This window comes from Pongo abelii, chromosome 18 (assembly GCF_028885655.2).
Source record: "Pongo abelii isolate AG06213 chromosome 18, NHGRI_mPonAbe1-v2.0_pri, whole genome shotgun sequence".
NCBI classification, from domain to species: domain Eukaryota; kingdom Metazoa; phylum Chordata; class Mammalia; order Primates; family Hominidae; genus Pongo; species Pongo abelii.
In genome coordinates this window covers 62,085,655-62,157,743 of record NC_072003.2, presented here as the reverse complement: position 1 = coordinate 62,157,743, position 72,089 = coordinate 62,085,655, and the positions used below count along the sequence as shown (strand labels likewise).

The 72,089-nt window shown below is 35.8% G+C and overlaps 1 long non-coding RNA gene across 1 annotated transcript; it reads right to left on the bottom strand.

The window, feature by feature from the left end:
- Positions 1–35,750: 35,750 nt before the first annotated feature.
- On the bottom strand, positions 35,751–64,861 carry LOC129050827 (uncharacterized). Its single transcript, XR_008514654.1, has 4 exons — positions 64,374–64,861; positions 60,771–60,827; positions 60,517–60,584; positions 35,751–36,045 (listed from the first exon to the last, which is right to left on the bottom strand). It is a non-coding gene; the product is annotated as an uncharacterized LOC129050827 (long non-coding RNA).
- Between the last annotated feature and the right edge of the window lie 7,228 nt (positions 64,862–72,089).

Here is a 72,089-nt window from a genome sequence, read left to right as displayed (position 1 = left end):
CCTATATACCCATCTCCTAGCTTTCTCTATTGTTAAAACTTTATGTAACCACACAATAATTGTCAAAATTATAAAAGAAACCTTGGCACAACACTATTAACTGAAAAAAAAAGTATTTGGATTTCAATATTTTAAAAATTAATGTTCTTTATTCTGTTCCAGTCTCTGATTTAGGACCTCAGACTGCATTTAAGAGCCATGTCTTTCTTCTTTTCTCCAATTTATGACATCTCGTCTTTTTTTTTTTACCTTACATGATCTTGACACTTTTGAAGAACACTGCTCAGTTATGTTATACATGTCACTCCAATCGTGTTTGTCTAATATTTTCTTTTTCTGCAATTTAGTGCATTTGTCACAAAAAACATGAAAGAGGCTATGATGTATCATCACATGGGAGTACTTAATATTGATGTGTTATTGATGATGTTAAACTTCATCAACTGATTATGGTGGTATCTGCAGCACTCACCACTGTAAAATCACTCTTTTCCCTTTGTAATTACTAAATATTCCAGAGGAGAGATTTTGAGATTACGAAAATATACTGATTTTGCTTCTAATCCTTTGTACTAATTTTATTATTGCCATGGGATCTTGCCTTTAGAATTTATTACTGTGATTTTATTAATTTTAATTTAATTAAATTAAAATTAAATTTTATTAAGCTATTGTGATTTTTTATTCTCATTTCTTAAATTTGTCAATATGAAATTTTTAGTGAGAAGTTCTTTCTTCTCCATTTATTTAGGTATTTAGTTAATTAATCAGTATCAGTTTGTGAATATTTATTATTCCTTGGGTAATAATGCAAAACAGGAATTACATTTATCCTTGCTTATGTTTCCTGCCCCTCCCACCAGTGTGGCCATTGGAAACACTGACTGGCTTCTGTACTCTTTAGTCATACCACACCCATCCCATTAGTTTTTAGCACATTCTTGCACCACAAAATACTCCAGCCAGCACAGTGTTTTGAACAATGGCAAAAAGACAATTTGGAAACAGGCACAATGAAGTTTAAATCTGGCTCCTAACGTGTTGTTTTTGCAAGTGTTACCTTTTGTCTGAGCGTCAATTTCCGTACTTGTAAAGTGGGCCTCATTGCATTAAGAAAGTGACAGTTGCCAAAAAATTGTCCTTGGTATGTTTGGATAATGTGCACACTGTCTACAGCCATCCTGTAGCAGGACAAGCCACAGACAAAACCCCTCATACACCGAGTTAAAGAAGGAAGGGCTTTATTCGGCCGCGAGCTTTGGCAAGACTCACCTCTCCAACAACCGAGCTCACCGAGTGAGCAATTCCTGTCCCTTTTAAGGGGTCACAAAACTCTAAGGGAGTCCACGTGAGAGGGTCGTGATGGATTAAGCAAGCAGTAGGTACGTGACTGGGGGCTGCATGCACCAGTAATTAGAACGGAACGGAACGAACAGAACATAACAGGACAGGGATCTTCACAGTGCTTTTATTATGCAAATAACCAATTAGGTCAGGGGTCGATTTTTAACTACCAGGTACAGGGTGTAGCGCCAGACTGTCTGCTTGTGGATTTCATTTCTGCCTTTTAGTTTTTCCTTCTTCTTTCTTTGGAGGCAGAAATTGGGCATAAGACAATATGAGGGGTGGTCTCCTCCCTTAATACCAGCTGCACTTTCTTATCTCCTCCACTTCTAAGCTGAAGAGGCTAAATTTTTGGTAAGTGCAGCAAAAGGGTCTGGAACTCCTTTCCTCCATTGGGTCCTTACCTATAAGTTCATTAGAGTAAGAATACTGGGGCCTCAATCATCATTGTTCTTAGAACAAAGTTTGCGCACCAATAGAAACAAGTCAAAAACACCCAGAAGCCACCATCTCACTCAGAACCTAGAGTAATGGCTCAGAGAATTTGTCCCAGGGGAAATGTAGTCCATTAAAAAAAATGCTCTGGTCTCTCCTAAAGAATACTGACTTTACTTGAAACAAACAGTGAGGAAAATTCAAGTGTAAGGGTGCTCTCAAAAATAAAAACATAGCTGGGCGCAGTAGCACACGCCTATAATTCCAGAACTTTGGGAGGCTGAGGCGGGCAGATCATGAGGTCTAGAGATCGAGACTATCCTGGCCAAGATGGTGAAACCCCATCTCTACTAAAAATACAAAAATTAGCTGGGCATGGTGGTGTGCACCTGTACTCCCAGCTACTCAGGAGGCTAAGGCAGGAGAATTGCTTGAACCTGGGAGATGGAGGTTGCAGTAAGCCAAGATCGTGCCACTGTACTCCAGCCTGGCGACACAGTGAGGCTCCATCTCAAAAAATAAATAAATACATAAATAAATAAATAAATAAATAACACTTAAGACTAGCAAGTTAAGCCACAGACTAGCTAATTCATCAGAGAAACTTGGAAACAGAAAGCCAAGAAGAACATTATTGGCATTAGAACTAACCTCAAAGACTGCCCTCAAAACCCATCTCTGCCTGAACTAAATTAGTTAAGACAGCTCAGCAATTTATGTCCCAGAGCATTATCATAACAACAGAGCGATCAGCCCATAATTATTGGAGCCCAGAAGTCTGGATGTAATACCAAATGAAGTTGGCAGCTTAATAGAGAAATTAGGGAAAGGTATAGCAAAGGACAGACTGTCACACAAGTATGACACACATACCTAAGATGGCACCCTGTAAAAAGTGACACCAAAAGCTTCAGACTACAGAAGAAAAAATCAGCACTAAAATAGTTAACCAAATTTACAAACATACACACACACACACACACACACACACACAAATTAAGTGAACACAAACAACAAAACCTGGGGGTGTGGTAGGGGTCAGTACCCAAAGTCACTAAAATGTTACTCACAATGTCCACTTTCCACAACAACAAATGAGATATGCAAGAAACAGGAAGCTGTGACCAATACACAGGAATAAAAGTAGGAAACAGAAACTGCAAATGAGAGGGACAAGATTTCAGGTTTAACAAACAAAGACTTCAAATTTTATAAATATGTTCACAGAACTAAAGGAAATGAAGCTTAAAGATATAAAGGAAGTAAGAAGACAATGTCTCATTAAATAGAGAATATCAATGAAGATATATAAATTATAGAATGAAACAAATGTTAATTCTGTAGATGAAATGAACAATAACCAAAATAAAGGGGTACTACAGAAAATCTGAATGGACAAAAGAACAAATCAGTGAACTAAAAGATAGATTAATAGATATTATGCAATCTCAATAACAGAGACTTTAGCATAAAGAAAAATCATCAGAGTCTCAGAGGAATGTAGGGCACTTTAAGCACACCAATGTATGCATAATGGAAGTACCAGAAAAAGAAGAGAAGAAAAATAACAGAAAAAATAAATTGAAGAAATGACCAGTGATGACTTCCCCAAATTGCTGAAAAATATAAATCTACACATTCAAGACACTCAACTAACTCTAAGTAGTATAAGTGCAAAGAGATCCTGAGTAAAAATGCTGAAATTTAAAGAAAAGGAGAAACTATTAAAAGCTGCAAAAACCAAACGACAACAACAAAACAAAAATACTGACTCATCACATATAAGGGACACTTTCAATAAGACTACTGCCTAGTTTTAACAATAGACTAGAAGAAGTTAAAAAAAAAAGAAATTCATAGTTGAAGACAAGGCTTTTGAATTAACTAAATCAGACAAAAATAAATAAAAATGAATCAAAAGAAATAAAGTCTCCAAGAAATATGAGATTAAGTAAAATGGCCAAAACTAAGAATAATTGGTGTTCCTGAGGGCGAAGACAATGTGAGTCTGGAAAACTTATTTGAGGTACTAATTGGGGAAAACTTCCCTTGCCTGGCTAGAGATGTAGATATCCAAATCCAAGAAGCTCAAACATTTCCTGGGAAATTCACTGCAAAAAGATCTTCACCCAAGGCATAAAATTATCAGGCTATTTAAAGTCAATATGAAGAAAAGAATTCTAAAAGCAGTAAGACAAAATCATCAGGTAACCTACAAAGGAAAGTCTATCAGATTAACAGCAGACTTCCCAGCAGACACCCCAGCAGACATCTTACAAGCTGAAAGGGATTGGAGTTTTATCTTCAAGCTTCTTAAACAGAACAACTATCAGCCAAGAATTTTACACCCAGCAAAACCAAGTTTTAAAAAGGAAGGAGAAATAAATTCATTTTCAGACAAACTAATGCTGAGAAAATTTCTCATTACCAAACCATCACTACAAGAAATACCAGAAGGAGTTCTAAACATTGAAAAAAAGGCTGATATGAACCAAAATAGAACCTCTTGAAAGCTCAAAACTTACAGGGCCTATAAAATAATAATGCAACAATAATAACAAAAAACTAGGTAGCAATTAACATGATGAAGAGAATAGAACCTTACATCTCAATATTAACGTTGAATGTAAATGGCCTAAATGCTACACTTAAAAGATACAGAACGGCAGAATGAATAAAAAGCTACAATCCAAATATCTGCTCTTTTCAGGAGACTCAACACAGAAGGATTCATATAAACTCAAGGTAAAAGGATTGAAAAGGTATTTCATACAAATGGAAACCAAAGGCAAGTCAGAGTAGCTATTCTTATATGAGACAAAACAGACTTCAAAGCAACAAAATTAAAAATGACAAAGATAGTCATTATATAATGATAAAAGATTCAATTTAGCAAGAAGATATCACAATCCTAAATTTATATGCACCAAACACTGGAGCTCCTAGATTCATAAAACAGTTATTACTATACCTAAGAAGTGAGATAGACAACAAAACAGTAATAGTGGGAGACTTCAATGTACTGCAGACAGTACTACATAGGTAGTTCTTCAAGACAGGAAGTCAATAGGGAAACAATGGGGTTAAACAACATGCTAGAACAAATGGACCTAACAGATATTTACAGGACATTCTACCTAAGATCTTCAGAATATATATTCTTCTCATTAACACATGAAACATTCTCCAAGATGGACCAGCCCATATGATAGGCCACAAAACAAGTCTCAATAAATTTTTAAAAATCAAAATCATATCAAGTCTCTTCTCAGACTACAGCAGAATAAAACTAGAAATCAACTCCAAAAGGATCCCTCAAAACTATACAAATACATGGAAATTAAATAATCTGCTCATATGATATCTGGGTTAACAATGAAATCAAGACAGAAATTTAGAAGTTACTTGAATTGAATAATAATGACACAAGTTATCCAAATCTCCAGGATACAGCAATAGTAGCACTAAGAAGAAAGTTTATAGTGTTAAATGCCTACATCAAAAGGTCTGAAAGAGCAAAAATTGACAACCTAATGCCACACCTCAAGAAACTGAAGAAATAAAAACAAACTAAACCTAAACCTAGAAGAAAAGAAATAACGACGATCAGAATATAACAAATTGAAATTCAAAAATACAAAAAATACAAAAGATCAATGAAACAAAAAGCTGGTTCTTTGAAAAAATAAACAAAATTGGTGCACCACTAGCTAGATTAGCTAAGAAAAAAAGAGAGAAGACTCAAATAAGCTCAATTGGAAATAAAACTGGAGACATTACAACATACACTACAAATACAAAAGATCATTCAAGACTACTATGAATACCTTTATATGCATAAACTAGAAAACCTAAAGAAAATGAACAAATTCCTGAAAACACATAACCCTCCGAGATTAAAAAAGGAAGAACCAGAAACTTTGAACAGACCAATAACAAGCAGCAAGATTGAAATAGGAATTTTAAAATTGCCAACAAAAAAAAAAGCCTAGGACCAGATGAATTCACTGCTGCATTCTATCAAACATTCAAAGAACTGGCACCAATACTACTGAAACTACTCCAAAAAATTGAGAAAAAAGAAATCCCCCTTGAATCATTCTATGAAGCTAGTATCACCCTGATACCAAAAGCAGAAAAAGACACAACAACCACAACAACAAAACTACAGACCAATTTTCCTGATGAACATAGACACAAAAATCTTCAATAAAATACTAGCTAACTGAATCAAAGGCACATCAAAAAGGTAATTCATCATGACGAAGTGAGTTTAATCCCAGAAATACAGATATGAATTAACATACACAAGTCAATAAATGTGATACATTGCATAAACAGAATTAAAACAAAAACCATAAGATTATCTCAAGTGATGCAGAAAAAGCATTTGACAAAATCCAGCATCCCGTTACAATAAAAACTCTCACCAAACTAGGCATAGAAGGGACCTATTTTAAAATGATTAAAGCTCCATATGACAAACCCACAACCAACATCATACTGAATACAGTAAAGTTGAAAACTTTCCCTCTGAGAATAGGAATAAGATAAGGATGCCCACTTTCACCATCCAATTCAACATAATTCTGGAAGTACTAGCCAGGGCAATTAGGCAAAAGAAAGAAATAAGGGCATCTAAGTTGGAAAAAAGCAGTCAAGTTGTCACTGTTTGCAGATTATATGATTCTATACCTAGAAAATCCTAGACTGCTTCAAAAGGTTCTTAGATTTGATAAACAAATTCAGTAAAGTCTCAGGTTACAAAATCAATGTACACAAATCTGTAGCACTGCTAAACACCAACAACAACCAAGCTAAGAATCAAATCAAGAACTCAATCACTTTTACAACAGCTTCAAAATAAGAATAAAACACAATATATGAGAATATACTTAACCTTGGCCAGGCGTGGTGGCTCAGGCCTATAATCCCAGCACTTTGGGAGGCCGAGACGGGCGGATCACGAGGTCAGCAGATCGAGACCATCCTGGCTAACATGGTGAAACCCTGTCTCTACTAAAAATACAAAAAAATTAGCCGGGTGTGGTGGCGGGCACCTGTCGTCCCAGCTACTCGGGAGGCTGAGCCAGGAGAATGGCTTGAACCCGGGAGGTGGAGCTTGCAGTGAGCGGATATCACGGCACTGCACTCCAGCCTGGGTGACTGAGCGAGACTCCGTCTCAAAAAAATAAAAATAAAAAAAAAAATAAAAATAATAAATAAATAAATAAATAAAAATAAAAGAATATACTTAACCAAGACGGTGAAAGATCTCTACAAGGACTACAAAACAATGCTGAAAGAAATCACAAATGACACAAACAAATGGAAATGTAGCCCATGCTCATAGATGGTAAGAATCGATATTGTGAAATGACCATACTGCCCAAAGCAATCTACAGATTCAATGCAATTCCCATCAAAATATCAACATTATTTTTCACAGAATTAGAAAAAAGAATCCTAAATTCACATGGAACCAAAAGAGAGCCAGGATAGCCAAAGCAATACTAAGCAAAAACAACAAATCTGGATGCATCACATTACTGGACTTCAAATCATACTGTAAGGTTATAGTTACCAAAACAAAATAGCCCAATAAAACAAAATAGAGAACTCAGAAATAAAGCCAAATACGTATAACCAACTGATATTCAACAAAACATACAAAAATATAAATTGGGGAATAGATACCCTATTTAATATATGGTGCTGGGAAAACTAGCAGGCCACATATAGAAGAATGAAGCTGGATTCCCATCTCTCATCTTACATAAAAATCAACTCAAGATAAATCAAAGACTTAAATATAAGACCTGAAACTATAAAAATTCTAGAAGACAATGTCAAAAACACTTTTACGGATATCAGCCTAAGCAAAGAATTAATGACTAAGACCCCAAAAGAAAATTCAACAAAAACAAAAATAAATGGGACCTAATTAAACTGAAACATGTCTGCACAGCAAAAGAAATAACAGAGTAAACAAACCACAGAATGAGAGAAAATATTTGCAAACTATGTATCTGACAAAGAACTGGTATCCAGAATCTACAAGAAACTCCACAAATCATCAAGAAAAAAAAAATAACATCATTATAAAGAGGGCAAATGACATGAATAGACATTTCTCAAAAGATGACACACAAGTGGCCAAAAAAATATGAAAAAATGCTCAACATCACCAATCAACAGGGAAATGCAAATTAAAACCACAATGAGATACTACCTTACTCCTCAAGAATGGCCATTATTAAAAAGTCAAAAAACAATAGATTTTGGTGTGAATGTGGGGACAAAGGAACACTTATACACTGCTGGTGGAAATGTAAATTAGTACAACCTCTATGGAAAACAGTGTGGGGATTCCTTAAAAAGCTAAAAGTAGATCTACCATTTGATCCAGCAATCCCACTGCTGAATATCTACCCAAAGCAAAATAAGTCATTATATGAAAAAGACACTTGCACATGTATGTTTATAGCAACAAAATTCACAATTACAAAGATGTGGAACCAACCTAAATTCCTATCAACTAATGAGTGGATACAGAAAATGTGGTATATATACACATGAAATACTACTCAGCCATTGAAAGGATCAAAATAATGTCTTTTGCAACAACTTGAATGAAGCTAGAGGCCACTATTCTAAGTGAAGTAACACAGGAATGGAAAACTAAAAACTGTATGTTATTACTTCTCTATGTATGAGCTAATCTGTGAGTACACAAAGGCACACAGAGTGACATAATAGACTTGAGAGACTCAGAAGGGGGAGGGTGGGAAGGTATCTCAGATTTTAAAAACTACATATTAGGTACAAATGTACTCTAATGGGTGATGAATGCACTAAAATCTCAGAATTCACCACTACATAAATTATCCATGTAATAGAAAACCACTTGTACCAAAAAAAGCTATTGAAATAAAAAGAAAAAGAAAAAAGAAAAGACTATGTCTAACTTTTCATTAGAAACAGTGGAATGCAGAATATGCTGGTATGGGACAGTCAAAGAACTAGAGGAAAAAAATGTAAACCAAAAATCCTGTATCTAGCAAAGCAATCTTTCAAAAATAAAAGTGAAATAAATACATTCCCAGATTAAAAAAAAAAAAGAAAGAAAGCAAAACAAACAAGCTCAAAGGAATTCATTGCTAGCCAACCTGACTTACAAAAAAATAAAAATACTAAAAGAAGTATTTCATACTTAACACAAGTAAATACTGACAAATATAAATCTGCACCAAAAAAATGAAGAGCAGAATACAATTATATAATCATTTAAAAGTATGAATTTATATTTTATTATGTCTTAGCTTAACCGGTTTAAAAAGCAATTTTATAAGCAATATGTATAAAATCATATAGTTATTGTTGAGGCTATAACATATAGAAATATAATGCATTTGACAACAATAGCGCAAAGAATGTGAAAGGAAGCAGAGTTGTACTGGAGTAAGAAAATGACACAGAGGGCAACCTAAACTCAAAGGCACAAATGAATAGACTAAATAAATGGTAAATAAGAATACAAATAAAACAAACTTTGCATATACGTTCCTGCTCTCTTTTCTTATCTCAGCTTATGTAATAGATATAAAATGTATAAGCAATACTTATAACAATGCCATTGAGTTTGTAACATATGTACAGGTAATATATGTAATCATAATAACACAAAGCTGGAGGAAAAATAGATCTACACAGGAGCAATAATTCTATATCTCACTGGAATTAAGTTAGCATAAACTTGAAATGGATTCTGCTAAGTTTATATATATATATACATACACACACACACACACACACACACACACGCACACACACGCACACACATAAAATAAGCCCTAGGATAATTACTAAGAAAACAACAATAAAAAATAAATTTAAAACATTAAAAGAATGTAAATGTTATACTAGAAAAATAATCACTTCAAAGTAAATAATTTTAAAAATTGAGAAACAAAAACAATATTAGCTATATAAAGATAAAAATTGCAAAAGTAAATTCAGATATATTGATACAGATTTTAAATGTGAATGGATTAAATACTCAAAGGCAGAGAGCCTCAAACTGGATAAAAAATTAATGACTAATTCTATACTGTTTACAGGAGACACTTTTTTTTGAGACACAGTCTTGCTCTGTCACCCAGGCTGGAGTGTAGTGGCGCCATCTCAGCTTACTGCAACCTCCGCCTCCTGGGTTCAAGCGATCTTGGGCCTCAGCCTCCTGAGTGGCTGGGATTACAGGTGCATGCCACCACACATAGCTAATTTTTGTATTTTTAGTAGAGACAGAGTTTCGCCATGTTTGCCAGGCTGGTCTCAAACTCCCAGCCTCAAGTGATCCTCCCACCTCAGCCTCCCAAAGTGCTGGGATAACAGGCATGAGCCACTGTACCCGGCCCCTACAGGAGACATTTTCATTCAAATATATTAAATAGGTTGAAGGGAAAATGGTGGAAAAATACATTATTGAAAAAAGCAACCATAAGAAAAATGGAGTGGCTATTCTAGTATCAAAAAATGACATTAAAAACTAAAAATCATGTCTTGCATATAGAGGGACATTTTATGATAATCAAAGGATCAAAATTATAGCAGTTTTTAATATATGCACTGACCAATAGAACTCCCAAATACTTGAGACAGAGGCTGAAATAAATGAAACCAGAAACAGACAATTTACCAATCATATCTGGGACACCAAATATTATTGGGATGCTCTAATTAATAGAACAAAAAATACCAAAGCTCAACAAGTAAATGAAGGACTTGAATACTATAAACACATTAATGTTAACAGGCCTCTATAGAACACTGTACCTATACCTAACAACAGCAGATTTGCATTCTTCCCAAGTACATGTGGAATATTTCAGAATAGACCATATGCTAGTATATAAAACAAGATTTAGAATTTAAAACAATTCATATTATGCTAATTTGGTTAACTAGCCATAATAAAATTGAATTCAAAATTAAGAAAATGAAAAATTCACAAATATATGGAAATTGATCAAAACATCTTTAAATAACTAATGACTCAAAAAATAGTTAAAAAGAAAAGCAGAAATACTTGCAAATAAATAACAATTAAGACACAATATCCCAAAACTAACGAGATGCAGCTAAAGCAGTGCTCAGAGGGAGTTTTACAGCTTTATTATAAAAGAAGAAATATTTCACATGAACAACTTAGCCTTCCACCTTAAGACACTAAGAAAAAAAGATCAAACTAAGTGTAGAGCTTGCAAAAATAAAGAAAACATAGGATTAAAAGAAAAACTAATGAAATTGAGAGTAGAAAAAATAAATAATAATAACAAAACCAAAAGCTAGTTCTCAGAAAAAAACTGACAAAATGCACACAGTTTAGATAGATGATCTAACAAAAATAGAATGATTCTCAAATTATTAAAATCAGAAGTAAAAGGAAACATTACTACTGACCTTACAAGAATAAAAAGTATTATAAGGTGAAATTTTGAACAACTATATGTCAACAAATTATATAACTTTGATAAAATGAACAAACTCCTAGAAAGACAAAAACTATGAAACTGACTTAAGAAAAAAGACAATCTGAAAAAATGTATCCCCTTCCACAAAGAAAACAAAAATTCCACGACCATATGAATTTACTGGTTAATTTTACCAAATATATATACAGATAAATTTATACAATTATTCAGAAACCCTTTTTAAAAACTGAAGATAAACAAACACTTCTCAGTTTATTCCATAAAGCCAGTATTACTCTGATACAAAAACCAAAGATAACACAAGGGAAAGAGGGAAAGAAATATTATAGTTCAATATATTTCTTGTAAATAAAGATGCAAAAAGTCCTCAGCATAATACTAACAAATTAATTCCAGCAACATATAAATTACACTAATTAAATATTAACATATTTATATATACTAATATATATATATATACATAAACTATGTAACCAGTTGGAATTTATCTCAGGAATATGATATTGATTTAGCATACCAAAATCAATTAATGTAACAGACAATATCAATAGAATGAGAAACAAAAATATATTATCTTCTCAATTTGGAAATAGCATGTGACAAAATTCAACACTTTTTCGTGATATAAACATTCAACAAACTAGGAATAATAGGGAATTTCTTCACCCTAAAAAAGGTGAAGCTGATCTATCAAAGCTAATATCAGACTAAATGATGAAAGTATAAACTCTTCCCTGCTAAGATCAAGAAGACAAGGATTTTCATCTCCTTCCATTCAACACTATACTGGAGAGCTTAACCAGAGCAATTAGATAAGAAGGAAATAAAAGGCTTCCAGATAGGAAAGGAGAATTAAAATTTCCTCTATTTATACACTGCATGATAGAAAATTCTTTTAAAAAAAAAAAGAAAAAATATTCAAGCTAATAAATGAGTCTAGCACAATTACAGGATACAGATCAATATACAAAATTCAGTTGCATTTCTATACAGTAGCAATGAGCAAACTAAAAAGAAAACAATTTAATTTACAATATTTTTTAAACCCTAAGAATAAATTATCAAAAATTTATAAAACTTACAATCTGAAAATGTAAAAATTGTAGAAATAAATAAAAGTAAACCTATAAATGAAGTAATACACTACGCTATGGATCAGAATGCTAGTATAGTTAAGATGACAATACACTCCAAATTGATCGACAGATTCAACACAGTACCTATCAAAAGCCCATATGATTTGAAGAAATTGACAAGATCAACTTAAAATTTATATGAAAATTAAAAAGACCCAAATCCACAAACCAAACTTGAAATAAAGGAGAAAAAATTTTTAAATCCATACTTCCCATTTTTAAAACTTTAAAGAAAGCTACAGTAATCAAGAGAGTGTGGTACTGGCCCAAGGGTATATATATAAATCAATGAAATAAAGTTGAGAGTCCAGAAATAAATCCTTACATTTACAGTAAATTGACATTTGCGACGGCTGCCTAACAATTCAATGAGAAGAAAATCATCTTTCCAATAAGTATTTCTGGGAGAACTTGATATCTACATGCAAAAAATAAAGTTGGACATTTTCTTTAAACCATATATAAAAATTAATACAGAATAGATCAAATACCTAAATGTAAGAGCTAAAGCTATCGTAGATTATAAATTGTCATATAAGACACTAAAAGCATGAAAGGCAAAAGAAAATAATCATCAAAATTAATATCTTTGTACATCAAAAGATATTAAGAAGTAAAAATATAACTTATGAATGGAAAAACAATTGTATCTCCTTAACTTATAAGGGGCTGGTATCTAGAATATATAAATAACTATTACAACTAAATAATAAAAGGACAGAATTTAACGCAGTTTTTTCAGTGAGCAAAATACCTGAGTAAACATCTTCCAAAGAATATACATGAGTGGCCAATAAGCACTTATTAAATGATATTCCATATCATTAGTCACGAGATAAATGCAAGTTAAAACCACAAACATCTACCACATTCACCCATGAGGATGGCTAGAGTTTAAAAAGACAGATAGAAAAAAGTGCTGGCAAAAATGCGAACAAATTGGGACCTTCATACACTAATGATGTAAAATGATGCAGTTGCTTTGGAAAACTATTTGGCCATTCCTTAAACAGTTAAACAGAAATACCATATGATCCAGTAATGCCACTCTTAGAAATACAGCTAAGAAAAAATCACACATCCATGCAAAAATTTGTTTTTGATGTTAAGAGCAAGAATACTCTTAGTAATCAGAAATGAAAACAAAAAATATCTACCAACCAATGAAAGGACAGAAAAAAATTGGTATGTCCATATAATGTAATATTATTCTGCAATAAAAACAAAATACTGATACATGCTATAGCATGGATAAATCCTTAAAACATGCTGCATGGCAGACGTCAATAACAAAGAACCCCATGTTGTATGATTCCATTACATGACATTTTCAGAGTAAGCAAATATAGAGACAGGAAGTGGATTAATGGTTGCCTTGGACTGAGGGGAAGGGAGCTTGGGTAATGATTACTAAAGAGTGTAAGGTTTTCTACTGGAGTAATTAAAATTTTCTACAATTGATTTTGGTGATAGATACAAACTTTGAATATCATTTGAAGAAATTGACAAGATCAACTTAAAATTTATATGAAAATTAAAAATGAGGTACATGTTTAATGGATAAATTGCATGGTAGATGAGTTAACTCAATAAAATTTTAAAAATTAAATTTAATCTAAATATGTACATATAATTTTTAAAATATTAAAGGACTATAATCTACAAGAATAATTTGTTCTGACATCTACACAGTGTCCAAATAAAGACTCTTGAATAGAAGACACCAAAAGACTCAAATAATAAACTATTAATAAGACTATCTGAAGAAAGGCCTGGCTGCTGAGATAACAAATGCTAATTCCCTGATAAAGTAAATAAATAAATAAATAGCTACATACCACTGGGAAAGAATTTCAAAGAAATAAATGGATTCAGTGTTTTATTAAAGGGATTTGAAAGCTCCAGGGAAATTTAAAGTGTCCTTTTGCTCCCTTGTAAAATCATTTCATTATTTAAGTGATATTCTTAAGAAAAAGTAATGTTTATGCCATTTCTATAAAAGGTACTGTGCAAACTGAAGGAAAAAATATATTCTTTTAACACTAACATATATTGAAAGAAGAATGATGCCATATGGCATAGAAACTAGGCAGAACAGAACTTAACACTGATGTTTTGCAGTGGGTCCCTGAACAAACTCTATAAAATTTAAAAAGCCTTTCTATAACCTTGATATTTATAAAGTGGTTTAGGAACAAAATGTAGAAAGAAAAGTCTGAGTTGATGCAACTTAAAACACATCTAAAAGTAATTACCAAAGTTTCTGAAAAGTTATATAAATGATTTAAATGTTGAGATGTATGATAGAGGATAAGAGCATGGTTTCTAGAATCATACTACTAAGACTGGAACCTTGACTCTATACCTCATGAAGGGCAATCTCCTTTCCTGGATAGTAGGAAAAATAATGGGGAAATAACTTATCACACTGGGATATTATAAGGTTAAATTTGGTGATACATATGAGGCATTTAATACTGTTAAATAGTAACTACCATTATCCTTATAATAGATACTACTTGAAGTGTGAACTAATTTTATAGACTCTTTAAAGTGTTTTGATCCAATTCATTCATGAGGAACATCTTGATTAGTCTTGTTGATTCCTTAAAACATACCTATTGTCTAAGTGAAATAACCTTTAAAAATGTGTGCATGTGATTACATTTGTAAGTAAACATCTAGCTAATTATGAGTGAACTGTGAAGTCACAGACCTCTCAAAATTATGGCACTGGTGTTGTCATGGTGCTGCTTTTCTCTCAGTCCTGAATTCTGAATCATATTGATCTTTCAGGGAGAGCAAAAATAATAGAGAATTTTTCAATGTTGGAAAGAATAACTACAGAAAACTGGCTAGCTCTTATGAAAAAGACATTCATATTCATTTAAAACCTGGGCGCTTGAACTCTTGTGCTACATTGTGAGCTGAATTACATAAGAAAAAAATCACTTAGTTCATCCACACTAAATTTCCTCATATTTGATTTTGTAATGATAATTTATGAAATGGTTCATTATAAGAACTCAATGAGACAATAATATAAAAGTATAGTGTTTTACTTGGTATCTAGTATAAATAATATTAAACAAAGGTCACATGTCTCATTCCCCACCCTTTCTTTTTTATTTTATTTTATTTTATTTTTTTAGAGGATCTTGCTCTGCCTCCCAGGCTGGAGTGCAGTGGTGTGCTCATAGCTCACTGCAGCCTTGAACTCCTGGGCACTAATGGTCCTACTGCCTCAGCCTCCCAATTATCTGAGCCTATAGGTGCATGCCATCATGCCTAGCTAATCATTTTATTTTTTATAGAGACAGAGTTTTGTTTTGTTGCCCAGGCTGGTTTTAAACTCCTAGACTCAAGTTATCCTCCCCCTCAGCCTCCCAAAGTGCTAGGATTATCGGCATAAGCCACCACCCCTGGCCCACTATTTTTTGATAACAAAAAGTTGCTTCACAAAGGAAGTAACGTTAGTCTTCCATAACTTATACTTAGTTCAGCTAATGTTGTTTCTAGGAACAATGGATTTCTTTTCTAAGTAAGTGTAATATTACCCTATAAATAACCAATGCTCAAATCTTCCCTGGATGATATGTAGATCTTAAAATGTACCCTTTTCCCAATTCAAAAGACCTAATAATGTACCTCAGTGATTCCCCAAAGATGGTTAATAGGTGAGAAATTTAACTTACAAAGAATGACATCAACAAAATTGCACAATAGGAGTTTTCTACCATCATCTTCGCACAGTGCAACAATTTTGCCAACCACCCACAGATAAGAGTACCTTTGAAGGAGTACAGAGGTCCAACAGAGAACTTCCAGCACACCATGAAGCAAAAAGTCTGAGAACAGAGTCATTGAAAAGAGTAAGAAAATCAATTTTGCCTTATCCACAACACCCCTTCCCAAGGTATCACAGCTCAGTCCCAAAAAAGCCAATTTTGGGTCCACAATTCCTCCCACAAGAGAAAGTGAAAATGTACTGAATGAGTGTCTGACTTCTCCAGCTATACAGGATGCTACAAAAGAGACCCACCTCCTTCCAATCCCACATAGATAACTGAGGGAATCAGCATGGCTACGTGGCTGTGAGAGTTTGAGAACAGGGAAGAAAGATGGCGACTTACAGGGCTGAGAAGGACAGTCAACAAAGGACTGCATATCTCATGGAACACTTTATGCTCTCCACCAGGACACCTGTTTTCAAGCCACTTGGGACACCTCACTTGTAGAAAGCCCCAACTGGCCAAAGGAGGCTTCCATAGCTCTGTATCCTTCCCCTATCCATGGCCAGCTCTACCTAGGTACCATCTAAGTGACATGTGTGAGCCTTTGCAGACGGCTTACAAGCACATGCAGTTAGCCAGCTCAACTCTATGGGACTAGTAGAAGGCACACAAACTATAGAATTTCAGGTCACTGTCTTAAAGAAAACAAATGAAAGGCTGTCAGCACCCAGTCTGGCTTTACTGGGTTAACAAAATATATACATATTCTTAAGACTTCTCCCACCTCAGGAGGGAACAAAAGCAGTTCTGGAAGAGCCATAACCACCAAATAGGTCTGGGAGAGCCTCAGAATCTCAAGCTGGGCTGACTGATGAAGGCATTTCTCTCTCAAATCAAGTTAGTAAAGACTGGAGGATTTTAATGCTTCTTAAGATGTAAAAATGGCAACAAAAAACTTTAAGGAACATGGAAAAACAATAAAATATGATGTAACCAAAAGAACACAATAATTTTTCAGTAGTCAATTCCAAACAAATGGAAATATATTAATTAGCTGAAAAATAATGCAAAATAATTGCTTTAAGGAACTCAAGCTGAACAATATGATGAATAAAATGAAGAATGCAGTGAGTTTCAACAGCAGCCTTGATCCAGCAGAAGCAAGAACCTGTGAACTCAAAGCTGAGTCATTTTAAATTATTCAGTCAGAGGAGGAAACAAAAGAATTAAAAGAGTTAAAGAATGCTTACATAATTTATGGGACTATATCAAGATAATTAATGTATGAATTATGAGAATCTTAGATGGAAAAGAGAGAGAAAAGAGAAGAACACTTATAAAATATAAATAATGGCTGAAAACTTCCAAATCTTGGAGAGATATGGATATCCAAGTGCATAAGGCTAAAAAATCTTCATACAAGTTCAACCCAAAGAAGACTTCAGCAAGACACACTCTAATCAAACTGACAAAATAAAAAACAAAGAAATATTTTTAAAGCAAAGAAGAGATGTCTCAAGTACAATAACATTTGTATTAGACTATCAGCAGACTTCTTAACAGAAACCTGACATATCAGGGGATAGTGGAATGATATATTCAAAGTGCTGAAAAAAAATACGAGATGTTCATCAGAAATGAAGGACAGATAAAGACTTTTCCAGATTAAAAAAAAAAAAAAAGTTAATGAAATTTATCACTAATATATCTGCCTTATAGGAAATTCTAAAGATAATTTTCAAGATGAAACAAAAGAGCATTAATTAGTAATATAAAAACATATAACAGTATATGTTACTAAGTAAAGGTAAGTATATACTCAAATTTAGAATACTATAATGATGATGTACAAATCACATTTAACTCTAGGATATAGGTTAAAAGGCAAAAGTATTAAGTAAATACAGCTACATAAATCTGTTAATGGATACACAATATAAAAATAGTAGATGGTGATATCAAAATAAAAATGTGCACGGAGGGAAGTGAAAGTTTATTTTTGTATACAGTTGAAGTTACATTGTTGTACGGTTAAAGTAGACAGTTTTCACTATTTTATAGTGATATTTTATATGAGTTTCATGGTAACCACAAAGGAAAAACCTACAGTAAATATACAAAAGAAAAAGTTTATTAAAGTGTACACCTTCAAAAACTCATCAAATCACAAAGGAAGAAGAAAACAATAAAGAAAGAAACTATAAAACAGTCAGAAAACAATTAATAAAATGGTAATAAAAAGTCCTTACCTATCAATAATTACCATAAACATAAATGGACTAAATTCTCCAGTCAAAAGACATAGAATGAGTTAATAGTTAAAACATAAAATCCAACAATAGGTTGCCTTACAGGATTCTCAATTTAGCTTTAAAGACACACAGGCTGAAAGTGACAGGGTGAAAAAAAAAATCCCATGCAAGTGGAAATCAAAAGAGAGCAAGAGTAGCTATTTCTGTATCAGAAAAAATATTTTTAAAATAAAAACAAGAGGCAAAGAAGATCATTATAAAGTGATAAACGAGCCCATTCATTAAGAGAATATATCAGTTGTAAATATATGCACTCAACATCAAAGAACTTAACTCTCTCTATATATATAATTAATATATAGTTATATAAATATAAAATAAAGGAAGAAACAGAAAGCAATACAATAACAGTGAGATATTTCAATACACCATGCGCAGCAATGAATAGATCAACTAGGCAGAAAATCAATTAAGTAACCATAGATTTGAATTACACTTTAGACCAAGTAGAACTCACAGCCATATTCAGAACATTCCATCTAAAAGCAGCAGAATACACATTCTTTGCAACTGCCTACAGAAAATTCTCCAGAATAGATCATATGTCAGGCCACAAAACAAGACTTAATAAATTTAAGAAGACTGAAATTATATCAAGTTCCCTTTCAACCACAATGGCATGAAACTAGAAATCAATAACAGGAAGAAAACTGGAAAATGTACAACTATAAGAACAATAAACAACACACATGACAATAGGGTCAAGAAGGTAACAGAAATGAAATAAACAAATATCTTCAGACACATGAAAATAAAAACACAATATACCAAACGGTATAAATGTACGAAAAGCATTTCTAAGAGGAAAGTTTATAGTGATAAATGCCAACACTAATTTTACATAGACAACAAAACTTTAAACTTAAAAGAACCAGAAAAAAAGAACAAAATCCAAAACTTTGAAAACCGTAAAAGGAAATAAAGATCAGAGCAGTAATAAATGAAATAGAAATTACAAAAAAAAGAAAAGATAAATAAAACTGAGTTTGTTTTCTGAAAGATAAATATAATTGATAAACTTTTAACTAGTCTAAATAAGCAGAAAGGAAAAAGACTCAAATAAATGAAAAATGAAATATAATTCATACTACAAAAACATAAAACTCCCTAAGAGACTACTATAAAAATACATGCAAAGAAATTAAGCAATTAGAAAAAATATGATAAAGTTTTAGAAATATGCAAACTTCCATGACTGAATCATGAAAAAATAGAATATACAAATAGCAAGTCAGAAGATTAAATTAGTAAACAAATATCCTCCTTCACTTATAAATTCTACCAAAAAATTAAAGAAGAATTAATAGCAATCCTTCTAAAACTCTTCCAAAAAAATTAAGAGATGGAAAACTTCTAAATACACTTCATGAGGCCAGCATTACCCACTACCAAAGCCAGGCAAGAATACTTGAAAAAAAGAAAATTGCAGGCCAATAATCCTGATGAACTTAAATGTAAAAATCCTCAACAAAATACTAGCAAACCAAATTCAACAGTACATGAAAAGGATTAACACCATGTTCAAGTGGGATTTATCTTTGGAATGCAAAGATGTTTCAAAATATGCAAATCAATAAATGTGATATATCACATTAGCAGAATAAAGGAAAAAATGTATACAATCATCTCAATAGATGTAGTAAAAACATCTGACAAAATCCAACACACTTTCAAAACAAAAACTCTCAACAAATTAGTTATAGAAATAATGTGACTTGATTAAGGCTACATATATAGCCCACAGCTAACATACCAATCGTGAAAAGCTGAAAGCATTCCTCTAAGATCACATGCAAGACAAGGATGCCCACTCTTTTTTTCAATTAATATATGAGATATTCATATTTTTAGTATACATGTGATAATTTGATACCAGGATAATTGGAATATCCATAAACTTAGTATTTGTTTAATCTTTATGCTAGAAACATTCAAATTACTCTCTTTCAGCTATTTGAAGTGTACAACAGGTAAGCTATAAGCTTTAGTCACCCTACTAAAGGTAAGCTATAGTCACCCTACTAAAGGTAAGCTATAGTCACCCTACTAATCTATCAATCACTAGGTTTTATCTCTTCTAACTGTATTCTTGCACCCATTAATCAGCCTCTCTTTATCCTTCCCTGTCTCCTACACTTCCCTGCCTCTAGTAACCACCAATCTACAGTCTATCTTCATGAAATCCACTTTTTGGGCCCCCTGTCACATAAAAGTAAGAATATACAAACCTTCTGGTACCTTGTTCTAGGACTTCCCAGACTCCAGAACTGTGAGAAAATAAATTCTGTTTTTTGTCAATTACCTTGTTTGTGATATTTTGTTTTAGCAGCACAGACTAAAATAGCTAGTATTCAAAAAGGGCAAACAAAGCAGATGGTTTCTTTAAATACGTCTTTTGTGTGTTTCAAAAGAAAATGAACTAGAGTTTAGAAGCCATTTAGGGATATTTTAGAATGAAAACCTAGCTACTATTTGCATAATCCTTATATTTTAGGAACAGACAATAATAGTTCTAAGTTGTTGCTCTGTGTATGAGACGATACATGGTTATTCACTGCAATAGATGGGATTTCCAATGTTCATCTATAGAAACCTAATCCCCAGAGATGTACTAAGGGAATATATGAATAATTTTATAAACAAATATTTCATAATCTATTGCCCAATAGAGAGCAAGATATGGTAGCATCATACATGTTCTCAGAAGTCCTAAGATGAAGTACCTCTATATTTCTATTCAAACCAGATTGTGTCTAACACACTAGTCCAGCTTTTTTAAAAAAATAATAAAATAGACATTCAAAATAATGATTTGAAGATCTTATTTCTAGAAATTATTCATTTTATTTTTGTTATTAAATTCTACTGATCACTTTATACCACAATTTAGTTACTAAATGATTATGTTCTCATTTTATTCTTCTCATGAACTAAAATATGTTATAAAATAACAGTAACTAAATTCTAATGATGCAAGGATGCACAAAACCAAGGATCATTATGGGAAGCCCTGGCAATTGATTTTTAAATATATTGATAATCTAGATTGGGCATGAAAAAGAAAACAAAACAGAGAAAGAACAGGAAAATATTATCTATATCATAACAAGATAATTAATTACTTATTAAAATAATTAGTTTTATGTTTCTTTTACCAATGTGCCAAATGCACAGTCAGGTAATTTGATAATTAAATTTGATTATATAAAATAGAAAATATGTATTTAATTATTTTTCTTTTGAGAGGAAAATTATTGGTGATTCTGAATGTTTACGTATGTTTCTTATCACCTTTAGGAATTTTCTAGTAGCAGATTTATTAGTTTAAAGGTTGCAGATGTTTTCAAAGTTTCAAATATGTATTATCATGTACATTGGAATGTTCCTTTTATTATGCACGTCGGTCAAAAGAAAATTTTATTTTTAAAGGCATTACCTACAGTGCATTTAAATGCTTTTAAACAGACAGGAATGAGTTCACAACCAAAAAATCAAGTGATTAATTTATTTAGAGATTACTTCTGCTTGTCACTAAGAAAATGCTCCAAATATTTACTGTCTTATGAGTTCATCCATCGTGCATTCATTCTTGCATTCACTCACTCATGCATTCCTCCAATACCTGTTCTGATGCAGCTGCTTCATAGTATCTATGTGCATGGACTTTGGAAACAAATTGTATGGGCTCGAGTCCATTCCTCAACACACAAACTGTCTGTGCCTGTGACTTATGTCTCTAGGCCTCACATATAATGGGAGAAAGAAGGTAATGTCTGCATGGAATTGTGGAAGATATAATTTGTTAATCCAGCAAAGGACAGAGGACAAAACTTACCACAGTGTAATAACTCAGTTAATTCTATATTTAATAGTAATTATACCCATTGATATTCATTGATTACTTGCTATATGTCACTCTATGCTAAGAGTAAGTTGTGTATGTCTTAACTCACTTTATATATATATATATATACATACACACACTTATACACACAGACATATAAATACACACTTAACTTTGTTTTGTGAATTTTTCAATAATTTTACAGATTATATAATAGAATGCAGAGCATTGGGGAAATATAAGCGTGCGTTCCACAGGATATTTTTTGTATTGCTCGTATCCACTTGTTTTCATGTTAAGTTCATTCCCCACAATCACAGCTTCTCCAGCACTCTAGTTAGTCACAACCTGGGATAATTTACAAACTGCAATCCCATGCTGCAATTCTCCCACAGCCCTTACTGAAACCTATCATCTTCCTCTGCCACATGTTCTCTACCTCAATCCTCCTAGGCTGGAACTTCTGCAGATCTAAACCCTCATCCCTGAGGAGTCTGAGGTGCTGGTTACCATGTTCTGATCAGATATGCTTGCTGGACTTGTTCATGTACCAAGCGATGCTCCAATGGAGTCAGCTAAGTACTCATTTGGGTCTCCTCTTTGGCCAAGGACAATTACGCAGAGAAGGAAGCAACTGTATTGTCAGCAAATATCACAGGAGCTAGGAAATGAATGTCCCAGCATGTGAAGGAGACCTGGACAGGGCACTTGCAACATGCACTATGCAGGCTAAACTCTTTACTGTTTCAGGACCTGTGCACTTCCCATCTTTTTACTTAGAATGCTTGTCCTTCTGCTGTTTCAATGGCCAGCTCTTCTCCACAGTTCATTGAGAATCATACCTGCTGCTTCCCTTTGAGAGACACCATTGCCAACCATCTCACCTAGATCTTATTGTCATCATTCACACCATTCCTGTGTTTTCCACTTTTTAATATTTAGCTAGATTTACAATAACATAGTTTGACACTTTATTTCAGTTTTTTGTCTTTTACTACTAAAAATGCTTAGTGAGGATAAAAATAAATTTGATTTGTTCACTTCTGTAACACTAGCCTCTAGGATGGAGACAAAAATAGAGAAGCAGAGATGTATTGGGTGCATATTTGAATGCAGCAGTTGTGTATAAAGGTTGTAATCGTCTTGGGTACTCAACCTTTATATAGACATTGTGAATTTCTCCATCGTATTAGGAGCCTAGGATAACTTTGTGTTTATTTACCTGCATCACTTTCCCCAAATACCATGTGTGCTCATTATAATGCCTCCAATCTCATCACCAGGAGCATCTCATGCCCTTAACTACTCAACCCTTTTTTGCCTGTCTCTTCAATTTGCAATCTCATAAAAGACACATTTGGTTGCCGTAAATCTATTTTTCCCTCCCTTTTTTCTTGAAAGAATCTACCAACTTCTTATCTTGATATCAGGACACAATGCATTAGGTTTAACATAAAGCCAAAAGATGTGTCAACCATTCATTGTTAAACAGATACATTTGGTTCCTTTTTCCTCTCACTAGTATTGTATTTGATTTAAGGAGCTTCAGTATGTCTATGCAGCTTTGGAAACACCTTCAAGATATTTTATTCTCTTTATGATTAATTCTAAACTATTAATTTCAGAATCCAAATTCAGGATGATGTAAATTGCTTACTTTCAGAGTAGTGAAGTGTAAGAAAGGTTAGAAAAGTCCCAGAGATAGGACTCTAGTTCAGTTTATTAATTCTGTGTAACAGGAAAATGATGTAGCTCATATGAGGAGAAAAACTAAAGTTTATTTTTAAATACACACATTTGGATGCATTTTTGTGTAAATATATGCAAATATACACATTTGTATATGTATATAAACACACATATATGTACAAGTATATGTGTGTATTTATATATAGAGAGAGAATGCTTATAAATAAGATGTAATCTGTTTTAACTAATATATTGAGACACTTGACTAAGAATGGTGGTATTGTTAATATCTAATATCCCATTCCCACCGGTGCTACCCTTTAATAAAGTTTTTGCCTCTCATCAAAACACAAAAGTCAGCTCAAACTGTTTATTTTCATATCCTTAGCATTATTGATTTTGAGCACTCCATATGTTGTTTTGTGTACTTTTGAAGATAAGATGTAATTATTGAAAGAAATGGATCAATGAAATAAGAGATTTAGCTGCTTATTAGTTTATCTCACTCTGCCTCAAGCTCGATTTCTCAAAGAAAACAAGGCATTTGCATGTACGCTTTTTGGGAAAGAAAATTAACTAGAGTCGGTGTCCTGCGTAAATTTCTGATATTTACTTCAATTACTCTGTGAGGCATCCCTAACATGACTATGAACTCTGAGAGAACTTGTGAGAAGAGTTGCCATTCTATTACAGCTCAAACATGAGTGATTTCCAAGGATTCATCATGGAATCTATTCTAGGCATACTACAAATAGGATATGTAACTGCACTTTGATATTGTCTAAACTGGATTGTGTTCATGCTTGTTCTTTAAGAATACAGTTAGGTTATGAAACAACCTAATTAGCTCTTTTAATGACCAAGACACTGTCCCTCTTGTTAGGAAATGTAGTCTCATCTTACCTGCTCAGCTCTTAAGGAAGTCACAAAAGCAATGCTTCCTCTCCAACCCAGGCTTAGAGGCTTAAGATTAATTTATTTCAAACATGCATATTCATGATTTTCCTTTCTTTTACCTTATCTGCCCCTGCCTTTACTTTCTTAAATCTCATTTTAGCTTGCGTGTAATACTCCGATATTTTGAGTGTACCCTTGGAAAAGACTAATGCATAAATTAACATAAATAATCTCTTAAAAGTAGTTGTATCCTAAGCCATCTGTCTATCTGAAATCTAACGTCTTTTATTTGATTGGTTGGACAGATCTCATGATGTTGGATAATTCTAGAATTTACCCAAGTAGAAATAAATAATAACTTTTGAGGTAAAAAGAAAAGTAAAAATATATTTCCTGGAATTTTCTCAATAACTTCTTATCACAGATTCATGGAATCTTGGGAATAGATAGAACAAAAGCTCACCTGAGGGTTTTATGAATATTGATATGGTTCTCATTTGTTCCCTCAACATTTTGCAACCTTTGCACCTTCCCTTATATTTATATTGTATAGTCTCTTCTTCCCTTTCTCTGTCCTTCAATAATTTGCAACTCTGCAGAAGGGAAGTTAGATGGTTTACCTATCAGAAGCATTAATGGGACTGGGGATACTGATATGGTCCCATCAAGCACCTGACGTTTGAATTCTCTTGTAAATATTTCCAAAAAATACTTAGCTTCTATTACTATTGTACCACTACTGAGAACAAAAATAATTAGGAGTAAAAACAATAAAAATGATTAAAAGCATATTTTTATATTATATTTGAGTACTTTGATGTCTCAGGAACTTTTATATACATTACTTCTCATCCTTGTCTCATTTAGTAAAGTTACTCTTGCCATGTTTTGGAGAAAGTAACTGAGATGTCAAGAAGCAAAGTGACTTGTGCAAAACCATAAAGATTGGCTGTCAGACTAGGAATGTTAGCACATTCACTAATGCACATTCTTGGAACAACTCTAGTGATGTAGAACTCAGTAAATATGGAAGCGGACATTGTTTTTCCACTCAGAGGAAAAAGGTTCTAATTAAAAACCTATATATGAAGGTGAATTCAAACTATATTCTGTTAGACAATTGATTACTCAGAGTAATTAGAATCTATTATAGTTATTCCCATATTTCAAGTGTTCACACTTATATATAGATTTATATATTACATATATAGCAGAGCTTATTATTTATTAGCATAATGGTATTTCTGAAAATATTTCTTATACAGACCTGGAGTGATACCATCGAGTTTAGCTTTTACAAAATACATCACCATATATACCAATATTTCTCAGTTACTTCATTTGGTAAGAATTCAGATTCACATGCAAATTAAGATTTGCTCCAACAGCATTTTTCAAACTTAAGTGTATAAAATGCAATTCAACTTACTCAGCAGAATGATGCACCCCCAAAACTAGAGTAGTTAGAGTTTGCTGTGAAGATACAAACTACTGCATTTACTGCCAGGAAGTTTTTGGTAACATCTAAAGCAAAGGAAGATAGTCATTAACATCTGAACCCATAAAAGCTGGTTATACAGAAATTACTACAGTATGGAAAATTAGAAGTCACATCCAAAATACATGGAATAAAAGAACACTTATTATTTTAATTTCTTTTAATTTATTTATTCAAGCACTTATTATTGACACCTGCTCTAAAACACACATAGTGCCAGAAGCTGGAGGTACATATAAAAATAATGTCTGGGTCAGGTACAGTGGCTCGTGCCTATAATCCCAACACTTTAGGAGGCTGAGGTGGGCACATCACTTGAGGCCAGGATTTCGAGAACAACTTGGCCATCATGGCAAAACTCTGTCTCTATTAAAAAGACAAAAATTAGCCAGGCATGATGGTGCAAGTCTGTAATCTCAGCTACTTGGGAGGCTGAGGTAGGATAACTGTTTGATCCTGGGAAGCAGAGGTTGCAGTGAGCCAAGATTGCACCACTGCACTCCAGCCTGGGTGACAGAGCGAGACTGTCTCAAAGTAATAAATAAATAAATTAAATTAAATTAAAAATAATATCTGGGCCTTAGTCAAAAGGAGTGTATAGTCTCATATGAAGACAGATTTTATCATAATGTAGCCTATGTTACTGGTATGCAAAAAATAACGGAAGAATGGGGGTCTGGTTTTGGAGAGGAAATGACATTTGCACCATGTTTTGAAACAAGATTAGGATATTCTGGGAAAAGAAGCAACAAGAGGCAAAGATAGCATTATAAGTTCATCGTGTGCCTTGAAAATATGTAAACTTTGTTTTCTAAAGAAAATAAGTATTTATTTAAGAATTATAAGAAAAATAACATTAGCAATAATAATAATAATGGCATTAGCAGGTTTTAATTATTCTGGAAAAAACATGGTGAATAAGTGGGGACTAGGTAAGAGAAAGGACAGATTAAAACATTCTAGGCAGGAATTGATGAGGTCTAACTATAGTAGCAGTAAGAAGAGAGAGAGAACTCAATGACTATTCAAGGATCAAGATTAATATGTGTTATTCTATACATAGAACATATTAACCAATTGATCTGGACCCTACCTGTGTACCATTTCAAGCTTACTGTGGCCATATTCTCTAACAGCATTGCACAGATGCAATCAGACAGTGGCTCATCTTGGCCTGTGCTGCATACCTCTCCCTTCCTAATCTGGGTCTTTTCTGATCCCACAGCAAGGGACGCCTGCAGAACCTGCTCTTTGCTTACACATATGTACTCCACAGTGTAGGAGGCTAATGCCCACAGGGCTATCCATGACCAAGTGGAGACAATGAATAAATCCACCCCTTTGTCTCTAGAGCATTTTATTCTAAGACATATTTCAAAAAGCAACTTAGAAGATGCGAGCTGATAGAGCCTTCAGTCAGCCATAGCAATGACCAATACCTGAACACAAATGTATGTAGCGTTTCTTTCTTCTCTGTGTTACTCCCCCTGTCCTTTAATCTCACTCCCTGTATGTCATGCCCTCAATAAAAAAGTGCATATTCAAGCCTGTATTTCAGGTTCTGCTTTTAGGGGAAACTAAGTCAAGGTATTGGCTGACAAGAAATATCTTACCAGGTGTGTCATGTTTATAGCTTTCTGTCCATAGTCCCTAAATCAGAGAAAACTCTATAAAGACCTTATAATGATATACCTACAATCTCAGCAGATGTATTATTTGATATTTCAAAAGACAGGATCAGAAGAGCCATGAAATAAACTGAGCAACACCCCAGGAGGAGTTCTAGCATGACAGAATTAGCCAGGCCCATCTGATTCTCGGTGAGATCTTACATGAGAAAAATGAGTGGGGAAAAGCAAGATCATTGGACACCTAAACAGAAATTAAGGCATGGGTAGAGAAAAGGCATTAGGTGAAATTGTGGGAATGTGAGTCTGTGAGCTACACTCCTGAGGAAGCAGAAACCATTAAGTGAACAGACACGAAGTAGAAAAAGATACCCAAAATATAAAGGAAATGCCAGACCATGGTAAGAAAAGAGAGCAGATGACAGAATGAGATGCCATGAGAGAGACAGAGAGAGACAAACAAAGGTTACTCAGTTTCTAGCTGATTTCCATTTCCCGTCTTCGATTTTAACCACAAGTATCTTACAATAAATTTCATTTTTTAAAAAGTTCTATGTCATCCTCTGACTCTTGTAAGTAGAAGAGCAACACTAAATTTTTTCTCATTCTGTTTCCTTTGGTAACATTTGGCAAAATCTTTCCATAGTCCAGATAAAAAGGAAGTTCCTCCCAGACCTCCCACATACTTCTTCCAAAATCTTCCCCTTTAACTGCAGTACATTTTCATTGATTTCGCTATCAGGAGCACAGCCAGACAAAATCATCTAAGACTCATGACATTATGCAATAACTTGAAAATACCAAGCACTTTAATGTAATTATCTTGTCTAAAACAGTTTAGCAAACAGAAAGTCAGGTTTCTGATGGTTTATGCTAATATGCCTCAGAAGCAATCACACTGGTTATTTTATTATTTCTCTTTCCCATATGTAAGTACACCTCACTTGGAAAAGGATTAAGACAAGACAGACAGACAGCACTTTATTTCTTAAAAGTTGATGTTAAATCAATACTAGTGATTTGCTATATTATTTCAATAATACTATTGATACCACTGATGGCCAATACTATTATGTAAAAACACAGTAAGTTTCAGAAGTAATTTCATTTGTTATGCACTTGAAAAAAAGGAAGTGAATGATATATTATTTTAACTGTAAAACAGAATGTAAAAATCCCCCAAAAATTCACAGTATTATAAAACAAAATAAAACGAAAAGAGATGTTGAGCTTCCACCTTCCATCTATGGTAATATGGAAAGGGTGTGATCTGAATTAGGGTTTGCCAAATTTTCCCTGTAAGTAACCCAATAGTAAGGATTTTTTGGCTTTGTGAGCCACGAAACCTGTCATAACTAATGCAATCAGCAGAGTAGAAGCATTTACAAGAAGGGAAGATTCAGACATTCAAATTCAAAGTTGGTAGAGTTCAAAGACACTGAGTTTTAAAAATATGGCCTGTGTGGGCCAGGCGCAGTGGCATACACCTGTAATCCCAGCACTTTTGGAGGACGAGGCGGGCAGATCACGAGGTCAAGAGATCGAGACCATCCTGGCCAACATGGTGAAACCCTGTCTCTACTAAAAATTCAAAAAAATTATCTGGGCTTGGTGGCATGAGCCTGTAGTTCCAGCTACTCTGGAGGCTGAGGCAAGAGAATCGCTTGAACCTGCAGGGTGGAGGTTGCAGTGAGCTGAGATTGTGCCACTGCACTCCAGCCTGGGTGACAAAGCGAGACTCTGTCTCAAAAAAACAAACAAACAAACAAAACATGGCCTCTGTGGAGGGATGAGGATGGGTAATTTTTCTGATGGAAAAGGAATGTCGTAGATTGAGTTCCCCAGGAACTGGAGGTTCATAAGAGAGTGCTCTTGGGGGTGACCATGTGTAGAAGAGAATAGAAGAAAGCAGAATTGGGCAGTGGAAGAAGTTATGCAATCTCAACAAAGGCCTCGGACAATCATATGAGGAGCTTTGAAGCTGAGATGACTCCCTCAGAATTGTCCCAAGTTGGCTCAAGAGGGCAAGTTATTAATGCTTTTACATTGATTAATCCTCAGGTAAGTAATGGTCAAATAGAAGTATATCCATGAGGGAGGGGACTCTTTTCAATTGAGTTCTAGAAGCAGATGCCCCAGGATTCCCAGGAAAACGTATGAGGGAGGCTAGTAGAATGAACTCTAATTCCCTCCTCAACAGCTGCTGTCAGAGTTGCAACTACTATTCTCTCACCTTTGATGCCATTCTACACTCCTTCCACACTCAGCTAGTACCCCACCTGGCATAGCAGATTCCCCCAATGACATAACCCAGATCCGTATGCTTGAGAGATTTAAGCTCATGTTTACCATATCCATTGTAAGCAGAAGTTATTGAACTTGTCCAATTACTAACAAAATCAGGCAAGGGAGTACAAAGAGGCACCCAAGTGAATCACTTGTGTGTGCCAAATTCCTTCATTCTGCCCTCATTTTGGCAATTCCACCATCAACAGCAGCCCTGACTTCTTTTCATTAATAGGACTAATTACCCCTGTAAAGATCGTCGTTCTGCTTCTTGAGTGCTAGTCTCTTTCATGAAATCTGAAGTACCAAAGCGGAAGCTGTAGTTTGTATTTCCATAGGACTCTGTGTTCCCAGTGGAAGCATTCCCACCTTAAAAACTAGGAACCTTAATTTTAGAGTCCCACATTTCAAGAATAAGTCAGATATTGTATTTCTGATAAGTGGAAGTGATGATTAGCCGAGCCACGCCTGGGTTCCTGAACCTATGCTCCAAAGCGTACACCATATCCTGGAGGATGACTCTCCATATTCTCAAGATGTCATCCCCAAATTGGTGCCTCATTTGTGCATTAAACTGGCTATTCCATCATTCTATTAGTCTGGCAATTGGTAGCTTCTGAGCAGTGTGGAACATCATGTGACCTGTGGAACTCATACATGGTAAAGGCCTCATACCACTTTTTCTATCAAGTGGAGTCCTTGACTTGAAGTGATACTAGGGATTTTCCATTGGTGGATTAAACATTTTCTAAGAGAGTGGTGATAGCAGAGGCCTTATTGTCAAGGTAAACTTGCACATAAAAGTATAAAAAGATTTCACCAAGTTGCTTTGTGATTTTTCTATAATAGATCATTTTGGTGGGTGTTAAACATGATTTGAAGATCTTCACACTTTATGTCTACAATCTTTCATTGGTCCACATGATTCCATCCCAAGAGTTCTTGTCCTTGATTTTCTGTACATTATTCATATTCATGTACATTCTAACCGCATGCTATTATTGTTCCAAACAGCCTCTAATCACTGCTTAATCATTCTCCCAAAGTTGTTTTTGTTTCCTTTTCCAAAGCAATCAAGATTAGCAATCAAAATGAACAATTCTACTGTTTTTATAGTTACTAGTTTTCCCATAGTTCAAACCTTTGTAAACATTTCAAGAGCTAATACATTTGCTTAAACCAGTATAATATTCCAATTCAATGTGGGTAAAAGTTTTGACAATTGCATTGATCCCTTCTACCAGAAACAATCTGCTCCTCCAACGGCCAGTGACGGGTCCCTTAAATGCCAGCTGGCTGGCAAGTGACCCAGCTGGAAAGTTCCATGCTAGATCCTACTTCCTCCAAATTCCCTGGCAGCAACAAATGTAGTTTGAGTTCCCCAAAAGCAAACTCTAGTATGAAAATTATTTTCTCAGATACTGTTAGAAAACATTCTTGGAGTCACCTCCCTGTAAAATGGGGGAAAATAACACAGGATTGGCCAGAGAGAAGACAGACTAGGATTCAGGTTCAACAGAAGTCACCGTCTCCAGGAGAAGGTCTGACGCCGGGATAACACTTCAGTGTTGCCCAAGAACTGACAAAAAGGCCAGTTTCTTGTGGCCATATGGGCCAGTCAGTGTAGGAGGACTGACCTGGGAAGAACTGGAACCTTTGTAGAGATGAGGCTTACCTGAGGCAATCCTTAAAGATGGTGGAAAGCTGAAGGCTGTCTGTTGGCAGCAACACACACTTCAACTGGGTGAATAAATCCTTAATTTTTGAAGAAGTAGCTAGGCAGTATATCATGATATCCACTGCAGTGGGATAGAATAGGATCTATATTTCAACCAGATTGCAAGTACCTCATGCCTAAAGATCACGTTTCTGATGTTCACCCAGTTCAACAATACATTTAGTGACCACCTGTTGTATGAATATTAATGTAAAACTATTTAAAAGGATAACCAATGTATCATTATGTAGTTTGTGATTTATTATTTTTAAACATAATCCTGTATCTCTGCAATACATACGTTAAATATATTAAAAATCCATTTGCTTTATCACTTATTTAAGAAACATATATTTAACTGCTAGATACTGTGCCAGATACCATATTAGATGCTGGAGAAGTAATGCAGAGGATTTACGGGCACTACCCTCACTGAGTTGATTTAGAAAGATCAGACAATTAAACATGTAATAGTTTCACTTTTCTCCAAAATCTCCCTTAGGTCTCACTCAAAACACTCAATGCAGACATGATTTCTCTATGTTTTTAGAACTTATTAGAGGTTGTGGTGGGAACATGGCAAATAAACACAAATTAAAATTATACATAAAGGAATAATAAAAAAATTAAATGAGCTAACATTTGTAATTACAAAAATGTCCAGCACAAAGTAAGAGCTACAAATAAAACATGTAAGTTATGATAAATACTAAGAAGGAATTAACCAGAAAAGTGATACTTAAGAATTTTCTGAGTTGAAAGCAGCTTCTTTTCACTAGTACTTGGTTGAAGAAATGATTTAGGTAGAAATTGCTTAGACATGTTGGGGAAACAATGAGAAGGCTGCTAATTTTACTGCATTTAAGAAGTGACCGAATCAGAAATCCATAATTTTCTCTTAAGCAGGTTGTATATTTCTGGAGAATATTTGGTGTATTTTCCCTGTTGCTGTTCTCTGAAATCAGGCCCACATACCACTCTTTACAGCCCCCTACGGTACTTCGCAGGGGGTTAGTCACATCATTGGAATTCAATAGGCCTTTTGATTAAATAACTATAAAAATTAATTTCAAATACAAGAAAATGGTTCTTTTTTGGGACTTGGAGACTATTCTATAATCAAACTAGTATTATTCTCTGATTTAAATTTAAAATAAAGCAGAATGGGTACTTTTTATGTTGTTGTTTTTAAACAGCATGAATCCTGGCCAAAAGCACTCCAAGGAACTAATCTGAGTGAATCACTGCATTTCCTAGTGAAACTGTAAATTTCAGCATGGATTAAAAAAACATAAAACCTCAACACTTCAAGATATTAATTAACCTACTTATAGATATATGTAGGTAAATGGCAGAACTTGGAACCCCCTTAGATTTTCTGACTTTCCCTACTTAGTTGTAAAACATCAAAGAGAGAGTAATAATAATTTTCTGGGTCTTTTTTTGTATCTTGAATATTATATTCTTGTTAGCAGATGTTAAACTTTTATTGATAAAAATGAGATCATTCAGGGAAACCATCGGCTATTATTTTTAAGTTTCTTTTTAAAACTTTTTTGTGGTCTCTTTTTAAAAGAGTTTACTATCACCTTTATTAGAACAGACTGTCAATAAATTCTGAATTCTCCAGGTAATCTCTTAACTCATTAGATCATTATTTTTGTGAGGGATAAAAATGAAGCTTACAAGTAGACTTTTTTTTGTTATTTACCGTAAGTTATTTTTACCCAGAGCTATAAGGTAGAAACAAATCAGAGTCCAAAATATGAAGTTTTAAGTTTGATTCTTCTAATAGTACTTAATTTTTTCCCCATCAGGAAACTGGATTTCCCAACCTTACGAGAAGTAAATATATAACCTGTGGGTCCTCTCCTTCTTTGTCTTTCTGTATGTAACACAAATCAGTTACATCTTTTTCAGTCTCCTATCTCTCTCAAGTTATTGTTTAAAGTCAAATAGGCCACACAATATCAGTTCAAGACAAAGGTGGCCAAGCTTTTTGAGGATTATTAGAGCACTCAAACAACTCTGTCAGAAAATATTCCCAACATCAGATGCTGAGTACTGAATACTACTATTTACTGAGTACAGAATAGTGCTGGAGGAATTGTAGATGACAGAAATAATAATTTCATACTCATTTTGTTATTTTCTTTGAACAGAAGATGACAGTGTGTAACACTGAGTATGTGAGAATGTGAATTTATGAATGAGCCAGTCAGGCATGTTTGAACCAGAGCATCAGTAAGCCCCCTGCCACTATAGTGAACAAGGAGTCAGACAAAAACATTAGCCTTTGTTTTCTTTCTTCATGGGTTCTTACATTAGGATTTTGACAAAAAGGGCTAATATCCAGAATCTACAAATAACTTAAACAAATTTACAAGAAAAAATCAAACAACCCCATCAAAAAGTGGGCAAAGGATATGAACAGACACTTCTCAAGAGAATCATTTTTCTTAGTTCTCTCTCTAAACCAAAGTAGTTTCCATGGAAAGAGAACAATGGCCCCCAAAGACATCCACATCCTAATTCCTGGAACCTGTGTACATGGTACCTTACATTCCAAAAGGGACTTTACAGATATGATTAAGTTAAGAGATTTTGAGATAGGAAGACTATTTTAGATTATTCTTGTGGGCCTAATGTGATCAAAGGAGTCTGGATTAGTCCGTGCTCACACTGATAAGATACTACTGGAGACTGGGTGATTTATAAAGAAAAGAGGTTTAATTGACTCAGTTCCACGTGGCTGGGGAAACCTCAGGAAACTTAGAATCATGGTGGAAGGCGAAGCAGGCAGCTTCCTCACAAAGCAGCAAAAAAGAGAAGTGAGAGCACAGGGTAAAAAACTGCCGCTTTGAAAACCATCAGATCTCATGAGAATTCACTCACCTTCATGAAAACAGCGTAGGGATCCAATCACCTCCCTCCCTCTGCACATGGGGATAATAATTTGAGATGAGATTTGGGTGGGGACACACAGCCAAACCATATCAGAGTCCTTATAAGCGGAGGCTCAGAGTAGGAAATATGACGATAGAAACAGAAACCAGAGAGGTAGAAATTTTAACATGCTATTGGGCTGGCTTTGAAGATTTAGAAAGGGATGAAGGGCCAGGGAAAGCAGGTGGCCTCTAGAAGCTGAAAAAGTCAAGGAAAACAATTCCTCAGCGGAGCCTCTAGAAGGAAGGCAACCCTGTTGACCCTTTTTAGACTTCTGACCTTCTCAACAGCAAGATAATAAATTTTTGTTTTTTAAAGCCACTAAGTTTGTGGTAATTTGTTACAGCAGCAATAGAAAACTGATCTAAGTCCCAATCTCCATCTCTAAAGAAATAATATCTCTTCTTAAATTAGTCTTAAGAGTGAATAAAAGACAAAGACTCAAGCTATCAACTCTCTGTGGGTTCTAAAGATTAAATGTATTTAAAATAATACATGGCGAGGCTATACAAAGGAAGATTTACATTTTGGTTGCTATGGTGATTATTAAATCTACATCTATGTAATGCATTATTTTGAGCAACACAAGCCATTTTGAACAAAAAGTAATGCAACACATTCCTATGGTTCATTACAAATATATAACCTTCTGAAATAAACATTTCAGGTTCAGCTTCAATAATTTATTTTAATATCTACTATGTCCTGGGTATCCTATAAGTGTGTGTGTGACAGAGAGAGAGACAATTTCCAGTACTTTATGAAAAACATTATCACCACGTCTTTCTTTCAGCAGTACATTCTAGTCATTTATTAATTCATATTATTATTTTAAAATATTTACAGCATAATTTAAATGGATTCATTATTAGGAAATGTTTGGAAATGTCACCCATCTTTAATTTGTGAGACATCTCATGGTTTTCACAAACCTTTTGAATCTTTATTTGCTCTTCATCCTTATTTGGTAAGCTAAGACTTCAAATTCTTTCTCTCCCTCTTCCCTTCATGTGAACTCTTCTTGCCTTAATGTTGAGATGCCAGGAATTCACGGGATTAAAATGGTAGCGCTTCCTCTAAGAAATCTGCATTATCAAAGGTTTCAGATTATTACATTCTAAACACGAAGCCCTGTTGGTAGAAGTGTTAATGTCTAATCTTTGGCATTTTAAACTCCCGTTTATAATAAACTGTACAGTTTACAAAGCACTTTTCTTTTGGAAGAACACAAGGTTTAGAGTTATCATTTAGGGTTCTGACACAAACTCTGCCACTTCACAATCTAAGTGAACACTGGTAACCTGCTTAATATTTCCGAGCCTCAGTTTCTTACCTAAAAAAAAAAAAGAAATAAGTGGAAACGATAATACCTATTGTATATCTTTGTTTTGAAGATGTAGTAATATATTTTAAAAGAATGTTAAACCATAAGAAACAATGTAAACAATGGTAATAATTTTTATTACTATCATTGTAATGGTTATCTATTAATATATAACAAACATCTTGGAACTTAGTGGCTTAACACAATGAACATATGATCTCATAGCTTCTGTGGATTAGGAATCTGGGTGTGGTTTAGCTGAGTCCACCAGTGGAGGTGTGTTAGATGGGCTACAATCAAAATGTCTGGCTGGGCTACAGTTATCTCAGGGCTTTACTGGGACACATACACTTCCAAGCTTGTGTATATTATTGTTGACAGTATTCAGTTCCTCAAGGGCAATTACAGTGAGGCCTCACTTCCTGGTTAGCTGTAAACTCCCGGGATACCCTCAGCTCCTCATCATGTGGAACTCTCCATATGGAAGTTTACGACATGGCAGCTGGCTTCCCTCAGAGCAAGCAAGCAAGAGTGGATGCCCAGGAAAAAAAGCCACAGTCTCTTGGTAACTTAATTTCAGAAGTGACATTCCATCATTTTTTTTTGGTATTCTATTTATTAGAAGCAATTCATTAGGTCCAATCCATATTCAAGTGAACAGCATGCACCACGTTGTGAATTCTGAGAACTGGAAGTCACTGGGGCCATATTAGAAGCTGCCTGCCATAATCGTTATCTAGTTCTTAAAATTGCCCCTCACCAAAATTCTAGCCACTGAGTCAAGGCATTTTGCTTTAAAAGGAATCTTGGATAGTTAGCTGAAGGCAAAATGGACACTCAGGTCCAGTTTTAAGGGTCCATTTCCATGTGCATTTAAATTTATATTTCATGATTAAAGTACAAGGAACACATTATAAATTTTCTTACAGGAAACTCTTATCTAGGGGTCTCGGTAATGGAATATGCCAAGCTATGAAGTTTTGCAAAACACTTGGTTGCAGGGGAAAAACAGATTAGTGCTCTCTTAACTATGACTAAACCAGTGGGTACAGCATGCAATCACCATTTCCAAAACAATTATTTTGAATTTAATAGCTCTTCAACTCTTTCTGGTGCTGCAACAAGACTACTGATTTAATGGTGCACCAAGCTGCTACAAACCAGAGGTTAAAACCCGTGGTTAAATGACTCTGGTGAGTGGTATTGAAAGCTATCATCACGTGGACAGTTCTCAGACTCCAGGAAGGGGGAAAGAGGAGGGTGGTATGAGGAAGGGGGTAAAGAGGAAAACAGAACAAAACAGGAAAAGCCAACAGGCAGCTGAGGCTTTCAAAAGCACTCAGATACTGCCAATTTATTTTTCTTTTTTTTTTTTGTCATTCCAAATGTTAAATTGAGGTGATTATAAACCTCGTTTGTTTCTTTTTGCTTTCAGTTAAAAAGTGAAAATTAAAAGACAGCGGGGATAAAGTGCGGAGAGAGCTTTTGACAGCTGAAGGATGGAAAGCCCATTACCCATAATCGTAATAATACAAACCCTCCGGACAATGCTGGGGGAGGGAACCTCTCACAGGAGAGGCGCTGGAAATGACCCAGGCCTGGCAGGCCCTGAGGCCATCGCAGGAATGAGATTGCAAACCCCAGGGAGAAGCATTGAAGGCTGCCAACAGCACTCTGCCATGACAATGGAAAGCGGGAGAATTGATGGTGAACTGATTGGCAGTGGGTGGGAAAATGAAGAAATAGGCTGCCTGCCTGGAAGGCCAGAGACCTGGTAGGAGAGAGGTCTGAACAGCCGATAGACGTACCAAAAAAAAAAAAAAAACCTGGATGCCAGAGGAAAATATATATATAATCAGAAATCAGTTAAAAGAGTGAATTGTAACTTTAAATCCAGGGAATGAAATATAGAAATGGAAAATAAATAGATTAACGAATACTTCTTCGTGTAGTACAAATAGAGCTAATGTTGTCCAAATAAGCATAGAGAATAAGCATAGCTGCACTGTTATGTTTTTGTTAGAAATTTTATTAACCACACAATCCATAGTTATTATTGTTGCTTTAAACAGTCACTTAGCTTTTAAATAAAGTGTGAAGACATTTAAAAAATACTTTCCCAAATAAAAAAAATAAAATGCAGAAGTCATAATGTAATCATTCAGTGAATTTTCAAAGGAAATGCACCTTTTAATCAGCACTCCAATTTAACTAAAAGACAATTACCTGCCTTCAGACGGTTCATGTCACCTCCATTTATTATCCATTCCACTGTCACCAACGATAATCACTGTACTGATTTCTAGTGTCATAGATAAATGTGTGTGTTTGAACTTTATGTAAGTGAAACCTATGATATGCTCTTTTGTCTGGTCTATTTTGCTCAACATTGTTTCGAAATTTGTATATATTGTGTGTCACAGACTTTTGATTATCATTGCTGTATAGCAATTCAGTGCGTGAATGTATCACAAACTAATGATACACTTCACTTTTGAAGGTATGTTATTAGTGTTTAGGTTAGGCCTGTTCTTTTTATTTCTGTTGTTAATGTTTCAGTACTTTGTTTTTTCTGCCATTTATTTTGGCTTTAACCCTATGGCTGCATTTAAAAGTCCTATAAGATGGAAATGTTTACCTTTGGTAGATATTGCCAAATGCCCTTCTAAAGTAGTTATACCAGTTATATATACAGCTACCCACTCCGCCTCCTGAAAGCAGTGCATAAGAGTTTCTGTTGCTCCATATATTTTCTAGCATGTGGTATGTTTTGTCTTTAGCATGATAGCTATTATATTATAGTAGGTATGCAGGGATACTACTGTATCAGCAGCTGTATATTTTTTCTTTTCCTACTTCTTGAACCCCCAGCCTCATACCTCTACTGAGCTATTAAGCCACCTCGTGACAACCTCATGACAATCTGATAAGATAAGATGACGCAGGCGGGGTGGAACAGAGATGTTTACCTGTCCAAAGAAGGACCACATGGAACAAGCCGGAGCGCTTGAACTGATCTGGGACAATGCCAAGAATGTCCTGCTCCACTAAAATGTTGACACCAATGACAGCAACTCCTTAATTCCCCTCTAGACCCACATAGATGTTGAGTTTTTACTTAAATATTAACTATTAACAAATACTAGTTCAATCATAGGATGGAGACAAATAAAAACCCCATAGACACATAGTAGAAAACAGAACTGAAAATCAGCTGTGGTTTAAAAGGTGGAGTAATATTTGGCAAATCACTGGACTTCCCTGAGCCCCGAATTTCTAAACTATGAAAGCAACAGATAGTTCTATATTATGTGCAGTATGTTCTTCAGTACTGTAAATTCTTCTCTTTATGAAATATATCAAAGACTATTTACCATCCAGAGGACATAAATTCAGCTTATTTTTTTATTTCCTAGGTTTTAACTTCAATTGACCATTGGAATTAGAATAACTATATTGTCAATAACATCACAATTCAGGAACACCTAGAATTTCAGATTTACATTTCTCAAATTAAAGGCAAATTTTTAAAAGTCTAAATATTTTGCATTACTACAAGGAAAATTTCAAGCCTTATATTCAAAATATAAAGGGAACGATTCTAAAGAGGAAAAAAAATCCTGTAACACTTCTTGATTATTATTAAAGTATCCTGCAAAATCTCGATATGATATAGCAATTGTGGTCAAATATTCGTCAAATATGTGTTCATTAATCCTCAGTAGAAACAGAAAAATTTAAGATTCTCTTTCAGCATTGCCCAGTTTGCTTTCCAGATCCATTTCAGATACACATGTAGGCATATTTGAAACTTGCTTACATAGTGTGGATATTGTATATTCATATTTCCTCAATTGTGAAAAACAAATGAATAGATTTGTGCCGAAAAAAAAAAAACACAGTTTGGTTTCTAATCTGTGGGGGTCTTACTGGATGCATCAGAAAAAGCAGAGGTAACAAAGTAGAATCTCCAAGAGGAGGAAAAAGGATTATCCTTAAGCCAAAGTCAGAGAAGGGATGGATAAGGCAGAGATACTAAGTGTTGCTAGCAAGAAAACACCACCTCCATAGATAGTTCATATATATGGCCTTTCATCTTCAATAAGTCAGAAAGCCATGAGATTTTTTACCTTTATGGCTTGAAAGTGAACATTAATTTGAATGGGAAGGTGATAAACATATAAGTAAAAATCAAGATCTAGCATTAACAGATTGTTACAAGGTCCTGAATAACTCATAAATTAATTGAAGGAATGGGTGTGTTTCTTGAAAGAGTCAACATCAGAGAGACATGTGCCTCTCTGTCAAACACTTAAAGCAGGAATAAACACAAAGGGATAGAAGATGCTCATGGAGTGGTCCTGGCCAAGGTATATTATGAGTTCTTTGATCTCTCTAGGCTGAAAATAAAATGGTAGAAAGCTGACAACGATTTTTTTTTTCAACATAGTGCTTCACATTGTTTCCTGTCAAAATTGCTATATTTATTTCTGTTATCTATTAAAAATTAAACATCTATAATAGAAGAATATACAATGATCAGAAAGATGTCCATAATATATTGATAAGTTTATGTGTGTATGTATTTGTGTGTGTGTTTGTGTGTGTATGCTTACAGTTGACTTCTGGGCAACTCAGGTTTGAACTGTGTTTTGAACTCAGGTTTGAACTGCATGTGTGAGTCCACTTACATGCAGACTTTCTCCTCCCTCTTGCCACCCGTAAGACAGCAAAAAAAAAAAAAAAAAAAAAAACAAAACAAAACAAAACAAAAACCTGCCTTTTCTTCCTACTTGGCCTACTCAATGTGAAGACAATAAGGATGAAGACTTATGATTATCTATTTCCACTAAAAGAATAGTAAATATATTTTCTCTTACTTTTGATTTCCTTAATAACATTTTATATTCTCCAGCTTATTATAAAAATACAGTACATAATACATATGACATACAAAATATTTGTTAATTGACTGTTATTGGTAAGGGTTCTGGTCAATGGTAGGCTATTAATAGTTAAGTTTTGGGGGAGTCAAAAATCATACATAGATTTTCAACTGCATGGGGGATTGGTGCCCCTAACTTCTGTGTTGTTCAAGAGTGAAATGTATAATGATGGGGAAGATGTCCATAATATATTGTTAAGCTTAAGTGTGTGTGTGGAGAGGGAGAGAGAGGGAGAGAGAGGGGGAGGGGGGGGGAGGGGGGGAGGGGGAGAGGGGGAGAGGGGGAGAGGGGGAGAGGGGGAGAGGGGGAGAGGGGGAGAGGGGGAGAGGGGGAGAGGGGGAGAGAGGGAGAGAGAGAGAGAGAGAGAGAGAGAGAGAGAGAGAGAGAGAGAGACTGAGACTATTATCTATCCCAACCCAAACTGGTAAAATATGGAATAGGTTTTATCTACCTTTTCTAAAGTGCTAACTGGACATGTACAACTTTTTTAATAAGAAAAAAATACTTAATGAATTGCCCAAGTTACATAATGTTAATAAATATTTAATTTCATTTTAAAATTATTAACTTACTCTTCTGAATTAGCCAATGGCCACTCAACAAAATAGTCAGTCCACTGGTTTATGCTTTGGGTGCCCCCGAATCATTCATCCATCATTAGTGGGGAACTTGAGAATCTGTGACAAAGCTTAGAATTCCCAGGTGTATTAATATTAATGCAATAGTAACAAGGAGTATATATCAACAACAACAACATACATTAGGAGTTGACTGCATCTAAAACATTATGCCACATGGTTTACAAATAATGATACCTTTTACTGTCACAGCAGTCCTATTAGGTTTGCACAATTATTTCCTCTTATTTTTGAGATGAGGAAACTAAGACCAAAGGGCTTATGAATCTTGCACAAGGACTTACAATAAGTGGTGGAACCCCAAACAGTCTGATACAAATATGTTCTTTAAAACGATGCCATGCTTCCTCAGAAAAGATTCTGCTTCTGTAACCCACATAACAAGGTAATGAGGACCACAAATGGCATCCCAGCTGTGTCTAATATACACCTGGGAGAGCAGTGTCACCTGAATCCATTTCACATCCCACAAAAGGAAACAAAGTTTTGCCAATTATCTGGTTAATCCTGTTAATTTCAGTGAAGCAATGAGGCTTCAAGATAAATTTGATTTGATCTGAAACTTTGATATGGCTGCCTGCAACGACTGAAAAAAACTGGATAATCAAGAAATCTTCACGAGCTCTGCTTAGCCACATCCAACTATGTATCAGTAAATTTCCTCTCAATCTGGTGTAAAATTTGAAATTTCATCTTAAATATTGTATATGCTTGTTATATGTTATTTTGGATCATACATAGATTGCTACTTAACAATTTTCAAAGATTGTGTGGTGTTTATTTGAGCATATGGTAAAATTGGAGCTTCAGGTATTAGAGAAACAGGTTAGAATGTGAGGGAGGTAGGAGGAGGAAGGTCAGAGGCCTGGAAAGTGAGTTGTTTCTCTTGTAATTCAGCACCTCTCTTCTCTCAATCTAGAGAGACCTTAAATGATGTGTATCTATTTATTTTAAAGACCACTTCGGGAGAGGCTGTTAACTGTCACCAGATAAATTTCACATGATCATTCTTACACCCATTTATTTCCCATGCCTTCTGAAATAGAAAAGAAAGCTTCACGTTGTCATTCTCTATATTAGATATTAATTCCTAGATGAGTTTGATTTTTTTTGCAGTTGAATAGTGATAAAATGAAGCTATTTTGAAGCACATTAAATCTGCAAATTTGAACACTTTGATGCCAATGTTCATTTTATTGCAAGGTATCCTATTTTCACCTTCATAAAACTGAATGCTTGTATGTACCATATAATTAAATTTAGCCATACCAAAAACTCAAGTCTATGAACTTATTAACTCTTGACCGCATCACTGCTTAGAAACTTTGATAAAATTTACTGCAATTTCCTTAATCTCTGATGTAGCTCAATCCTGAAGTTTAGGAAATTACAAAGCCTTGCTTTCTTATTTCTGTGGCCCCTATCACAATCGCACAGTGCTATTCTGGCAAAGACGTCCACAATTAGCAAGGAATTCTTTTCTTCTGAGATACCGGGCTCCCCTCAATGTTGGCTCTAATATCTGCCCACAGGAACAGAATTGTTCTTCTAAGGGAAGTAGAAATTAGTTGTTGTTCATCAAGATGGAGACTTATAAAATACATTCTGGCTGGTCACCAGAAAATAGAAATTTTGCAAATCTTAGCGAGTTTGGTGCTGCTAAAGGTGGCATTTGCAATCTGTTCTTTCAGCAGGATTTTATTCAGATCAGTTATACAGGAAACCTAGAGTATATAATAAGAAAAAGGACAGAGAAGAACAGATTCCCTGGAATAGAAACTCACAAAGAACCAAATATGAACATTTTAAAGGAGAGATGTGCTTTTCAAGGGAGAGGGCCACAGGCACATCTAATCTGTTACACTAATTGCTGATATATATGTAAGTATCAGCAATTAGTGTAACAGATATTTATGTGTGACATATATATATGTATCAGCAATCAGTACATATATTAGTATATATGATATATATCAGCAATTAGTATAACAGATATTTTATGTATACACACACACATACACACACACATACACATATATTGCTTTCTATAGTGTTGCCAAGTACAAACTTATCGTCTTTTTTGCCTTATTTCCATTCACTACCAACCACATGTCTATTCTCTGATCAAAATAGATGGCAAGTATTTTCCAAAAAAACACATTTTTACCCTTCTGGTTTCTTATCCATTCTGTTTTATATGTTCAGACCACCAATCATCTACTCACTGGTTAAGTACAATCCAGAAGTTAAATCTGTGACATCGTTTCAGCCATGAATCTTCTCTGCTCTCTGTCCTGGTCCATTTTCTCAAAACTATTGTCTACACAAGCTATCTTCATCTGCTTATATCCCTCTCACTCTTCAGCCCATTCTGATTCAGTTTTGGTTATACTATTCCACTGAAGCTGTACTCATCAAAGTCATTCATGCCTTCCACACTGGCGAAAGAATGGCTTTCTCTGTTCTCATCATAATGGACTTTTCATTAGCTCTCAAAAAAATAAGGTAGTCTTTTCAATTTGAAATATTCTATTTGGACTGAAACATACCACTCTGCTGATGGTTTTTTTTTTTAATTTTATGGTTTTTCCCCCATTATTTTCCTGTGATGTCTTCCCCTCAATCTCAAATCTGTAAATTGTGGTTGCTGTAAATTGGATTTCCTCAGGGTTTGGTCATAGTCACTTTATTATACTCCTGCCACCACCTGCTCCCAATAAAGTTATTACTAGTTTGGTGCAAAAGTAATTGCATTTCTTGCCAATTGAAAGTAATGGCAAAACAGCAATTACTTTTACACCAACCTAACAGTTCCCAAGGAATTAATCACTATTCTTATACTAATCACTACTAGATTTATACATTTAGGCAAGAATTCTTGGTGATATTTTTATATCTAAACTTTCTATAGCCCTGGAATCATCCCATATGTATCTCAAACACAACTTTCCAGAATTTATCTTTTGATTTGCACTACTGTGACCCGCCTTCTATAATCTCAGTTTTCCATGCAGAATATCAATGGAGACATTAAAGTTCCTCCCTTTCTTTCAAACACTCCATATGATACATGAGCAAGTTTCAGAAACTTTCATACAAGTGATCTCAAATCTGTACAGTTCTGTTGACTACCATGTTAATTTAGTGTGCCATGTGTGTAGATATGTGTACACAATTATACATCTGAACAGTTGAAGTTGTGTTCTGAATGGTATACCCTAAATTTTACTTAGTAAAGTTGCACCTTTCTGTACACAAGTGTGATATTTTTAACTTGTAAAAATTAGATTACACTCATTGTATGATTCTATTTCATTGAAATCCAAATGAAACAAAACTAGTAATAAGAAAAATCAGAATTGTGGTTGCTATGAGGGAGATGGAAGTTAGCGGACAAGGGGAAAATTGACTGGAAACAAGTCCAAGGGAATGTTCTGGAAGGGTTAACTTTCTAATCATACAATGAGTGTAATCTATATTTTGTTTTAGATAGTGGTACCAATAGTTTACAACCTCCAAAACTAATCTAGCTGGATGCTGAAGATCTGACCACTTTATATTAATTTTATATCAAAACAAAGTGAGGCATACTTTAAAGGTTTTAGTAACTACCCCCAAAATAGTGAAACAAAATGTTTGCCCATCAAAAGGCTCTGAATGAGCCTGCCTAGGCCTCTAAACTCATCCCGCCTCACTATTCTTTGCTTATGCTGCTCACACTATACCCATTCTTGTTCCAGTTTCTTTAACATGTGAAGCTCTTTTCTCCACCTGGATGATCTCCACCACTACCATGAACCATGCCCCCCTTCATCTGGCTACTCGCTGTGTCTTAATGTTAATGTTTATCACTGTGCTTCCAAAAATTCATTCTCTCTTTTATGATCTATATTAGTCTTTTAAACTTCTTTTTAAATACCACAATTTGCAATTGTTTGATTCATTTTTCTTTGCTTGCTTCTTGATCTGTCTCCTTCATCACAGCATAAGGTCTTAAGAGCAAAGCCTGAATATCTCCTGGTCAGTACTGTATCCTTGGTTAGCGTAACACATTTGACCCCTGAGCAACACAGTTTGCTCACCTGTGTTGCTCAGAGGAACACAGAAGACATATATACTTGTTTATAGAAGTTACACATATTTATAAATTTATTCATATGTTTTGAGGTTCAGTGAAAAAAGGGGATATTAGAGAAAGTTCTAAAAGGCAGCTAGACTTCGTTTGGCAAAATGAGAAGGACATTCTAGGCAATGGGAATGAGTGAGGCAAAAACATAAAAGCATGAAATAATTGCATGCATAGTGTAATTGGCTGTTGAAAATGATCCTGTATGAAGTAAGAGTGGAAAATAAGTAAAAGAAAAACCCTTGTAAAGATAGTTTTTTATTAAAATGGATTTTAATAGATGTTGATGTCTACATTTTCTTTTGTTGTTATTGATGTTGATGTATCTCTCTCTAGTGTGTCAGTTAAACAAATTCTCCAAGCTTTATTTTCTCTGCAAATAAAAACAGTAGGTCTTTATTTTAATCTTTAAGCACAGAACTTTGTGGGACAGTCTTCCTGAAAATGGATAAAGACTGATGAGCCAGGATTTTTTCTGTAATTATCATACAAAAGAAAATTATTCAGCCAATATTTATCTGACCCTATTAACATGTTATGAGAGAACATGTTCCTATCATATGCTAAAGTTTTGGTAGATGAATCAGAAGCATTATGCAGCCATAAAAAGATAAGAAACATGTACAGCCTGAGAGTTAAATAGAAAACAAAAATAATTGACCACATAGAAACTCTCTGAAGCTAACTCAAGAAATAACCTTTCACAACAGCATAGAGAAGCAAATTACCACATGGTTTTGACACAACAGGCCAGGAAAGGAAAATACAATGTTTCTGAAGTCTGACTATCTTCACCTTATGAAATGTTGTAATCTGAGTCTTCAAAGAGTGAAGCGTCATCTTTATGCTGAAGACAAAAAGCTGTTTTAGGGCTCTGAAGTCACACAGGGCACTAACTCATCTATGTTGTCAGACAAACAGCTGTTATCCGTTATCTGTGGAAAGGCAACAACTGATGTTTTCTGACATGGTGTTATGTTTACATAACATGGAGTAATGAGCGTTCCATGTTGAGAATGAAACCATGTCAAGGGGGCACTAAAGTGACACTACTGGTCTTATAGAATCACAGAATCTTGGAACCGGAAAAGTTATTGGGCTATTAAGCAAAAGAATTCAACAGATCCTGGACTCAAACTTAAATGTGCAGTTGCAATTTTATTGGTTTCAGAGCATCTCACTTTAAGGGGTAAACTAAAATATCACAGTGATGTCCTTAACAGGAATATTTGCATCACTGGAGGAAATGTTGGGGAAAAAACTGCAATGGAACAGTCAAAGTCAATGAATAGTAGAGGAGTGGAAATCTGAGAATACAGACTACATGGTAAGTAGACTCAGCTCTTATAGTTTAAAAAAAAAAACTACCATTATTGTTATTGGAGATAGATAATCTATGTCAATATTTATATATTATTCAGGTTTTTTTTTTCAATATTTTATAGAAATACTGACTTTGGTTCAATAGAAAGAAGAATGACAGCTGGGCACGGTGGCTCACGCCTGTAGTCCCAGCATTGGGAGGCCAATGACGGTGGATCACCTCAGATCAGAAGTTCGAGACCAGCCTAGTCAACATGGTGAAATCCCGTCTCTATTAAAAATACAAAAATTACCCGGACATGGTGGCGAGCACCTGCAATCCCAGCTACTCGGTAGGCTGAGGCAGGAGAATTGCTCAAACCCTGGAGGCGGAGGTTGCAGTAAGCTGAGATTGCACCACTGCACTCCAGCCTGGGCAACAGGGCAAGACTCCATCTGAAAAAAAAGAAAAAGAAAGAAAGAAAGAATGCCGTAAGTCAGAACTGCCCAGAAAAGGTGTGTGTTTCATGGGGATGTACTAACTCGCATGTCCCTGGGTCAAACATGCAACAAAATTAGTATTTCAAATGGGGCTTACCATCAGATCGGATGTGTTATCAGTGATATTCATAACTCGGGGGATAGGAAGAGTTAGATAAATATACAGATTTAGATAAATATAGTTGGAAAGCTATTTATCTTTAATTATAAAATTGTGATTTAGAAAGTTTAAAATGGGCATACCAGAGGCAAATGTAGGCTTTTAAGAGCCATTTTTAAAATTATGTTTTAGTTTATTTTGAAACTGACTTTTTTTTTTTTGAGATGGAGTCTCGCTCTGTCGCCCAGGCTGGAGGGCAGTGGCGCAATCTCAGCTCACTGCAAGCTCCACTTCCTGCGTTCATGCCATTCTCCTGCCTCAGCCTCCTGAACAGCTGGGACTACAGATGCCCGTCACCACGCCCGGTTAATTTTTTTGTATTTTTAGTAGAGACAGGGTTTCACCATGTTAGCCAGGATGGTCTCGATCTCCTGACCTCGTGATCCACCCGCCTCGGCCTCCCAAAGTGCTGGGATTACAGGCGTGAGCCACTGCGCCCAGCCTGAAACAGACTTTTCTATTAATTTTATTATTCCAGAAAAATAAACCAGTTCAAATTCAATGGGGAATAATCAAAGTTTATAACCAGAAATATGAATAGTTGATCCGGCTATTCAAATATCAGCCTAATTATTCACATTTTTTAATCTAAACTTTCAGATTGAAAGACCATAATTTTACTTTCATCTTGTAGGCATTTAGAGACTTAGAGGGGCTCAAGGAGAAAGGTCAAAGTGCTATTATTAGACAATTCAGACCAATGAGTGCCGGGCATTTGCACAACTCTAAACTAGGTGACTGAAAAATGTTCTCTTTAATGATTCTTTCTTTCCATTCCCTACTATTTTGCATGCTTTCAATTTCTCAGTTTCTAGCACCATCACTCCATTTCCAAGCTCCTGGGCATGCTATATTTTGCTTAAAATTGTTGAGGTATTTTCTTTCACCTGCCATCTGAGAGTAGGGGGATGTTCAGAAACCAAGATCTTTAGTGATTTTATTTTTGCTTCCATTTTCAACCACATTTACTGTCATCCTCTCACTTACACTTCTGAATATCTTCTCAAATTGTCTTCATAGAATCTGCTAAATAAGTAGGAGGCTATAGTTTTCCATCTAAGCCTCTGCACTCTCTTGAACTAGAATAAGCCGTTGACCCAAATTAAACAAATCTGATTCTCTTTCAGAAATTTGAAATTGAAACTGAGGAATGCTATTTTTTTCTGGGGGTATGTTTATCTCGAGGGACCTCCTAAGACTTACAGGCTATTTTTCTGCAAAGAGAATCAGAGAAAGCACTCAGAAAAAGGAGAAAAATGAAACAGATCAACACAGACCAGAAAATAGGAAAAAAAATGTAGTGAGATAAAAAGATGAAGTGGGCAAGAGAAGAACACAAGGACAAAACCAGAGATAAAGAGAGGGATAGTCTTAATCCCTGACCAATCTGACAGTCTGTTTCCAGACTATAGGAGGTTTGCCTTTGTGCACTGGCAAAATTTCCACAGAACGATTCCCTTCTATTTCCAATAATTATCACTTGCTGTCACAGCTTATTTGAATGAATTTGAGTTGCTTTAGGGCCAAAAAATTCTCTGAATAAGACAATTCTTTCCAAAGCCATTCTGTGTGCTAGAATGCACCTTGCCCTACAATTCATTTGCCTTAGTCTTTCAGCCTTCAAATCTCCTTCTCTATGTAGCCCTTCACAAACTTTTTTGGCCATATTTATCTCTCCTCCATGCTTCCGTAGCATGTTCTTTTGCTATGTTTTCCTGCTCTTTAGAATTTATTTATTGTTAGTGGAATATACTTGATAGATATTTCAGGTAATATCTCATATGTATTGAAAAGTACATTGTATTTTTTGGTTTAGAAACTAATGATATATGATTCCATATGGTTCATAATTTGTTTATAAGTAAAAATATATAGATATATTTATACACATTTATGTATAAATATTTGTATGTATATATGAGTAAATTCTGTTGAGTCATTTACATTTTCTACGTCTTATTTTTGTTCTGCCTAACCTATTGAATTTTTAAGGTGGTATGTTAGAAAGAAATATATTTTTTTCTTCTTAGAATTGTTTGATTTGTTGTTGTTGAAGTCTGTAATATTATGTCTTCATTGTGGGTTGAATTTTTATCAAGTTAAAATACCCTATCTTCTCATTTAATATCCTTTAAATTACTTTTTTATATCTGGTGCTACTATTGCTCTTAATGTTTTGTTTTGGCAGATACTGTTGAAATTCCTGTTTTAATCCCTCCCCCCCCCTTTTTTTTTTTTTTTAACATTCATAGGGTATTCACTGTATTCCAATATGTGGTAATAACGTGATTGTAGATTTATTGTAGATTGGGGTAGTTCTACCAGCCGTTTTTCCTTTTATGTGAAAAGATTCACCGTACCTTGGAATCATTTGCCCTCAGGGACACTATCTTGCTGCTCTAGTTCCAGGGCTCACATTCAATATACTGGTCACAGGAAAACTCAATGGCTCTTGCATATTTGCTACTCTATATATAACTCCTCTTTTAATAACAGAATATGTGTTATTGCCTCTAACTTTTCAATCTCTTAACTACAAGTCTAGCATTCTCCCACACAAATCCTCATACTGTACCAAGCTTCTCTAAAATCTATTTGAGACTATGATTTCTTTGCTCCCATCTGTTTCCATCTGTTTCTTTTCAGGATTCCCACCAAATTTCCAGTCAATTGATGATCTCTCTTACCTGCCTATACTGTGAAATTTTCATCTACTTGGTGCTATTTTAGTCTCACCACGTTGTAATGATGTCTTTACATGTCTCTTTCCAAATTTCTTGTATCTTGAAAGAAGGAATGATTTCACAGTCTCTAATTTTAACACCTACTGTTGTACCTGCCAACTGGAGCACTTAATAAATATCCTTTGAATTAATAAATGAATGAATATATCCTTCAAAAAAACCTGCAATATATATTGTTTATTTCTCATTTGAAACTCAACATTTCCCCAAAGATGTTGCTTTCAACTCTCCTAAAGAATGAAAGGCTCATTTGTGAGATGCTTCCCATTAAAATTTCACCTTGGAAGATTTCACTTGATGAAGAACATGCAACCTAAAAAACGTAGTTTTTATAACAGAACACCTTTCATGACCTTAGCAATCACATTGTGATTGGGTCATTATAATGCATGTAAACAAGTAGAAAAATAGCACTGTGCCAATAATAAAAGTAACTTTCACTTTTTGAAAGACCTAAGCAGCTGATCCAGCACCCCAGAGCTTGCTACAGGTATTTCCTACCGTAGTGTAAGGACCACAGAAGACTCAGTAGAACATTAAACAGATTTTTTGAAATCAAACGTGATCAAAGTGCATTTCAGTTAGGGGAGAATGAAGAGAGAAAGGGACAAGGAAGAAAATGTGCGCAGAGCATCAGCCTCTCTAATCTTGAAAAACAGAGCCCCTCTTTGGGGCTGAGCTCATATTGACTTATCACAGAAATCACAGAGCAAGGGTGAGAGAAACTCCAGAGGAAGCAGGTATCTGACAAACTTCCCTGATAACCTTTACTGCCTGGACACAAGAATTGAGCTGGGCTTTGAAAGTGAAAGGAAACCTGCCTGGCAAACAAGTTGAAACTACAGAAAAGTTTAATTACAGCCAGTGGGGTGATATTAAAAATGGGAATAATTAGGGCAGCAAGAAAAAAAAAAAAGAATCAAACCAGATGATTAAAGGAAGGCTCCAGAGGCATGGAGCTACCTGTATAGCATTCTGACAACTATTAAAAACAAATTTGATGTTTTGCCTAATTCCAGTTTACATTTTTGGTTTGCTGTGTGTGTGTGTGTGTGTGTGTGTGTGTGTGTGTGTGTGTGTGTGTGTGTTTATGTGTATGAGATCCTCTATTATCTGGTTTTTCTTTTATTTTTTTCCACTTGGCTACAGCTGGGTAGGAATGAAAGAGTGCCATGATCCAAACTGGATTTTAATGAGGACAGCTCAGTGCCTGCCAAGTCCTTGGGCGTGAAGCTGGGGAGCTGGGCCTACTGGTCCTTAAGGGTCCCTGCTCTGGAACTGAAAGCCCCTCTTTTGAGAACTTGGCAGCCCTTCCAGAGTCTCTCTCCCCTCTGCCAAGCAGATGAAAGCAGCGTCTGGCTCTGTACACGCAATGCTGAAAGTTGCCACAACTGTCAAAGGCCCAAGGAAGGAGCACTTCTTTTCCCTGACATAGACAGCTTCAAATCCAACCCAGGGACCCTCAGCTGTTGTCACCTTTCCTGAAAGATAGCAACTTTTTTATTCTTCATAAATTGCCAAGATGCCGCTTTCTACATTTAGCTTGGTAAAGACCCAAGAAGAAAACTTTGCTTTAAAAAGTCATCCTTATGAAGGGCACTGTTGCTTGCTGATGCGTCTAGAGACAAAAGCTTATGTGGGAGAGTATTAGGCAGTGAGGCTAAAGTTTCAAAAATGAGTCAGACTCTAAACTTTCTGTCTATGAATAAAAGAAATGGTTTCAATTTTCTATGGAAATGTTATGGGGGAAGCAACAAAGCTGTCTAAGCAGAACAGTAACATAAATTAATTAAAAAATACATGAGAAAAATGAAACTTGCAGGCTATGAGAGAGAGAGAGATTTGAGATGTATGTATCAGAGACAGAAGACAATAGAGATACTATTTCAACTGTAGGTAGAATGAGAAAAGCCTTGGCAGTGGGAAAAAATATACATTCTAGATTTACAAAGAAGATATAATCAACAAGACTTAGTGATTGACTTTATAGGAAAGAGTGAAAAAAGGGAGCATGAAGATGGCACACAGTTTTCAGGCTTGGTTATCTGAATGAATGGTGTTGTCAATCATAAGGACTGAAAATTAAGAGTAAGAACATTAGTTTGCTCCTTTACAATAATGGGAAAGAAATCACAAGTTTTGGAGTTATTTATAAAGATGGAATTTTAAAGATATATTAAAATTGCTGTGCAACTATTGAAACTAAGTATTTATGTACTCCTGTAGTATTTATGGGTCTATATATTTGTCTATTTGTACATGTAAAACTTTCTTGCACGTCTCCATCAGTGTGCATGCCAATCATGATTTCTATAGAGACATTAAGAACAAAATCAAACTCCATCCCATTTGACTACTACTCCTAAAGTACAAATCACCCAGATTGCGGAGGATTCCCCAACTGGAGAAGAAAACTCTATCTGTAGAAAATTGAAGCAGATGGTTCCAGTGGGCTAGTAGTTCTCAATGTTGAGTGCTTTAAACATCTTTATGTACAGTTTATGCCCCAGGCCAATGAAATGGAATTTGCAGGCATAGGACCTAAGTGACAGCATTAAATTTAATCAGCTAAGGAAAATGGAGTCTAGTTTTAGAATTACTACATAAGGTTATATCTGACACAAATTGGAAAGAGACAGCTAGGAGACAAAAATACCAAGGCCAGTCCAAAAAAGTAGAATCGCACTCAACCGAATAATAATGGACAATCAGGAAAGAAGCAGAACTTGCCTTTGAAGAGCGGTACTGCAGGAAAAAGAATTAAGAACACTGATCAAACTGGTTTGACCTGAATTGACACAGCCAAGACTCATTTCTTAGGTGAGGAATACTTGGTGGTGTCCCAGGTAAATTAAGAAGCAAAGCATGAGAAGACATCAGAGGTCAGATATCTTCCAGGAAACCTTCCTTATGTCTTATTGGCTTAATTTGTTGACCAGCATATTCTTAAGCTAACTCCCATTGTCAGGGAAATGTCAAAAGCTGATTGAATTAAGCACAAGTACTAGAGGTAATAGTAGGTGGGTACCTGCTTATTTTAATTCTATAAATCTGCATCTGCTCATGAGCATGGAATAGTTAAAAGTAAACCCCTGCATTAAAAGTAAACTAAAATTTTTCTCGGTGTTCCACATGTAGATATTTGCCACTTTTCAATCTTATTTTAATAAGGTGGCATAAACATAACTAGTTAATGTTTATTCCCACACTCATCTTTCCATAGTATCATCTTCATCTTACAGGTTAAACTCACTCATGGTGACTAAATGGCTGCAGTGCTATGCCTCTGCATGAACTTCATTTGATCTTCAAACAGAGAGCTAGTTTCTAGTTGTCCTCCCAAAAAGCAAGCAACATTCTTCCCCACAAATGTCTCAAATTTTTTCACAATCTAATGCTAACTTTATATTAGAATAATGGAATTAAAGAGAATTTAAAAATACCTGTAACTCCAAACACACACTACTCAAGCATTTTCAATTTTGTGAACTGCCTTCTAGTTTTGTTCTATATAAAAATTACCTTTTTCACTTCATGATTATGTTCTAAAATTTATTAATTAGTATCTTAGCATTTTCATTTAGTTTGATTTTGTATGCACATACACACATAACACATATTTTAATGCCATCTTAATAATATTCACAATTATAACTTTATTTCCTTTTGAGCCTTTTCCTGATAATAAATTCCCGAAAGGAAGATAAGTATGTAAAGTTCCATTGGCACATTTAATGTTTATGGGTTAAGTATACAGATGCCTCTCCACTTAGGATAAGAGTTATGTCCAGATAAACAATAATGATATTTTCAATTTACAATAGGTTTATCAAAAAATAACCCGATCATAAGTCAAAGAGTGTACTGAATGCCTATCACTTTTTCACCATAGTAAAATGAAGTCCTAAGTGAGGGACCATCTGTATATAGACAGATCAATTAATAAATTAATAAATTGATAGAACTGATAGATGGTAAGTGGTTAATACAAGAGGTTTCCTCTTTATTAGTTTCATTCCAGTATTATATCAATTTTATTGCAATACCTTTAGAAGAAAAAATTGTGTGTGTTTCATACTTATTTTGTTATTTTGCTAGCCAAGTGACAATTCAATAAAGTTTTAAATTGTGTTTTATTAATAGTAATGGTTGACATCATAAGGGTTCAGTAAATATTTGTTGAGACTAGATTTTTTGTTCGTTCATATACTATTTATATTTTATCTTAAGTAATTTTCTTTGCCCTTAACTAAGTCTTTTAATTCAAAAACCTATGCTCTAGGAGATGTCTGACTAATGTTGAATGTCAAAGGTGATGATAGAAATAATCTGATCCTGTCAGTTTAATTCCTTTTTCTTAATTTTAGAACCACTAACTTCGCTTTCTAACCATAAAACTTAACAGCCAATTGGTACTTTTTTCTGTATTAGTTTTTAAAAGTTTGAGTAAAACTAAATGACATCTTGACATATATGCCTTTTCTCATAAAGGTACCTAATAGTTTTATTATTAAAGTTATTCTTGACATCTGAATATTTTATGGCAATTTATTTTTTTAAATTCAATCTGTCTTCTAAAATGGAGAGTTCTAATTCTTTACTGCCCTTAGAATAAATCAACATGTATCTCAAAAACTAGTCAGTCATGATTTTCTTTGAAAAGAAAATTAACTTAAATTGTTCATTCAAATGAAGTTGCTCTTCACTTTTTAGTTGTTACAGTTCTTTATGCTTACTAATATGAAATTATTTTGGAATCTTTATTTACAAAGTGGTTGAAAAATACTTTGTATCATGCAAACATTCTAATAAGTAGCTCAGGTAAGAAGTGATTTACCTTAATGGAAGGAGCACTGATGCTAATTAAAATGTAGATTTTAATCTTCGTGGTATCAAAGGTATTTTAAAGCTTATTATTTAAATAAATGGTCATTGATATCATCATTACCACTAAAAAAAAAAAAAAAAAAAAAATGTACCATGTAACCAGGATCCAGTCCTTTTGCTTCTCTGCAACTCACCTTACTCTTATGAAAAATGAGTGAGTTGATCTAGAACAGTGGTAGAAAAATGGGTAGTAATTAATGAAACAAGTCATGTTTAAAAGTAATGTTATTTTTTCATTCAACATTAAAATTGATTTATGTAGGATAGTGTGAAAAAATGTATATTACTTTATAATGTATTACCTGCCTTTTTAATATTAGAATGCTACCATACAATGTGGTGTTGTGTTAGTCAATGTTTTATTTTCCAAAGACAGATGAAACAACATTTCTCATCTCACTTGTTTTACCATGTTGCCTTGATACTCTTCCAATTTAATGATTGGGAATATAGCACTTTTTCTTAGATCTGATTGGGTTTGTAACAGCTGTGGCCAATAGAGTACAATGGAAATGACATTATGTAACTTCAATGGCCATGTTAGACAAGTCAATGAATTGAATTCTAAAAAAAAAAAAAAAAAAAAAAACCTTGCTTTTAAAACCAACTAAGGAGTCCAACTTTCCTGAGGTCTCCATGCTACATGGAGAGACCCCTTGCTCTTATTAAAAACTCAGCTGAGATCCTAGTCAACATCCAAATATGTGAATCAAGATGCCTTGAACATTTCTAGCCCTCAACCATTAAATCTTACCAGCTAGGGCCCCTGACATCATGAAGCAGAAACAAGCCACCCATGCTGTACCTAGTCAATTTTTCAGATTCACGGAATCCATGAGCATATAGTAAAGTGGTTGCTTCATGCCACTCACTACCGGGATAGTTTGTTCACCAGTAATAACAAGCAAATGGAAATTTAGAACTCATAAATACAGTGCTATACTATAGCTTATCGCATATATCTGGAGTACTATATTATAGTATGTTATACCATGCTGTACATAATCAAAACTTAGGACACGTGGCATTGGGTTTGGTATCAAGCAGATGCATGCAAAGCCTTGAACAGATCTTCAGTAAAAGCCGGAAGAACTTTGATAAGATGAAGGCTTACAAGACTGAGAAGAAAATACTATAAAAATTACAGTTACAGAAAATTCAGAAAAAATGTTACCTCGAGTGATATGGGAAGTATAAAATGTACGTAATGAACTTGAGGAGTTACTGAAGAATAGCTCCAGATGGAACACAGCACGTGCCATCTGCCTTTGTCTGTAATAAAATAAGCCAAGGCAGAGATGGACTAAAGAATAAACTATTTAATGTTTAAGTATATTTTGAAGGATATTTGAAGTTCCTAGAATGGTCTTTTCAAATTGTAATGGATTCTCAAAATAAGAAACATACTCTGGACCAAGATCAATTCCAGGATGAAAATATATCTAGAATTGTGAAGACCTTAGAAAGTTCTAAGGCGATGTCTCATACAACTTTTCAGAAAGACCAACTGCATATAAAGGTTCTCAAGGCCTACCTGAAAGATCCATTTTATTAAAGAAGCAGGGATTTTGACATTTTAAGGTCATGACAATCTACACAGTCCAAAGACTAGTTCAACTCTCTCCATGTCTTAATTCCAAAGTCCAAAACATGATGGGTCAATGTCCAGTACACTCCAGGGTGCTGTGGTCAGGGGTCAGGCACAGACCCAATACAAATCTTCCATGTCAGGACACTGCTCAATCAAACAAGTTAAAGTGAGCACGTCCTAGAGGAAAAAACAGCCCTAGATTTTGGATTGGTCAGACACTACTAGAAGTATGTTCACAAAGCCATCTAGAAATATACAAGGACAACTGAGAAAATGATGCATTTTGCACCAAATTCTGCTTGTGCCATTAAGAAAAAAAGAGGTTTTCTGTATTTTGTAGTGTATAATCCTATTTTCTGATTGTCAGCCAGAATCTCTACCTACAACAGCTCTGCTTAACATGTAGGTAATATGTAGATATGTACGTAATATGCATGTAATGGCTTGCCTTATCAGGCAGTGGTCCATCTAAAATAAAAGTAACATTAACAATATTACAGATATGTCTTCCTATTTTGAATGGCCACACTGAGGTCACTTTAGTAGATCTCAGTATTGAGATCACTGGAAAATAAATGAGTTTGTTTCCATAAACACAATAGTGCTTTTTATTAAATTATATCAAAGACAGATGAATACAAAGTTTACTAAAGTAACCACGAGCCTGTAGAAATTAATAAAGTATAATTCAGAGAAGATGCTGCATAAAGATGGAAGATACATAACCTGACTCTGGTTGTCCCAAAGGATAGAGTACAGAACCTTGTGGTATTTAAGCCAAGTGTTTGAATGCTATCTATTTATAGAAAAATAACATTTGTTATTTACTTGGGAGAGCTCCCACTGAAATAATGGATTTCAAAGAGAGAGACATTTCAAAGAGAGAATGTGAAATTATAAGTGTCTATACATTTTATACCACTGCCACATTTTATAACACTGCCAGAGAACTACAATGATTTCTATTGCAATTTCCTAAGGAAATTCAGTCTCTGTTCTCTAAACATAGAAGCATTGTACAACTGTCAGACAGGAAGCTCTCCCTTGAGGAAACAGACATCTCCAGTAGGACCCAACAGCTGTTGGAGGAATCTCCCAGCAGTAATATTTACAGTGCTCCATTTTAGGTGTCGTCAGTGCTAGTCATACTGCAAAATCAGTGCCATCACTATTATTGAAGCTAATGGTTAACTGAATATGAATTAAATGGCTGTTTTTGTCATAAGTGAATCAGGCAGCATACCATGTTCATTCACTCAGAGGGCAGCCGCCTCCTCAGAGCGACAGTACTAAAAGCATTTTGTCCCTTAGGAAGGTGTATTTTTCATGTTTCTGGGCACACTCAGGAATGTCACTGTCCCGTGATATTCGGGACAGCATCACGTACCCTGGGGAATGAGGAATGTCACCCTTGGTATGAGAAGTCCAAATGTCCCAGCTGTTCAGCCTTTAAAATTCAGGCACATTTCTACTTGCATTATATGAGATTAAAGTGCACAAGATTGCAAAACTCACCTAATACAAGTAAAAGCTTAAGAAAATAAAACCCAAATCCCTTGACTCATTAGGCTGTACTTCTATTCCAGATAAAATTTATCTGTTTGGAGGTGACAATGAACAAAACACAAATTGATTGACACCCTCTGTACCACTTTCAAATCACAGAGCTAGCTCTTACAAAATTAATGCTGGAATTCTGGCCTTTTGCTTCTTCATGTTATGATACATCCAATAATTAAGGCTCTGCTTTCTCTCAACATTCAACATTCTCAACATTCGCCCAGCTTTATGTGATGCATTCTTCTGTCTTCCCTCTTCATCTCTGCTCCAATCTTTTCTTTTGTTTCGTTACATTTCCTCCATTGATCATTAGTTTATACAGCTTAAAATTTTAAAAGAGTGCTTGATTCAGAGCAGATATTTCAGACATACTTGCTGAATCAAACATAAGAATAAATGTCACCGGTTTATTTTCTTGTTCTCTGCATTCATTGTCTCTTCAACATTCTAAAAATCACCATTGCTTTGAAAGCTCACTCTCAAAACTAATTTCACCATGATTTCTATCTTTCTACAGGAGCCATGACCTCCTCTCATGCATTCTCTCAATAAACAATTTATAAGCCTTACAAGGAGAGAGAGAATTTGAGATTCCAAACAATAACATAACATTACGAGAAAAAAAAGAAGAGGAGGTCAAGAGATGGAAGCAATCTAAGTATCTCTTGATAGACAAATGGATTTCCTTTTAAAGTCGTGTATGTAAACATACAAACATACGATTTGGAAATTCAGCCCTGTTTCCTCTCTTTGGCAATGTAATGACCACTCAAGCTACATTCAAAGGATACTTTCTGTAGGTCTGTGAAGCTTTGACTAACCCCTCTACCAAGAATAAATAAATAAAGTACAGTGAAATATGAAAAGCATGGATTCTGTGGCTAAATGAATTTTGACTTATTTTTGAGCTGTGGACTACAGGAAAGTTACTTTTATCTCTTAAGAGCTTCAGTTTGCTCACTCGCACAAAAGGAATAACAATACCAACTTTATAAGGGGTTGTGCAGTGCCTAGTACATGTGAGGGCTTCTGTTAATAGATGTTCTTTGCCTGTTCTCTTCTATGCTCTTAACAAAGTGTATATAACCCACCTCTCACCCATCTCATTGTGACTTTTTATACATCTTCTGTCTTCCTCGAACCCAAGCTCCCTGTGTGGCTCACAGTGCCTAGAGTATGGCTTTAGCAGTAACATCTACTGAATGACATATATATATATGAATGTGTGTGTATATGTGCCAGACATCAGAGTAGACCCATTTTTGTACTGTGTCAATCTTTTGTCAGCCCTCAAATTTTAGATACTTTTAAAATTCCCAGATAAGAAAATTTTAGGCTCATAATGTTCATGTCACACATTAGGGAGGGTAGTCACCAAAATGTGGACCTTTAAAGTGCAATTCCAGTACCCATCTCTTAATCATATCACTACCCTGCCTTTTAAACTGGGTGGGTGTAATTCATCTTCAACGATTGAAGTTCCAGAGTCCTAATAAAACTAGCAGTCATACATGGCCCTAGGCAAAAAAAGAAAAAAAAAAAGCCATGTATATGAGTACTCCTACTAACTTCTTTTAGAAATTATTTTGGTAGAGTTAGCATGCACAGAGTTACTTTTTGTATCTTGCTGAATCCCAAATGCCAATAAATTAAGATTACCTGATTGGCAGAGTAATCTGTGCAGTGGGAGACAATATGGAAGCTTGTGGCATCTCATTAACTCTCTAATTTCCTATATTGAGCAATATAAAATGATGAGGCTGAAAAGGCAATTTACCTTTCAATACAAGGAAAGCTGCTTGATTTCATTTCCAGAGAAATTAGCTCTTCTTCCTCCCTTTTAGTCTGTGGAAAATTGAAGGGAAAGAAAAATACTGTGTCGATAAGCTCTGTAAGAAATTTATGACATAAGAGGAAACAAAAACTTAGTTTACATACTATATAATGTAAAAATGCTTGTGCCAGTTTTAAAAGAAACAACTCATATTCAACAAGTATTTGTGCTGTGGACGGCCTGGAATCAACACTTACCTGTGCCGTCTCATTTAGTCCTCAATGCCGTCTGTTGACCTATGATTATCTTCACATCTATATGAGGAAAGGGAGACACACATGATTCAGTAAGTGCCCAAAGTCACACTATTAGTGTCCAAGCTGAAATTTGTACCCAGAAAGTTTAACCCCAGTGTCTGTGCTGTTCACCCCTATATTACACCAACAGAAAAGTGTGACCCAAATGAGGGTGAAATCAGAGAAGGACGGCATTGGTGTGGTGAAAACTTTGGGAACTGGGGTTGGACTTGGCGTTATCCAAGAGCCTCCATGGAGATGAGGGGTCCTCGACTTACTTTGTCTATGTATAAAGAAGCCTTTCATAACACAAAGTGCTCATCAAATCAAATTGTATTAATATACTTATTTTAACAATTCAAAATGGCTTTCTTGTAAAGCACTGGGCTTTTTTTTTTTTTCCAGATGCATTCTCAATAGTGGATGACCCTGGATGGTTTGCTCCAAATATCATTTTATACAGAGGCAATTTGGTTGTTCACTGTTTCTTAGCATTCCCTCCTTAATCAAGCTTTTCTCTCAATTGCTACATAAACACTGCTAATTCCCATCTCTATTCTCTCTGTTCAAGAGAGGAACCTTTCCCAGTGAAACTTACAGTAAGTGCTATTGAGTGATAAAATCTGGGTTCCTGGAACTAGAGAGACTCTCCCTCATCATCTATAATGCCTTCTCTCTCCCCTCCTATCACCAACCACTGCCCATGTTTCAGTGCCTGAGTCAAGTCTCACTTCCTTCCATCTTTATCAAGCACCCTCACCAACATCTTCCAGCTACACAAGGATCTTAGTTCACTCATACTGAAGTATTTGCCATTTTTTTTTAGTGTTTTTGAATAGTGGGTTTTGCCATACGGATGAGACTACAAACTCATAGAAAACAGTATGTTTGGACAAATTAGTGCAATTGTTTCCAAATTCCTCTACAAATATAAAAGTATGCAGAATTCTCATGCATAAACTAGATGCCAGTGGGAGGCTCTGGTGGAAGCTGAGAGTGCTGGCCAAGTGTGTTCATCCAGTTTCCCTGCCCTCTCCCATTTCTTTTCCAAGAAACTGTAAAATAAGTGGACAATGGAATCATAATCAGAGGGACTAAATTCAAACTCAAGCCTACTCAGTGACATCGGGAGAGTTTCCATTTATTGAGGTCTCTTTTTATTTTTGCAACGACCATCATACACCAACCTCAGGAGTGATATTTAGGCCTCAAAGAAGTGAGCAACCAGTAACGTTTTACTTTCTCCTTTTGTTTCTTGCTTTCCCTTTCCCAGACTCTGTTTTTTCTCCCATTCTTCCCACCACCCTTTTCCATGACATCTTTTTTATTGCTATGTCTATGGTAGGTCCCTGCATACATTTATCATTTCATGTCCTAAATAACAAAGATATATTTTGAATGCATTATAATTACAAGTATATACAGTATGAGGTATGCTAAGAAAAATGACAGCCACCATGTTTGTGTTATTGGACATATATTTATAGAACTATTTTTAGGTATGGAAATAGAGTTTGCATATTCATGGAGTATATTTTCCATTCCACAATACCACATTAGGCAATATATTACACCTCCTGGCCTACTTGATATTCATTGCTAATAAAGTCTCATAGAAATAAAGCTATGTGGTAATAGAATGGCAGCTTTTTATTACAGAGATGTTTCTATTATGCTAATTTATGATTTAGATGATTTACGTTAATAAGTGTAATTTCTTAATATAAACAAAACTATAGTCAAATTTTGAAATGTCTACCTCTGGCTGGCAAATTTACATACCTCACAGTTTTATTAAATATATTCTGTGGAGATAAAACACATTTTTTACATAACAATCACCTCCGGCTTTTCCAGGGAGAATTTAATGGCATAGAACAGCTGCACATCTGTAATTGTTTTACCACCTGTTCTGAGGAAGTGAAGGTTCTGACCCTACAGTGGTGATTGGATAACGTTTTGCTCATATTTCAAGGTCATGAATTCTACTTTTATCTTTCAATACCTCTAGCATGGGAGGGGGAAGGAATGTTTGATAGAGTTGATTTTCCAAGGATTGATCAGAAATTTTCCAGAAGAAAGGAATTAAATAGGGATTTACTTGATATGAACAAGATGACTGAATAACATGAGACAGCCACCATCTGTGATGAGCTTTAATTTCTTTCCTGAAAGGCAGTTATTTTAGTTTTATTTCGATACAGAAAAGGTAAAATGGTTGAGTTCAAAAGCAATGGAGGCCTTTCATTCAGGAAAAATAACATGAAAATGTGACAATATTGTTTAAATAATGATCTGTCTCTCACATACACACTCACAGAAATCACGTATGCTGATCCATGAATTTTAATTATACCACATTTAAGCAGATTGACCAATCTCAATCACAAAGGTGCTATATTGATGTCATTCCGAGCAAATATCACCATCTTTGTCCAATCACCAAAGTAGCCAAATCTGTATGTCATGAAGTTAATGGAACTGACCCAGGTGTATCAATGACACTACTTTTGGATGTCTTAAAGCGATATTAGTGCAATGACTCAGTAGATGAGGTATGGTATGGAATTCTAGTGATAGATTGCAGCTGAGACAAGAAGGAATCTTTGGTTTAATCTTATTAACTTAATTACACATTTTAAATATCTACATTTTATTCTTAGTTCTTGATGTCTTAAGACAATTTAATGGGTAGTAATGCAACGACAAAGTAAATATATTTTAAATATAACCTTTCTTTTCTAAATATTCGTTGAAAAAAGAAGGAGCAGGAGTAGGTAGGTAGGAGACTAATTTGAGAGTTTTTGTTGTCATTAGCATACATAAGAAAGTAGTAAAAATGTAGTCATGGACGTATCTGAAGTTTCGGCCTAGATTGATAATTGTCCTAGTAGTAGGAATCAGAAATGAAAGGATGGGAGCATCTTTCGGGAGTAAAGAAGAGGATGAAGCCAATGGGAGCTGCACAAAGTTTAGAGTTCTAGGCAGAGAATCCAAGAGGGACTTCCCCAACTCGGAGCTGGGAGCTGGTGTGTTTTACACTATGAGCAGCAATGTACTAGATCGCTGCTTCTCAGCTGGAAGCAATTTTGAACCCAAGAGACATTCTAGAAGTCTGGAGTCATTTTGGGTTGTTAAATTGGGGAAGTAAAAGGGGCTGCTACTAGCATCTAGTTAGAGCCTGGTATACTGCTAAGCATTCTGCAGTGTACACGACAGAGCCCCATTCCACAACAAAACTATCCAGCCCGGAATATCAATAGTGTTGAGGTTGAAAAACCATGTGATTAAAAACCCTCTTATTGACCAAACTCTAACCAGGTTTATCTGAGCCTTTTCTCAACTAAGCTTCAACTTTGACTTATCAAAACTTGAAAAACACACTAATATAGTTTCTAATAGCTCAATGAGGCCACCTCCTTAAAATTAACCTTAATTTCTTTCAACGTGCCTGCCTGGAAAAACTCAAGTCTGCCAAAATAATTTAGTGTTTGCACAACCCCGCACCTGACACGGAGTCTCTGATTCCCAGTCTCTGTGGCGGGGGTGGGGGGAAGGGCCTACCGTCAGTAAGAGCCAGTTAGTAAAACCAGAGGGGTTTCACGTGGACTACCTCCCGGTCCTGCTGTGTCTGGAATTGGTGGCTTCTTGGTCTCACTGACTTCAAAAACGAAGCCGCAGTTTCTCACGATGAGTGTCACAGTTCTTAAAGGTGGCATGTCTGCAGTTTGTTCCTTCCGAGATTCAGACGTGTTCGGAGTTTCTTCCTTCTGGTGGGTTCGTGGTCTCACTGGCTGAAGAGTAAAGCTGCAGACCTTCGCGGTGAGTGTTACAGCTTTTAAGGCAGCATGTCTGGAGTTGTTCGTTTCTCCCAGTGGGTTCGTGGTCTCACTGGTTTCAGGGGTGAAGCTGCAGACCTTCACAGTGAGTGTTACAGCTCATAAAGGCAATGTGAACCCAAAAAGCCAGCAGCAACAAGATGCATTGCAAAGAACAAAAGAACATAAAGGCTACAGCTTGGAAGGGATCCGGAACTGGTCGTCACTTCTGGCTGGGGCAGCCTGCATTTATTGTCTTATCTGGCCCCACCCACATCCTGCTGATTGGTCCATTTTACAGAGAGCCAATTGGTCTGTTTTACAGAGAGCTGATTGGTCCGTTTTGACAGGGTGCTGATTGGTGCGTTTACTATCCCTGAGCTAGACACAAAAGTTCTCCACCTCCCCACTAGATTAGCTAGATACAGAGTGTTGATTGGTGCATTCACAGACCCTGAGCTAGACACAGGGTGCTGATTGGTGTGTTTACAAACCCTGAGCTAGATACAGAGTGCTGATTGGTGTATTTACAATCCCTTAGCTAGACATAAAGATTCTCCATGTCCCCACGCGATTCAGAAGCCCAGCTGGCTTCACCCGGTGGAGCCTGCACGGGGGCTGCAGGTGGAGCTGTCTGCCAGTCCCATGCCGTGCGCCGGCACTCTTCATCCCTTGGGCGGTCGATGGGACCCGGCACCGTGGAGCAGGGGGCTGCGCTCCTCAGGGAGGCTCAGGCCGCGCAGGAGCCCGGGGCGGCGGGGCGGCGGGGCGGCGGGGCGGCGGGGCGGCGGGGCGGCGGGGCGGCGGGGCGGCGGGGCGGCGGGGCGGCGAGACACACATGGTGGGCTGCAGGTCCAGAGCCCTGCCCCGCGGGGAGGCAGCTAAGGCCTAGCGAGAAATCAAGCACAGCAGCTGCTGGCCCAGGTGCTATGCCCCTCACTGCCCGGGGCTGGCGGGGCTGGCGGGGCTGGCGGGGCTGGCGGGGCTGGCGGGGCTGGCGGGGCTGGCGGGGCTGGCGGGGCCGGCTGGCCTCTCCGCCAAGCCCTCGCCCACCCGGAACTCGCGCTGGCCAGCAAGCGCCACGCGCAGCCCTGGTTCCTGCCCGCGTCTTTCCCTCCACACCTCCCCGCAAGCTGAGGGAGCCGGCTCCGGCCTTGGCCAGCCCAGAAAGGGGCACCCACAGTGCAGCGGCGGGCTGAAGGGTTCCTCAGGCGCGGCCAGAGTGGGCGCCAAGGCCTAGGAGGCGAGGGCTCGGATAGCGAGCGAGGGCTGCGAGGGCTGCCAGCAGCTGTCACCTCTCACTGCTTTTTAGTTTTTCACTTCCCTCATTCTACTGAGCCCCTGCTCACTTCCTCCCTATTTCCTCATTATTTGTTTATTTTTATTTTTTTGAGACATAGTCTCACTCTGTTACCCAGGCTGGACAGCAGTGGCCCAACCACAGCTGACTGTATGTCCTGGCCTCAAGCAACCCTCCTACCTCAGCCTCCTGTGTAGCTGGGACTATAGAAACAAGCCACCACACCTGGCCAATTTTTTATTTTTGTTTCTGTAGAAACTAGGTCTCACCATGTTGCCCAAGCCGGTCTTGAACTCCTGGGCTGAAGCGATCCTCCTGCCCTTGGCTCTCAAAGTGCTGGGATTACAGGCATGAGCAATCATGCCTGGCCCATTCTCTTTTAAACACAGTCACTTCTGTACAATTTGAAGCTGAGTTCAGTTCACACTGGACTCTTCCCTATTGCAGTAGTATATTACTGATTAAAATCTGTCCTTTAGTGTCTGGCTTTGTTTATATTTGATGCCTGTACTAGATAATGGATGAAGGTGGTTGCATAAGTGTATGTGTGCTTATGTAAAAAAGTCTATAGTAAAGGGAAAACAAGATTGTACATAATGGAAAATCCATGTAGAAAATAAACATCAAAGAAGTTCACAGAGGTTCAGAGATTGTATAAGGATGGTAGAAAAATAAAACACAGCAATACATTTGCAAGAACCCAGTGAAAATAAGGATATCTATAAAGTAACAAAGACTTAAGAAGTAACTTTTTCAAGTTTACATAGCTAGTTAGTGAGCTACTACAGAGGAGAGTTTCCAACTTAGCTTTTTGATTCTACAGCCAATTCATTGTCCTGCCTACAATACTAAGAACTAAAGCTATTACAACTGAGTGATAAATGATCTTTCCAACTATGATTGAGGGCTTCCTGCGGTCTTTGCATGTTTAACATTGAAAATTTTGCTGGACTAATAGGCAGCCCATGTTTATGTAGTCAGCAGAGGGCTGCTGTAAACATTATAATTGTAACAATGTTTCCAGTCTCCCACATATTCGCTACTTAATACTCTGAGCAGCCTCCTAAAATGGGTGAAACCGTGCACAGTCAACAGAATAGCATATGGAGTCCCCCCCACCACCACCAAAAAAAAGTGAAATTTCTTTCAGAAATGTTTATCCGGAAGTCTGTTTCTTGCTTTGATGGTTGTCACAAACTCCTGGAAAATTATTTTGAGAATTACCTTTATTATGCTGAAGGCATAGTATGTATTGGATCAGAAAATGAGGAGGTAGCTGCTATGGTTTGAATGTTTATCCCTTCCAACACTCATGTTGAAATTTAATTCCCATTGCAATAGTATTAAGGGGTAGGAACCTTAAAAGGTAACTAGGCCATGAAGGCTTCACCCTCATGGGTGAGATTGGTGCTGCCCTAAAAGGGTGAGTTAAGCCCCCTTTTACCTTCTCTTTCTTGCCCTTCCATCTTCCACTATGAAATGATGCAAGAAGAAGGCTCTTGCCAGGTGTAGGTCCCTTGGGTCTTGGACTTCCCAGCCTCCAGAACTGCAAGCAAATAAATTACTGCTCATTATAAATTACACAGTCTGCAGTATTGTGTTGTGGCAGTATAAAATGGACTAAGACAGTTGCTATACTGCCGTGTGTAATTATATGGTACAATAAGATATCCAAACACTGACAGACGAGCTAAATTTAGGTCCTTGCACAACAATTAGCTGTTTGACCTTAGTCCGGTCATGTATCCTTTTTAGGACTTGGTTATCAACTGAAAATGATTTAATTAAATTTTAATAAAAACCATTTGTAGCCCCAACTGGAACTGATTCTGTGATCCTTATAACTTAAAAACATATCATCCAAAACTGACACCATAGCAATACCTGATATTGTTTATCCACACATTCAACAAATATTTGTTGAAGACCTGCTATTTGTAATTCATAATGCACTTTTTAAGGTGGAGTTGAATAAATCCAAAGCACAAATCTTTGGTTACTGCTCAGGAAAGAAAAAATTACTCAGAATCTATGGTGGAAAAAATACTTTCATTGCTAGAAGATAAGTATAGGCACAGCAATGTGGAATCAGGAAGATGAAGTTACTTTGACTTTGGAGATCAAGACAAGAGTGATTGATTAATGAGCTAGCATTTGAATGAGAAGCTTGAAAGCTGGGTACCACCCTCAAAGTTATAAAGCTGTGCTGCTTAGAATATATATTTTTCTAGGTTGGAAAAAACAGAAGTACACCTCCCTAGAATGAGTTAGCCATTTTGCATATACATTCCCAAAAGACTTAAATTATGCCTTTGTAAAAACAGAGAAAGAGTCGGCTTACTTATCTGTCATTATTGCTGGATATCCAGTTTCTAACTGATTGCTTGACTCAGAATGGGACTTCATGAACTATACAAAAAATAATTATGAAGTGCTACATCCAGTACTTCAGTAGAGCTAGGCTCTGGGTATATGTCAAACAGATAAAAAATTAATCTTGATTAACTAATATGGCTGTTTATTTTATTGATCTGGTTAAGGGAAGTTTTGGTAGTGAGTGAGGATTTAGCATGCTCATATACACAGGTATTTAACAAAATTTAGGAGGGGGAAAAACAATACAATTTAGGTTCTATGTATTTGTATCAGTCATGTTGAGATTCCTTCAGGGTTACATGATTTACTAGGCTGACTCCTGTGCAGCACCAGGGTTTATTCTAAGGCTCAAATTACTTCATAATATGAATTGATGCAAACTAGAAAACTCCCATGAGAGTGCATCTTTTCCATTTTATCTCTGAATTATTTTGTTCAATCCAATAGTCATATAGATTGATCTGTATCTCAAGTTCAGAGCATTGCTGCAAAAATATATGAAAATGAAAAGACCTTTTAAAAATAGGCCCGTAGCTCTTGGAGAAAAAGCTGAATCTATGACTAGGACAGGAAATAGACAAGATGAGCCAGGAACATATTATGGGACAAGAAATAAGGAAATGCTAAACACACACACAAACACACACACACACTCACACACACGTGTGCACACACACACACAATTAAAGATATGTCAAAAGGACACACAAACCAACTGAAAGAGTTCCCAGTGGTCGAAGCTGGAAGAATTTGAACAATAAAATAAATTTATGAATCTATACTGATATACATAAATAATTACATAAATAATTAAGTAAAGTTTGGCAACTGCCCCATGCAGAAGAATTAAAATAATTTACATAGATACTCCACTCTCAAATGAAGTGAAGCTTAATCCCTCAATTTTTAAGCATGGACTATGCATAGTGACTTCCTGTGGCAAACTATAGTATAGAAAGAGAGTAAGTGTGTGTGTGACTTTGCACTGGAGAAACATGGTAAATGTTACTTCAATCAAATGATAAAGATTCACATCAACAGTGATAAGTCATGTTGATAGTATATACCCTTGATGTGATCTGATGAAAATGGACACTTTACCTCCAAAACACAGGTCTCCCAGTCTGATTCTGAGACAAAGATCAGACAAATATCAATAGAAGAGCACTCTACAAAATGCCTATAGTACTTCTTAACACTTTTAAGATCATCAATAACAAGAAAATCTAAGGAACTCTCCATAGCCAACAGGAGCCTAAAGAGATACAATCCTTAGAGAAAATCCAAGAACAGAAAAGGGACATTAGGTAAAGACTAGAGAAATCTGAATCAAGTAGCAAATTTAATTAATAATAAGGTATCAATATTGGCTCATTATTTGTAACAAATGTAGATACTAATACGTAATCTTAGGTTGCTGCAAAAGTAGTTGCCATTGAAAGTAACGGCCAAAACCGCAATTATTTTGCACCAACCTAATATCAATAATAGAGAAACTGGTGCAAGGGTATATGAGATCTTTGTGCTGTCTTCACAACTTTCTATAAATCTCAGACTGTTCTTAAATTTAAAAGGTTTTTTTAAATGAAGTTCATAAAAAACTTAAAAATCGAATTTCATGCCCCTGTCTTCTCCCGACTCAACGTTCCATTTTCATTTTGAACTAATCCACTGGTTCTGCAAGTTCTTGGCATGGGCTCATATCCATTTGTGTGTCTCCTGCAGTTCTCCTCTTTGACTCTAGGTCTCTGGCCATTGATCACACGTTGCCTTCCATGGTGGGTCTGATATTTGACTGTGGACCCAGTGCTCCTTTTTCCTGACATCTCTTTCACGCATGCTGGGCTCAGCCTACTCACTCTTCTTCTAAAACTGACATGTTCTTGGCCGGGCACGATGTCTCACACCTGTAATTCCAGCACTTTGGGAGGCCAAAGTAGGTGGATCGCAAGGTCAGGAGATCAAGACCATCCTGGCTAACACGGTGAAAGCCCATGTCTACTGAAAATACAAACAATTCCGGGCGTGGTGGCAGGCGCCTGTAGTCCCAGTTACTTGCGAGGCTGAGGCAGGAGAATGGCGTGAACCCGAAAGGAGGAGTTTGCAGTGAGCTGAGATCGTGCCACTGCACTCCAGCCTGGGTGACAGAGCGAGACTGGGTCAAACAAACAAACAAACAAACAAAACTGACATGTTCTTGATTCTTATGAGACTTATTCTACCACACAAAATTATTGAAGTTTCACTAATTTTTTTTTTTTTTTTTTTTTTTTTTTTTTTTGTAGAGACAGAGTATCTCTCTGTCACCCAGGCTGGAGTGCAGTGACTCCATCTCAGCTTACTGCAAACTCTGCCTCCCAGGTTCAAGCAATTCTCTTGTCTCAGCCTCCAGAGTAACTAGGATTACGGGTGCACAAGGCCACGCCCAGCTAATTTCTTTTGTATATTAGTAGAGAGGGGGTTTCACCGCATTGACCAGGCTGGTCTCCAACTCCTGAGCTCAAGCAATCTGCCTGCCTCAGCCTCCCAAAGTGCTAGTATTACAGGCGTGAGCCACCGCGCACAGCCAGTTTCACTACATTTTTAATTGAGGACACAGATGAAAATACTAGCCTATCCCATTTGCTAGTTCCTTTACATTCATCTTGAGAGCTGATAAAGTAGACAGCAATGTTCAAGGCACCAACTTGTACTCATCCTCCACAGTTTTTGCTAAAAGCTATCTTACTCAAAGACAAAGCGCTTAGCTTAGTTATTTCATTATATTGAAATAAAGAAAAAAAAAACCTTAAAATGCTGTACTTAAAATGTTGTCAACTTTGCAATAGTTAAAACAGACCCACTTTTTAAATGTTTAAATTTCTACACATATCTTTTCTTCCTACACATCATACCAATATCTCTCTATATTTATTTTTCGCTTGACATTTTGTCTTCTCACTTAAGTTTTCCTATATTAATTTGCAGGAAGTAGAGAGATAAAATAAAGTTATTGGGCAAAATGATATATATGTGTGCACAATTACTGTTGGGAGAAATAGAAACTTAAACAGTATAAATAAAGAAAAAAAATATTGTCTAATAAACCAAGCATAAAAATTGCACACCTGCCTTCATCCAAAAACACAAATAATATCATCTGGCCACTATCATTATATTAGACATATCCTCCTCTCTTCCTACCTCCTCTAGTGGTCCACAGTGTCTATTGTTCTCATGTTTATGTTTGTGTGTACTTAATCTTTTGTTCCCACTTGTAAGCGAGAAGATGCAGTATTTGGTTTTCTATTCCTGTGTTAATTTGTTTAGGATTATGGTCTTCAACTGCATCCATATTGCTGCAAAAGACATGATTTCATTCTTTTTTATGACTGTGTAGTACTCCATGGTGTATATGTACCACATTTTCTTTATCCATTCTCCCACTGATTGACATCTGGGTTGATCACATGTCTTTGCTATTGTGAATAGCACAGCAATGAAGATATGATTGCATGTGTCTTTTTGGTACAATAATTTAATGGCTATTACTAAAACGTTAACAAACAACAGATGTGTGTGAGCTTCTGAGAAGAGGGAATACTTGTACACTGTTGGTGGAAATGTAAGTTAGTCCAGCCACTGCAGAAAGCAGTCAGAGATTTCTCAAAAAACTTAAAACAGAGCTACCATTAGACCCACCAATCCCATTACTGTATATATACCCAAAGGAAAATAAATCATTCTACCAAACAAAAATACAATCTTTTAAAACACAAATGATATTATGTTTCTCAGCTTGTTAAA